This window comes from Papio anubis, chromosome 18 (genome assembly GCF_008728515.1).
Source record: "Papio anubis isolate 15944 chromosome 18, Panubis1.0, whole genome shotgun sequence".
In the NCBI taxonomy this organism is placed as follows: domain Eukaryota; kingdom Metazoa; phylum Chordata; class Mammalia; order Primates; family Cercopithecidae; genus Papio; species Papio anubis.
In genome coordinates, this window is record NC_044993.1 from 60,364,920 (window position 1) to 60,437,008 (window position 72,089).

The window sequence follows — 72,089 nt, forward strand, 5'->3', positions numbered from 1 at the left end:
CGCGCACACACGTCCGTGTACACACACACTTTATTATTCCTCCTTTGATATTTCCAGGGGAGTGTCTCAGTTTCTTTCATCCCAATGTTGACTACTGATCTATAATATGTTTCAGACACATTATCCGACATATTGGATTAATACCCACTCAGTTGCTATGCCCACAGGGCCCTGGGGTAACATAAGCTAAAAAAGAGACCAGTTGCCTGGCAAAATCTTAGGGGGTGTTATTGCAACAAGCACGACTGTGAGACGCTTTCTCCAACAGTCTCCTGCTACCAACGCTCTTCCACTCCTTAACTGCGCAGGTGAACACCATCAAGACCACTGGATAAATGCATTTGCAGCCTTCCCTCCTTTATCCAACAGATTCTCACCCCTCATAATGTCAGACAGATGGAGAGGTTTCCAATTCACACTTGTTTGGTGGTTATATCCATTCAAATAAACTCTGACTTTGACATCTCTGTCCCAAATCTCTTGAATTTAATATACCTGAAAAGAGAAACACCTGTCTTTCATCTTTCCTCACCTTTACTTTGTTTCTCCAAAGGCTATGACAGTGCCAAGACTGCAGGCAGATTATTAAATAGGTGAATCTTAAGATGATGACCCATGAAAGGAAGAAAAGGACAATTACATGCACCCCATCTCTTCTGAGCCATCTTTCTCTGCAGAGCCTGGGCAGAGACTCTGGGGGAGATGAGAGGTTTGAACTATTCTGTCCAAATCAACCAGTGATTTTATTTTATTGCTAAACCTCCTGCAGGATTTAAATTCCTTTCTCTCTGGGTGTAAACATATATGTCAACTGCTTGGGAGATTGAGGTGGGAGGATCGCTTGATCCCAGGAATTCAAGGCTGCAGTGAGCTCTGATTGCACCTGTGATCAACCACTGCACCCCACCCTGGATAACACAGCAAGATCCCATCTATAAATTTAAAAAATTATACCACAACTGCCTCTAAGCCCTTTATGTACAGGGTTTTCCTGTGGTTTATATGGATTCTTAGGTCTGACCATGTCACCGTCACTCCATAAATGTATGTTTGTTTTTTGATAGCTGGCGATTGGTAGGAATTAGAACATCTCTTTAAGATATACAGTTGTTTTAAATGTACTAGTGCTTGTTTTAATAGGATTCCAGCTGTAGTATGTGAAATCCCCTCTTCTGGTTGGGGAGCTCAATCAAGAGATGACAGTTGATGACTGAATTCATTTATTCATTCTGCAAACAGCTATTTTCTCCTAGGTTTGAGGGGGGACTGTGCTTGGGATGGGAATGAGCCAGACGTGATGAGAAGAAATGCTTCCCTTCAAAGGATACATAGTAACATACGTGAGCAAAGCATTTAAAAAAGTGATAAATCTGAAATGAATTGAAGTGCCAAGTTACTGCTCAAACAAGGAAGCAAATAATTGTGCTTGGCATGAAGAAACACACGCAGGAAACTCGCCATTCCAGCCGGGTACGGTGGCTCATGCCTGTAATCCCAGCACTTTGGGAGGCTGAGGTGGGTGGATCACTTGAGATCAGGAGTTTGAGACCAGCCTGGTCAACATGGTGAAACCCTGTCACTACTAAAAACACACACAAAAAAAAAAAAAAAAAAAAAGGCCAGGTCTGGTGGCGCATGCCTGTAATCCCAGCTACTCAGAAGGCTGAGGCAGGAGACTCGCTTGAATGTGGGAGGGAGAGGTTGCAGTCATCTGAGACTGTACCACTGCACTCCAGCCTGGGCAACAGAGCAAGACTCTGTCTCAAAACAAAACTCATCATTCCCGATGGATTACAGACTTAAATGTTAGACCTAATACCATAAAAATCCTAGAAGAAAACCTAGGTAATACCATTCAGGACATAGGCATGGGCAAGGATTTCATGTCTAAAACACCAAAAGCAATGGCAACAAAAGACAAAATAGACAAATGGGATCTAATTAAACTAAAGAGCTTCTGCACAGCAAAAGAAACTACCATCAGAGTGAACAGGCAACCTACAGAATGGGAGAAAATTTTTGCAATCTTCTCATCAGACAAAGGGCTGATATTTAGAACCTACAAAGAACTCAAACAAATTTACAAGAAAAAAACAAACAACCCCATCAAAAAGTGGGCAAAGGATATGAACAGACATTTCTCAAAAGAGGACAGTCATACAGCCAACAGACACATGAAAAAATGCTCATCATCACTGGCCATCAGAGAAATGCAAATCAAAACCACAATGAGATACCATCTCACACCAGTTAGAATGCATGCATCATTAAAAGTCAGGAAACAACAGGTGCTGAGAGGATGTGGAGAAATAGGAACACTTTTACACTGTTGGTGGACTGTAAACTAGTTCAACCATTATGGAAAACAGTACATGACTCCTCAAGGGTCTAGAACTAGAAGTACCATATGACCCAGCCATCCCATTACTGGGTATATACCCAAAGGATCATAAATCATGCTGCTATAAAGCCATACATGCACACGATGTTTATTGGCGGCACTATTCACAAGAGCAAAGACTTGAATCAGCCCAAATGTCCGGGTCAGTGACAGACTAGATTAAGAAAAATGTGGCACATATACACCATGGAATACTATGCAGCCGCGAAAAAGACTCCAGTTTGCGTTCCTTGTAGGACATGGATGCAGCTGGAAACCATCATTCTCAGCAACCATTGCAAGAACAGAAACCAAACACCAAGATGTTCTCACTCATAGGTGGGAACTTAACAATGAGATCACTGGACTCGAAAGGGAACATTACACCGGGGCCTTTCTAATGGGAGGGGACGGGGAGGGACTGCATTGGGAGTTATACCTGATAAATGACGAGTTGATGGGTGCTGACGAGGTGATGGGTGCAGCACACCAACATGGCACATGTATACATATGTAACAAACCTGCACATTATGCACATAAAAATTTAGAACTTAAATTTAAAAAAAAAAAAAAAAAAAAAAAAAAAAAGATAAAAAGTAAAAAAAAAAAAAAAAAACAACAACAAAAAATTCCATCATTCTAGCATGATAGTTCAGGGCTAGGTTTACAGAGTAACAGTATTACTATATCTTAAAACAAGACAGAAGTTAATTCTCACTTTCATGAAACTGTCAGGTGGCAGGCAGTCTACCAGCTGTGAGGGATGCTTCATGAACGTAACTGTTTCTGTCTTTCTACACCATCATCCTCAGCAATGGCTTCCACCTCGTTATTTAACATGGCTGCTTGATGTGCAGCCATCAAGACTGCATTCCAATTAGCGGGAAGGGGCCCAAATCAGGGAAACACGCAGAGCAGAAAACTGATCAACTGATCAGAGAGAAGGAACTGGAGGGAAGGTGGGGCTGAAAGCATTTAAAGTCAGAGAAAAGATCCAGGAAATCAGAGAGGCAGGAAGCTTGGAGCAAATAAGAAATCTTAGTACTAGAACTATCTTCATACAGACATATTACATGAAAAGTTCACTTTGGTCATTATGAGGTGGGGGAGGGCCAATGATGGTTAAAGGAAAAGGATGCCACAAAAATTATTTTATTTGCAGAAAAAGAAAAAGAAAAACCTGGACACTATTTCTAAATCATCTTCATCAGCAGCCAGGCCTTTCAAAACATAGCTGGACTATATCTTGTCTCCTTCTCCCCATCTCTGCTGCGCTCACCCTTGTCCAAACCACCACGATGTCTCATTGAGATTATTGCAACAGCTTCCTGAATAATTTCACTACTTTTGCACCCATCTCCTATAGTATATCCTTCACACACATAGAAACCAGAGTGATTTTTAAAAAGACATAAATTGGCCGGGCATGGTGACTCACATTTGTAATTCCAGCACTTTGGGAGGCCGAGGTAGGTGGATCACTAGGTCAGGAGTTCGAGACCAGCCTGACCAACATGGTGAAACCCCATCTCTACTAAAAATACAAAAATTAGCTGGGTGTGGTGGCGTCCGCCTATAATCCCAGCTACTCAGGAGGCTGAGACAGAAGAATTGCTTGAACCTGGGAGATGGAGGTTGCAGTGAGTAGAGATCGTGCCACTGCAACACCAGCCTGGGCGACAGAGTAACACTCCATCTCAAAAAAAAAAAAAAAACCCATAAATCACATAAATATTATCCACTTGCTTAAAACCCTCCAATGGCTTCCCATATCCCCTAGAATAAAATGAAAACTCGTTACCACACCTTGCAAGGTGAATCTCTACCTCCTGACTGTTTTTATTTCCACTCTTCCCTTTACTTACTAAGTTTCTAAAATCTAAAGTTCCTACCTCAGGGCCTTTTGCAGGAGCTACGCTCTCTTCCTGGAATGTTTTCAGAATTTTGTGTAGCTGGTTTCTTCTTGTCATTCAGATCGTAGATTAAATTTCACTTTCTCATCCATTGGCAAGTAGCCACTATCTAACTATTTTCTTCTATTTTAATATAATTGAAAAAAAAACACTCTTTATTTTTTTTTCTTTTGTTTCTCCTTCTTCATCTTCTATTTTCTTCCATAAAGATGGCAGTTCCTTGAGAGCAGGGATCTTATCTCTTGTTCACCATTATATTCTTGCTTAGAGCCTAGTACATCACTTGGTATATATGAGGTGCTCAATAAATATTTGTGAGTCAAACAGATGAATGTCCCCTCTACCTTAGATTGGAGGCTAGCTGTAATGGTTAATTTTATGTGTTAACTTGACTGGGTCATGGAATGCCCAGATATCTGGTTAAACATTATTTCTGAATATGTCTGAGAGGATGTTTCTGGGTGAGATTAACATTTGATTTGGTAGGCTGAGTAAAGAAGTTGTCCAATCCATTGAGGGCTTGAATAGAACAAAAACATGAAGGGCAGATTAGCTATCTCGGCCTGACTGCTTGAGCTGACACTTTGGTCTTCTCTTGCCCTCAATGCTCCTGGTTCTCAGGCAGACAAACAGGACTGGAATCTATACCATTGGCTTTCTGTCCCTCAGGCCTTGGAACCATACCATGGGCTTTCTGGGTCTTCTGGTTACAGACAGCAGGTTATGGGACTTCCCAGCCTCCATAATCCTAATCCCCTGAGCCACTACCTTATAATAAATCTCTTTTAAATATATCTTCTATTATTTATCTTTCTCTGAAGAACGCTGACTAATACACCCATCTTCCTTTGGGAAATAAGGGGTGTTTGCATCGACTACAGATTTTTAAAGCTATTGCAAATGGAACATGGAGTGAGGCATGTGACTTACAGAGACACTGGTTCCTGGGGTTACTCGCATTCAGCTGTTCCTGCCTGAGTGACAATTATTCTCTCCCAGTCTAGTCAAAGCTATTGATCTCTGAGTGTGAAGCAGGTTCTATAGCCCCAAAGGCAGCTGTAATTAGCTGCTTGAGCCTTGAAAAGGTTTTCTGAGCTAAATCATAGCAACTAACGTTTGTAAACAGTAGTTAGATGGAAGAAAAGGTAAAATTATATATGTCACCCTGTTTTCTGTCGTACACATTTTAAGGTTCAAAGGAATGATATCAAAAGGAATATCCCAGTGTTCCCATTCACACTTGCCTTGAAAAAAAGCAAAGAAAAATATTTAAAATATAGTAAGACAAGTGGGTACTTCTCTCCATAAACTAAGACCAGGGATGTTTGAGAAGTAAACTAATCATGCCAGTGAGACAGTGAGACCCGTTTTTCAGCCATCAACCATGCTCAAATGAGTACCCAGTGAGATATCCTAGAGAAATTAGTATAGAAATCTAATTCTCACGATCATTTGGAAGACACACACTGCCAACCCTATTTTCCAGAAGAGGGAAAAGTGAAGCTCAGAAGTAACACACAGTCAAGTCATTCATTCATTCATTCATTCATTCATTCATGAAATGTATGTTAGGTATCTACTATATAACAGAGGCTGTGCCAGGCACTGAGTTTTCCATGATAAGTAAAACAGATGACTTTAAAACATTTATTCTTATCCAGGCGCGGTGGCTCACACCTGTAATCCCAGCACTTTGGGAGGCTGAGCGGGGCTGGATCGCTTGAGGTCAGAAGTTCGAGACCAGCCTGGCCAACAGAATGAAACCCGGTCTCTATGAAAAATATAAACATTATCTGAGTGCAGTGGCTGGTGCCTGTAGTCCCAGCTACTCAGGAGGCTGAGGCATGAGAGTCACTTGAACCCAGGAGACGGAGGTTGCAGTGAGCTGAGATCATGCCACTGCACTCTAGCCTGGGCAACAGACCGAGACTCCATCTCAAAAAAGAAAAATCTGAATTATCTCAGATATACTAACAAAGTGTGAAAAGAAAAAGTATAAGTATCCAGGAACCCAGTAAATAGGCAAATAAATAAAATATTACCAATACAATTGAAGGCCCTTGCGTATCCCATTCCCATGGCACCCCTCCCCTTTCCCTTAGGGATAAACACTACTGTAACTTGGGTGTTTATCATCCTTGGGCATTTCTTGGATTATAGTTAATGTTTATCTTCCTTTTGCATGCCTACATCTTTGAAACATCCTGCCGTGAACATGTATTTCTTTCAAGAAATAAAAGCTGTAAAAGTTATTATTTTTATAGACCCAACAGAGATAGTGGAAATCAGCACTGAAAAAAAAACAAAACAAACAAAACAAAAAGGCCCTTCAGTAGCTGCTGCCAGTGGCCCTCCTTTGTCCTGTTGGGTCCTTTGACGCCAGCGGCCCCAGCTGTCTCTCCTGACACCTCTCCCAAGACCTAGACAACCCCTGGCCAGAAAGGACTCCTTTTCAGGTCCTCTTGTCTCCTAAAAATATTTAAAACACAATGTCTGTTGGCGCCTGGAGCTAGGATTGTCAGGCTCCTGATGGGAACTTGTCCTTGATCTCTTGCTACCTCGTGGACACCCACGTTCTTCTGGTCGACACCGACCAAGGGCAAAGAAGATCAAATGTTCAATCCCAGCAGCAGGGAAGAAAGTCATCCGAATGCATTTCCAATACAAAAGCTGAAATTAGAGGGAAACTTCACCTTGCATTTTTTATGATGTGTGTCTTAGTCAACTTCTGTATTTGCAAAGACAAAGGGAATTAATATTTAATATGGCTACAGTGGAAGGAGAGGGGAATAATCCATTCTCTGCAGTGTTTTTGAACCTTCAATTGTCTTAAAATACCAGCCTTTAATCTCTTGATTATGAGATAGATGTGTCACTGTTCTATTTCTCATTGCTGTTGGGCAAGAACTATTTTATTCTTGGACTCAGGCAGACCTGAGTTTTAGTTCCAGCTCTGTCATTTATATACTACGTGATCACGGGCTTCAGTTTTCTCTTCTAAGAAACAGGATAATAATACCTACCTCACAGGGGTGCAATAAGGATTTGGCAAAATAGTCTTGGGGTACCAGATTGAAAAAAAAGACTCTGAACCCTACAAATCCAGACCATTGACAATTTGCCTCCTGGGGAATGGGGATGGGGAGACTATTTATGTTATAGGAAGGGTAAAAGAAATCTCTTTCATGTGGACAGGCTGGTGTAGAAGAGAAAAATAGTTTGAAATGTTAAAAGTTTCTACTTGACTTTCTGCTGCTTAGAGACTGAAGCTCAAGGATATTTGAGACTTGGCCTTAACAGAGATTTTTTTGTGCGTTTATGAATATGAAGATAGGTCAAGTCTAGATTGCCCTGCAAAACATGGGAGGGCCTGAGGGTGAAGGAATCTCAGAGAACAGAAAACAGAGAACAGAGGAGGTAGTCTTGCAGGAAAGAGACAGCTGAAAAGGCAATGGGGGCCAGCCAGCAGAGGCTGAGGTTGAGGCTGAGATGCCCAGCCCCCAGTCCATCCGGACCCCTGGTGTCTGTTTTTTTCCCCTGCAGTCTTACCTTTGTGAAACGAAAATATCTAAGGCAGGTCTCAATCAATTCAGAAAGTTTATTTTGCTTAGGTTAAGGAAGGATACATAGCCTCAGGACGTCCCTGCCGACATATGTGCCCAAGGTGGTCAGGGTACACAGCTGCTTTTAATACATTTAGGAGGCATTGAGACATCAATAAATATGTGCAAGGTGTACATTGGTTTAGTCCGGTAAGATAGGCGGGACAATTGGAAGGGGAGGGGCTTCCAAGTCATAGGTAGATAAAAGACAAACGGTTGCATTCTTTTAAGTCCCTGATCAGTCTTTCACTGAAAATGCAGTTTAGTCAATGAATCTGCATTTTTACATAAACAACAGGGCAGAGGAAGCAATCAGGTATGCATTTGTCTCAGGTGTGCAGAGGGATGACTTTCTGTCCTGCACCTGGGAAAATCATTTATCAATTTACATTGCCAGGGTGAAATTCAACACTATGTCTTAGGATAAAGATCTTGAGGCCCACAAGGAATTTCCCTGTGGACAAATTGTAAGGCAGGTATGTAGCTCTTTTATCTTTCTAGCTATCTTATTTATGAATAAAATGGGAGGCAGGTTTCCCTGACACAGTTTCCAGCTTCACTTTTCCCTTGGCTCAGTGATTTGGGAGTCGCAAGATTTATTTTCCTTTTGTACCTTCTACACACACACACACACACACACACACACACACACTCTCTCTTGCATCCATTGTCCCACTGCTTGCAATTTTTTGAAAAGCAATTTGAATTTTCTGTCTTTCGTATTGCTCATCCCCCTGTCTGGGGAGGGCTCATCTCTTTGTCACAAGTCTCCTGTTAAAATTTCAACTGGCTTGAAGCCCAGCTTAAATGCCAGCTGCCTTCTGAAGCTTCCCTGGTCCCGGGCTACATCTGCCCTTCCCCCATCTGCTCCTGCTTACCTGTGTCCGGCATACACTGTTCACATACTTGGTGCCATCAGGGCCAAGAGAAAACTTCCCCTTCATCCTCTGAAGCTTTGCTGAAAATCATGAATAAGAGGCAGATTAACAAGACAGAAGCACAACAAGTTTACTGTATCATAGTTTTATGTCACATGGGAGCCTTCAGAATGAAGACCCAAAGATATGGGGGAAATTGTCCACTTTTTTTTTTTTTTTTTGAGATGGAGTCTTGCTCTGTCGCCCAGGCTGGAGTGCAGTGGCATGATCTCGGCTCACTGCAACCTCCGCCTCCTGGGTTCAAGCGATTCTTTTGCCTCAGCCTCCTGAGTAGCTGGGTCTACAGGCGTGCACCACCATGCCCGGCTAATTTCTGTATTTTTTTTTAGTAGAGATGCGGTTTCACCATATTGGCCAGGATGGTCTCGAACTCCTGACCTCATGATCTGCCCTCCTCGGCCTCCCAAAGTGCTGGGATTACAGGCGTGAGCCACCATGCCCTGCCTGAAATTGCCCACTTTTATGCTTGGGTTCTGCAAAGGATAGACAGCTATTTAAAAATATGATTGAATAAAAAGACCATGATCAAATGTTAGTAGACTGTGTGGGGAAACCCAGCAAGGCCTCCCTGTGTAGATTCTTCTCAGCCTCTATGAATACACATTTCTTCCTTCTGGGTGCAGGGCAGGGCCCGCTCTGGAATGGGGATCTTAAGACCCATAGTCAAATAAGGAATGTCAAGTAATTTATCCACGTCCAGTTCTTACATAGACAAACAAAGGAAACATTCAAGTAATCTTTTTAGGTTTAATGACTGGCTTTGAAGAAAAGGGGTACTGGTTTCTATGACTGGCCTTGGGGAAGAGGAATTCCCTCTTTATGGATAGCCTCAGAGGAGAATGAGAAAGACAGACAGGAGGGCAGGAGAACAGCAGAGACAAACTTGTGCTTCTAAGGCCTTCCTTTTGGGGCATTGTTTCTGAGCTCCTACACTACACACCTCTATTATGTTGGTCTCCTTCTCCCCAGCATTACTTCTTTAAGCCTTGGTTGTTTTCTTTACTTTTTTTTTTTTTTTTTGAGATGGAGTTCTGCTCTTGTTGCCCAGGCTGGAGTGCAGTGGCACGATCTCGGCTCACCGCAACATCTGCCTCCCGGGTTCAAGGAGTTCTCCTGCCTCAGCCTCCCATGCAGCTGGGATTACAGGCATGCGCCACCAGGCCTGGCTAATTTTGTATTTTTAGTAGAGACAGGGTTTCTCCATGTTAGTCAGGCTGGTCTTGAACTCCCGACTTCAGATGATCTGCCCACCTCAGCCTCCCAAAGTGCTGGGATTACAGGCGTGAGCCACTGAGCCTGGCTAAGCCTTGGTCGTTTTCTTACAGTAGGATGTGTACTCCCTGAGGAACATAAATGGATCATAGTCACGTCTGCATTATTAATTCTAGCATGGGGCCTGGAACACACACTTAATCGAAAGAATGAACAATTTCATTCAACAAATATTTGGGTTTTCTTTTGCTTTTTTTTTTTTTTTTGAGATGGAGTCCCACTCTGTTGCCCAGGTTGTAGTGCGGTGGCACAATCTTGGCTCATTGCAACCTCTGCTTCCCAGGTTCAAGTGATTCTCGTGCCTCAGCCTCCCGAGTAGCTGGGATTACAAGCACATGCCACCACACCTGGCTAATTTTTGTATTTTTAGTAGAGGCGGGGTTTCACTGTGTTGCACAGGCTGGTCTCGAACTCCTGATTTCAAGTGATCTGCCTACCTCGGCCTCCCAAAGTGCTGGGTTTACCGGCATGAGCCACCCCAACTGGCTAACGAATACTTGTTGAGCATTCACTCAGTGCCAGGCACTGTGCTAGGTGGTGTGGTTACTGCAGTGAACAGGGACAAAAATTCTTGCCCTAATGGAGCTTACAGTCTAGTGGGGCAAGTGATGGGCAAACATAATAAATGAATTCAAATTACTTAGTATGTTAGAAGATCGACAGGGATGTAGGAAAAATAATGGATAGGAGTAAGGCAGATTCAAGAGCCAGGTGTATGGCCTGCAACTTTAAATAGGGTGATCAGGGAAGATGCCATTCTGAACAAAGACTCAAAGGAAATGCAGGAGAAAGGTATATGAATATGTGGGGAACAGCATTCCATTCAGAGGGAACAGCCAGCACCAAAGCCCTGAGGCAGGATAAGGCCTGGGACATCTAGCAAGGGGAAGGGTGTGGCTGGGACAGAGTGACCAAGGGTGAGACTGGTTGAGGAGGTTAGAGGGTTCATGGAGGAGGGAACAGGGACAGGGACTCAGGTCCTATAAATCCTTGTAGGCCATTGTGTGATTCTAGGCTTTTACCCAAAGTGAAATTGGGAGGGTCTGGGGACATTCGAGGAGAGGCACAGAATGGTCTTATATTTTCCCAGGATCATGCTGGCTGTTGTATGGAGAATATCCTGGATGAATGAATGACCAGATGAGCAAATGAATAAATGGATACCTTCTGGGAGGTGAGGTCAGGTTACTTTTCTTTTCCTTTTGAAGTAAAGAGGCATGGCTGGGCACAATGGCTCACGCCTGTAATCCCAGCACTTTGGGAGGCCGAGGTGGGTGGATCACCTGAGGTCAGAAGTTTGAGACCAGCCTGGCCAACATGGTGAAACCCAGTCTCTACTAAAAATACAAAAATTAGGCAGGCGTGGTGGTGCATGCCTGTAGTCCCAGCTACTCGGGAGGCTGAGGCAAGAGAATTGCATGAACCTGGGAGGCAGAGGTTGCAGTGAGCCGCGATTGTGCCACTGCACTCCAACCTGGGGCACAGAGCAAGACTCAGTCTCAAGAAAAAACAAAAACGTGCTGAGAGAGTCAGTGCCCTTATATAAAGGGTGGAATGTAACAAAAGCCCACCCAGAGTTTTGCCCAGGCCTTTCCCGGGCCTTGAAGCATGACAAGATAACAAAGGAATTCTTAACAGGACCAGTTTAGGATTAAACAAGTTTTTACTGGAGGCCTGAAGAAACTCCTCAGGCGTCCACAAACAAGTTTATTGGGGGTCTGAAGGGACTTCCCAAACCTCCATGATTTAGCAGGAGACAAAATAAGGGTAATCACCCCCAGCACCTGGACCCACTTAGATTAAGTAAATTTACTGAGGCTCCACAGGAAGGTCTTCAGGACTCAGATTAGTTATAGATTAAAAGAAGTTAATCACCTGTGTCTTTAGATGAACGCACACATACACATATCCATATAGCTTAGAAGGTATATGAGCTCCAGGAAACTTTGTAATTTTGAGTTGGTCTGGTGATAATTTCCAGGCCTTCTCCCTGTAACTGGTTATTGAAATAAAAACTCCCTCCTTTTCTAGTTCATTGGCATCTCGTTATTGGGCCGCGAGAATAAGCAGCTCGACCCTTGGTTTGGTCCGGGAACAATTCTGGCAGCCAAGCCAGTTTGATACATACTGAACCATTATATAGGACAGAGATTTGTAAACCGCTCAGTGATTGTCAAATACTCACTTCTATGATTGTTGTCATTTTCACCTCCTATCACGAACCTGCATCCTTCGTAGGTGGAATTCCAGAGCCAGCTGATAGGTGACATGTGCAGGAGACCCCACACTTAGAAGGAAAACATGTTTGGTTTTGTTATTGGTGGAAGAGATCCGAGTTACCCCAAGTTACAGCGCCATCTCGGCTCACTGCAACCGCCGTCTCCCGGGTTCAAGCAGTTCTCCTGCCTCAGCCTCCCCAGTAGCTGAGACTACAGGACCGTGTCACCACACCCAGCCAATTTTTGTATTATTAGTACAGACGGGTTTTCATCATATTGGCCAGGCTGGTCTTGAAGTCCTGACCTCGTGATCCGCCCGCTTCGACCTCCCAAAGTGCTGGCCGGGATTACAGGCCAGAGCCATCGTGCCTGGCGGATCCTAGCACTTTTACAAGCTCGCGTCTTTCCCATAATTCCTCCGTTGGGGTTTCCGCATGCTCAGTGCTTTCTGTACCCTTTGGAACTGAACATGCGCAGTGCGTTTTGGGAGTTATACGCATGCCCATTTGAGACTTTCGGCCTTTTTCCGTTGGAGTGTATGGGAGATCGTACTTCGCCGTTTTGGTCTTTTTTTTTTTTTTTCTTTTCTTTTTTTGAGACAGAGTCTCGCTCTGTGGCCCAGGCTGGAGGAAAGTGGTGGTATGTCAGCTCACTTCAACTTCCGCCTCCGGGGTTCAAGCAATTCTCCTGCCTCAGGCCCCCCAGTAGCTGGGATACAGGTAGCGCGTGATACCACACCCAGCTGATTTTTGTATTTTTAGTAGAGACGGGTTTTCATATTGGCCATGCCGCTCTTGAACTCCTGACCTGGTGATCCGCCCGCCTCGGCCTCCCAAAGTGCTGGGATTACAGGCGTGAGCCACAGCGCTCGACTGATCCTAGGACTTTGAAAAAAGTTTCTTTCCTGTAATTTCTCCCTTAAGGTGGACTTTCCGCATGCGCAGTGCTTTCTGTAGCCTTTGGTATTGAACATGCGCAGTGTGTTTTGGGAGTTATACGCATGCCCATCTGAGGCTGTCTTCCCTTTTCCGGTGCCGCATTTGTCTTTTTTTTTTTTTTTTGAGACGGAGTCTTGCTCTGGCCCAACCTGGAGTACAGTGGCGGGATCTCAGCTCACTGCAACCTCCGCCTCCCGGGTTCAAGCAATTCTCCTGCCTCAGCCCCCCTAGTAGCTGGGATTACAGGCACGCGCCACCACGCCAGGCTAATTTTTTGTTTTTGGTAGAGACGGGGGTTTCACCATGTTGGCAAAGCTGGTCTCGAACTCCTGACCTCAAGTGATACGCCCGCCTTGGCCTCCCAAAGGCCATTTTTGTCTGTTAACACGCATGCCCAGGAAATTGCTTCTCCTTGGGGTCTGCATTCAATTAACATTTTAATGTTAACAGGTGTGGACCTTCAGGAAATGGTCTCTTCCTGGCGCTGCTGAATTATTTTTAGAGAGGCAGTGTGGTAATTGCCGAACCAACACCTGACATTTCCAGTGGGGGGCCGGAGAGCCCCCTCCTGCCCTGCTCATGCCTAACTACCTGTAACAGTTAAACACTCTGCTGTCTCCATTTTCAAATTCTTAATAAATTTTTAACAAGGAGCCCCCGTTTCCATTTACTGCAAATTATTTAATTGGTCCTAGATATAAGGAAAGACACATTACAATGAAGCCAGTTGAAAATTGGAATTTCTTATGCCTGCATATAGCACTTGATAGAATTACGAACCGTGTCCCCATAGATTAACTCGGTAGTATTTTACATCAACCTTGTGAAATGGATGTTTTCATATCCAGCGTTCAGATGAAGAAATTAAGCCTCGGAGCGCTTGAGTGACATTCCCAAGGAGCGCAAAACCAGCCAGTGGTAAAACTTAGAGCCTTTTTCCTATAGGAAGTAATGGTTGGTTTACACATTCTTGGGTCCCTCTGAATTAGACCCTCCAAAAGAGAAACTCGGGAATTAGCATTTAAAATAAGCGTCTCATGTGATTTTCTTTTTTACTCATCAATGAAGTTTGGAAAATTTTGGTTTACAGTAATTACGAAACTCATTCGTCCCCAACTTGACTGCAGAACTTCTTTAAAAATTCAGATTTCAAGGTTTTGCTCTGAGATGCTGAATCTGCACCCCTTAAGGCAAGGGAAACTTTTCAATCCATTGCACAGACCATCTGGATGTTCTTCCTGGTTTGAAAGTACTGACATCGATGATTGATTTGGACTCTGGCCTGTCAATCACTCAATGACAGCCATCTACCCCTATTCTTTCTGGTCATAAAGACTTACAATTTGCCTCCGGGCAAGTGGCCTCTGGAGGGTCTCCTTAAAAAGACAAAGATGGAGTCCATATGCTCGTGGAAAAATTTATCATCCTAAAGATCAAGAAAAGGGTAGAGGCAGTGAGATTTGTTGATGTCCTCCTTTTCAGAATCTTATATCCTTTCTACAAAGCTGGATCCAAGACAAGTAACTATTTCACTTTTTTTTTTTTTTGGAGACAGATTCTTGCGCTGTAGCCAGGCTGGAGTGCAGGGGTACAATCTCGGCTCACTGCAACCTCCACCGCCTGGGTTCAAGCGATTCTCCTGCCTCAGCCTCCTGAGTAGCTGGTAGTATAGGCATATGCCACCACACCTGGCTAATTTTTTGTATTTTTAGTAGAGACAGGTTTTCATCATGTTGGCCAGGATGGTCTTGAACATCTGACCTCATGATCCGCCCGCCTCAGCCTCCCAAAGTGTTGGGATTACAGGTGAGAGCCACCTTGCCCGGCCTCTATCTCACTTTTGAAGATCCCAAGTTGGCCAACTTTTACAGAAAAAGGAGGGGTCTAGTTCCTTACGGTCTTCCAGGACTCCAGGCAAAGGGAATCTAAGGAATTAACAGGGATGTTCTCAAACAGCTTCCCCAAAGGAAGGACAATAGGAAAGACTGAAGCAAATACGACACAGAAAAGACAATAGCAAATGTCTGAAGGCAATGTATGTCCAACCTGGGGATCTGGTTAAAATGCAGATTCTGGCTCAGCAGGCCTGGAGTGGGACCGTGATGCTAAATTTCTAACAAGCTTCCAGGGTGCTTAAGCTACTGGTGTACAAATCACTCTTAGAAGAATGAAATCTTAAAGTGTTTCGTTTTGAGATGACTGACAAGTCCCTGGCATTATGAATGGGGGATTAAAAAAACCTCTAACATTCCTCTTGTCCAGATAATAAATTCCATGTCGTTTGTAATGTTAAAGCACTATATAACCTTAGTGCATAGTAGCCCATCCTGTTAGCACGTACACATGCAATCCTGATTAACTGTGTTAATAACAACTAGTGTTTATCTAAAAATATTCTTAACATGCATGGAAACAAAATGAAGCATCAAGAAAAACAATCCCTGCACTAATTCTTCGTGATTGTTTGGTCTCATGGTCTGGGGTTGGGGGAACAAATATTTCAAAAACCAAAAGAAAATCTGCATGTATATGTGGCAAGAAGTGGTGGGGAATAGGGAGAAAGACTCGAGATAGAGGCTAAAATGAAGTTTGCTTTCATAATTTATTTTTGCCCAAATTGTCTGGTTAATTGGCTCTCAGATGGATATGCTTGGATCTGAGCCTGGAAAGAAGTCAGCTTTGAAGGTCCTGACTCCCAGGGTGATGGTAAGAACTATGCAGCTAGAGTAAGTAAAGTGCCTTAGCTTATTAATTTATTCTTTGAACATTCAACCAGTATTTACTGAGTGCCTATTATGTGCTAAATAGTAGCACACAGCAAATAAGGCAGATGAAATTCTTGCCTTCATGGAAGTTAAAGATTAGCAGGGTAGACAGACATGAATCAATGAAACGGGTGAATGAGCAGGATAATGTAGGTGCAGTGAGCATCCTACTCAGAGCCTCTTGGTTGGTGTATCCTTCCCCCAGTTTTGCCCAAGAGCTTACATTTACATCCTTGTGCAAAGGTGTGCCAGTGGACAATTAGGGTTGCCTCAAAGTTTTTGTCCTGGACTCCAGGGCAGCCCTCAGTTGAGTGACTCACTGATGCAAGAATACAATAGACAAGCTCCCTTTCACAAGGCAGGACAGACTCTGTGGAGCTCTTTATGCACCAGAGCTCCCAGAAGGAGAAAGGAGGCTGGACTTCATCTGAACTACATCTTTGCTTGGCCTTTCTCATGTCCTGTCCTACGGCCCTCAGCCCCTTATGAGTTTCTGTTGAGAGCATTCCCTTAGTAAGCCAATTAATTGCACAAGAATCCTCAGGCTCTATTTCTAGAGCATCCAACCTGAGATACAAGATAATTCCGGATAGTGATTAGGGATATAAGGAAATAAAACAAGGCAGGTATGGCTGCAGATGACCAGGGAAGAAGATCACGGGTCAAGGATGACCATTTGGAGGAGGAGGCATTTGAGCTCAGAACTGAATAAGATCTGAATGGCAAGGGAGACCTGGGGGAGAAGTATTTCAGGCAGAGAGAATTGCTAGTATAGAGACCTCTGGAAGAAATGAACTGGGCATGTTTGAAGGCCTAGAAGACAGCCAGAGCATGAAGTACAATAGATGCTGGGAGAATGGAAGGAGACATGGTCAGAGGGGCAGCAACAGTGCCCTACTTTGTGAGCTTGGGAGAGGATTTAGATTGCATTCCAAATGTGATAAGGAGCCATTGCAAGGAGGTGAGACCTGATTGGGTTTTAGTAAGATCACTGTGGATGCTCTCTGGGGCATAGATTATAATTCATTGCCTGGAAATAATAGTTGCTAAATAAATAATAGCTCAATCAGCAGCTCAATTACCGCCTTTCAGAAGTGTCTCAGCAAAGATTCATACATTAGGAAGTAAATTTGACATGATTGTCCCCCAAGGGCTATTTGAAATAAATTACAGTTCCCTGATTCAGCGACCTCTCATGCTAGTACTCTTGGTGCCGCCTGACTGGTCTGCTAGGACTTTTTGTTATTATTGTTGTTTTACTTTTTGGAAAAACTGAAAAGGCATAGATTTGAACACATCGTTATTTCTTTGAAAGATTCTTTTGTTTTGTTGACTTTTCATACAGAAAGATGAGACAGTCTTTTGGAAACTGGGCATGAACCTGTCTTCTTAGAATGAGAGGCAGGAACCTACTACAGCAGAGAATGCCTTTGAGAGTAGTAAAGCCCTGGCAGTGAGTGTGACAGATAAGGTCTTAGTACAGGTACCGGTGGTCTGAGTTCTAGTCTTGACTCTTACAGAACTGAGTGCCTTTGGGGAAGTGTTATGGTTTGGCTGTGTCCTCATCCAAATATCAACTTGAACTGTAATAATCCCCACGTGTCAAGGGTGGGGCCAGGTGGAGATAATTAAATCATGGGGGCAATTTTCCCCATACTGTTCTCATGGTAGTGAATAAGTCTAACGAAATCTGATGGCTTTATACATAGGAGTTCCCCTGCACAAGCTCTCTTGCCTGCCGCCATGTAAGATGTGACTCTGCTCCTCATTTGCCTTCTGCCATGATTGTGAGTCCTCCCCAGCTATGTGGAACTGTGAGTCCATTAAACCTCTTTCTTTTATAAATTACCCAGTCTCGGGCATGTCTTTATTAGCAGTCTGAAAATGTACTAATACAGGAAGTGACTTGTCCTCTCTGGGCCTTCATGGCTGCCCCATGGAGTTTGTTTCTCTCATGGACACCTTGTTACACCATTGTCCAGAAATGGGCTTTCTGCTTTGTTTAGTAGTTTTCACTTTCTCTCCTAGGTGATGTGATTGGTAGATTCTTCTGTGATTTAGCATCAATAGAAGAATTTACAGAGCACCAATATTTGACACAACCAAAGTGTTATGTAGTATGAGCTTCCTTTTTGCCTCTTTAAGCAAGCATTCAGTTTCCAGGCAACTGGCTCCTCGTTGCCCTCTAACAAAAGATTATTGTTTTAAACAACTTCTATGGTGTTTTCTAACTCCAAAAGGAACATATTCATATAATACAAAAAATTGTAAAATCCAAGCAAGCCAAACACTGGTAAAAATAATGGCTACTTATCAAGCACTTCCTATGTGCCAGAAACTGAATTAAGCATATACTTCCATAATTTTATTCTTACTACAATATTCCAAGATAGAGACCATCATTATCTTCATTTTAGAGAAAAGGAAACAGGTTGACTGGGGTCAAATAGCTTGCTTAATTAGGCAGCTATTAGGTAACAAAACTAAGCTGAATGCATGTTTTCGTATCCTAAAACTTGAACTCTTAACCACTCAAACAGCATCCCACCAATTGGATGAATTATCATGAATATTTGTTACGTAGTCTGCTATATATTGTGGTATATGCAGTATGCATACGCATAAATGTGATTTTGTCCAATTTCATTATCCACTGCATATATCTCATTTCCAACCAAAGGCATAGATATGTATGTATGTATGTATGTATGATCTCACATGCACACACGCACAGTGGGATATACATACCATGAGGACAAGGACCATGGCTGTCTTTTCAACCTCATATCCCTGGTACCTAGAACAGAGCACAAAACGCAGCAAACACTCAATGGATATTTGTTGAATAAATGCACTTAATAAACAGAAGCTCAGTCAGCAGCTTTTACCTATAAATATATAAATGTTTTGTAATCTGCTTCTTCCCATGAAGCAATTTCTTTTTTTTTTTTTTTTTTTTTTTTGGGGGGGTTGCCCTTTTTCCCCCCGTTTGGTGCAGTGGCCGGATCTCAGCTCACTGCAAGCTCCGCCTCCCGGGTTCACGCCATTCTCCGGCCTCAGCCTCCCGAGTAGCTGGGACTACAGGCGCCCGCCACCTCGCCCGGCTAGTTTTTTGTATTTCTTAATAGAGACGGGGTTTCACCGTGTTAGCCAGGATGGTCTCGATCTCCTGACCTCGTGATCCGCCCGTCTCGGCCTCCCAAAGTGCTGGGATTACAGGCTTGAGCCACCGCGCCCGGCCCCCCCATGAAGCAATTTCTATCATGAATACCACGTTCACCATTTTACCAATACCTCATTTTTAATGACTACACACATTATAAAAGGTTATTTTAGGCCAGGCGCGGTGGCTCACGCCTGTAATCCCAGCACTTTGGGTGGCTGAGGTGGGTGGATCACGAGGTCAGGAGATCGAGACCATCCTGGCTAACACGGTGAAACCTTGTCTGTACTAAAATTACAAAAAAATTAGCTGGGCATGGTGGTGGGTGCCTGTAGTCCCAGTTACTCGGGAGGCTGAGGCAGGAGAATGGTGTGAACCCGGGGGGCGGAGCTTGCAGTGAGCCGACGTCGCACCACTGCAGTCCAGCCTGGGTGACAGAGTGAGACTCCACCCTGCCCCCCACCAAAAAAATAAAGGTCCTTTTCAGTCCTTGCTTTTTATTACGCCCGGAGAGCTATCTTGAAACAGTCTTTCCTTGGCTTCAGGAATGCTACTGGTTTTGCTGGTTTTTCTGTGATCTTTCTAGTTACTTCAGTATCCTTTGCCTCCTTATCTTCCACCTTCCTCTCCAGCACTCCTATGCTGAAGTTTCTCAGGGCTTGGACCTGGGCACTTGTACACCCCAGCCGTCTCCACTTCCTGGGTAAGACCATACACACCTTTGTCTTCAATAAGGACCCTACTGTCTTCCAGACACATGCTACGCACTCCATACCCATTATGTAATTTGAATGTGTAAATTACATCTCTCACTTACTCTTCACAATAGTGCTTTGAGGAAGGCACCATCAAACTTGGAAGCACAGAGGGGCTGCATGACTTTGCCAAAGTCACACAGCTGTGAAACAGAAGGGCTAGGATTTAAAGTTGAATATATCTTATGAACAAAACAGAAGCTCTTTCCTCTATATTCTTCAGAGCGCTTAACACAGAACATCTCTTGCTGTTTAATCACTGCTCCTGGAAGCAGTAAATCCTACTTTTTAATCCCCAGGGACTATTTTTGTCAGCCATTTCTTCTGACTAAATATATTCTCTCTCGTATTCTCCATTTCCCATCTCTTTTCCTTTTCCTTACAAGTCTTTCTCTTCCTTTTGTTTTTGCTTTTGAATCCCCAAACCTGACAATTAGAGATTGCCACTCAAACAGAATTTAGGTTTTCATAGAAATAGTGTCTATGTTGTAACTGAGTTTTGGCTGTCCGGCAAGACCCTGAACTTAAGCCAGTCAAATTATTGTAGAATGTTCTCAGCTAAAACCGGGTTCTTGTCACACGCCCAGGAAAGATTAGGCTTGCGGACACATAGAAGGGTAAGGAGTAGAATTTACTGGGTGAAAAGGAAAAAGGAAAAATAACTCTTAGCAAAACAAGAGAGAGTCCTGCTAGCAGGCCTCCGGCCTCACAGCTTGAATCCCAGGTTACCACACAGGAACTGAAGAGGCCACGCTCCTCCCCCTGCAAACAGTGCAAACTTCCCCTGGCTACACCCCCTTCCCTCAGGACACAGGGAATCAGTAGGGAAAGGGTGGGCTTCATCTGGGACCAGCAGTCTGGTTTTTCAGCCTTCAGGCTGTTTTAGGCTTGGAGATGGGGTTTCGGCGGGGACCACTGGCTGTCTCCTGTCAAAATCACCACGCTCCGCTGGATCAAATAGTTAAAACACAGGCAGCCGGCTTTAAAGAGTCCATTTGTTGCCGCTTACTCACTACGTGCTTCATGTGGGGAGCTGGGAAGGACACTGAGAGGCTTCGTGGTAACAGCACCACAGTACTGCCACTTCTCTTCTCTACCTCCACTCCTGGCACCTTATTCCCGTGTGTATGCAACTCCCCAACCCAGATTCATGGAGAGGAGCATGACTATGGCCGTAGAGGCTAGGCATTGGGGATTCTAGGAACCACATAGAAGTTACCCTGTGTGAAACAGAAAACCAAACACTACATGTTCTCACTCATAAATGGGAACTGAACAATGAGAACACATGGACACAGGGAGGGGAACATCACACACCGGAGCCTGTTGGGTGGTCGGGGGTAAGGGGAGGGAGAGCATTAGGACATATACCTAATGCATGCAGGTCTTAAAACCTACACGACGGGTTGATAGGTGCAGCAAACCACCACGACACATGTATACCTACGTAACAAACCTGCATGTTCTGCACATGTATCCCAGAACTTAAAGTAAAAAAAAACAAGTTACCCTGTATGAGCTTCCAAAACCATCCAAGGAATGTGTGTCCTTGTGAGATGTCATTAGTGCCTTTCTTTGGGGCAAATGAACCTCACAGGGTGATTCTGAGCATGGAGAGAAACAATGTGCCTGTATTAGTCAGTTCTCATGCTGCTAATAAAGACATACTCGAGACTGGGTAATTTAGGAAGAAAAGAGGTTTAATGGACTCACACTTCTACATGGCTGGGGAGGCTTCACAATCATGGCAGAAGATGAAGGAGGACTAAAGGCATGTCTTACATGGTGGCAGGCAACAGTGCGTGTGCAGGGGAACTACCCTTTATGAAACCGTCGGATCTCATGTAACTTATTAACTATCACGAGAACAGCACAGGAAAAACCTGCCCCATGTGGGGATTATGGGAACTGCAATTCAAGATGAGATTTGGGTGAAGACACAGCCAAATCACATCACTGCCCAAGCACATTTTAGCACTCGTGTGGTAATGTCTCAAATGAGGACTCAAATCTCAGAAAGGCTACAGCGTACTGAAACGGTGGAGTCCAGCCTGTCCAGGAGAACTTCCTGAGAGGGTGGGAATGTTTTACATGTATGTTGTCCACCGCACTTGCCACTAGCCACGTACACCAAGGCCGCCTGAGCCCTTGAAATGTAACTGGTGCAAGTAAAGAACTGAATTTTACATCTAATTTAACTGTAATGAAATTAACTGGCCATATGTGCAGTTGTTTCAAGGAAAACAAAGACATGAAAAAGAATACTTGGAGAGTGGGTGGAAGGTCCAAAAAAAAAATTTTAGTGCTAGAGGGTGGAGTCAGGGAGCAAGACACACAAATTCCTGCCCTCTTGAAGCTCCTAGTCTAAGGGAAAGGCAGCTATTAATCAACAAATTCTACAAATAATTAACTACAATCACAACAATGCAACAACAGAAAAGTATGGCATGCTATGAGAGCACGTGAGAGTTATTTCGCCTGGTGTAGGAGGGCCAGTGTTTGTCCCACGGGAGAGTGGTGATCTATTCTATTGCTGAATCTCTGTATCGTTGATCATACCTATTTATCTACTTATCTTTCTTTCTCTCTGTTACGGGCTGAATTAAGTCTCCTCAAAATTCACATGTTGAAGCCATAACATGGGATTTCAGTATCTCAGAACCCAGTATCTCGGAATGTGACTGTATTTGGAGAAAGACTCTTTAAAGAGGTCATTAAGTTAAAATGAGGTCAAATGGATGGGCTCTAATCCAATGACTGGTGACCTCATAGGGAGGAGAGATTAGGACAGACACACATAGAGAAAGAACCATGTGAAGACACAGGGAGGAGAAGGCCATTGACAAGCCAAGGAGAGAGGCCTCAGAGGAAAACAACCCTTCTGACACCTTGATCTCAGACTTCATCCTCCAGAACTGTGAGAAATAAATTTCTGTTGTTTAAGCCACCCAGTCTGTGTTACTGTGTGACAGTAGCCCTAGCAAACTAATACAGTATTCATCCAACCATCCATCCACCCACCTGCCCACCCACCCATCCATCCATCTACCCAACCATCCACCCATCCACCCACCCATCCATCCACCCATCCATCTACCCACCTATCCTTCCATCCATCCATCCATCCATCCATCCATCCATCCATCCATCCATCCATCTATCCATCCATCCATTCATCCATCCGTCCATCCATTTATCCATTCATCCAGTCAGTATTATTTCTTTTAGTTATGCCATGAACTTCAAACATTGCTTAAGAGGACCATGTTATTGTATTGTATTCCACATACTATTATTAACCTAAAATTAACACTAATAATGATTACTGTTTCTCACCTCCCAGCTTGTGCTAGATCCTTTATACTTATTTTAATTTAAACCTCCCAGTCAGCTCAGACTTGTTAAGTAATATATTCAAAATCTTACAATCAGTAAGTAGAAAAGGAAGCCTTGAATCCAGGTCTCTCTGCCTTTCAAAGTATTTGATGGTTTATCTCAAACACACCAGGAGCTTACGTTCCTTCCTGCCTTCTCAGCTTCATCCAAAAATAGCCCAGCCAGGGATAGGACAAGAATAATTAATGCATGGTCTCTCTTCTAATGAAGGGAAAGAATCCATTGCTTCGCAAAACCCTCTTGGCCCTTTATATAATAAAACACCCTCTTCCTATGTATACACCACTGCTCTTAGGAAAAGATACAGAACATGATGAAGGGCATGGCTTTGGAGCCATGTAGAACTAGGTTCAAATCCCAGATCTACCATTTACTGCCTGGTAACCTCAGGCAAGTTACCAAACCTTCTAAAGTTTTTCAATAATGGAATGACAGTAATGGTGTCTATCAATTAGATCCATGTTTTGACAAACATTTTTGAATACTGAATGCTGAACTTGCCATGTGCTTGACGCAGAGAGCATGACACACATGGTCCCTGCCTGCATGGAGCTCATGAGCTAAGGGAAAAGGCAGATATTAATTAAATAATCATACAAATAATTAACTATACTCATAATAAGTGCAAGAAAGGAAAAGTATGGTATGCTACAAGAGCACATTGTGAGGGTACTTGAAGAGGTGACATTTACCCTGGGATCCAGAGAATGAGGAGTTGTTAACCAAGTCAAGAGGTACGTGAAACACCTCCCATACAGACAAAGCATCAGCTTTGAATGTCCAGGTGTTGAGTGTGTTTGGAAAGCCAAAGATGGTCAGTGTGGCTGGATGAGAGAAGATGACCAGGGTCGGGGGCTGGTGAGGGTGTGGCATAGAGCAACGCTTGGACATTGGGTGAGTGCAGGAAGAAAGAGAATCTGAAGCTGGGTTACAAGTTTTCGTTGTACTCAAATTGCAGAAGCAATGCTATCAAAGACAATGGTAATAGCTAACTTTTGTAGAGGCTTTACTACGCACTAGGCACTTTTCTGAGAGTGTTACATATATAATCTTATGAATTTATCCGCACAACACACAGCAAGATGTGCACTGCTATTATTTTAATTGTCAAGATGAAGAATATTTAGCTGGGCAGATTTAGAAACTTCACTAAGATCACTGCTGGCCAGTTTCAGAGCAGGTGCTTGAACTCAGGCTGGTGTGGCTCCAAATTCAATTACCATGGCTTTATATTGTCTTTTTTGAAAGGAAGAATCACCACAATTCCTAACACTATCTCTATGAATATTGCTTATACTTCTCTTGTTCCTTCTTCCCTCCCTCCTCTACTTCTTCTCTCTTCCTTCTACTTCGACTTGTACTACTTCTATTTCTATACTTTCTACTGCAAGTTAAGCATCTCTAATCCAAAAATCCAGAATTTGCAATGCCCCAAAATTCATAACTTTTTGAATATTGATATGAAACTGTAAGTGGAAAATTCTACATCTGACCTCACATTACGGATCATAAGTCAAAACTTTGTTGGCCGGGCGAGGTGGCTCAGGCCTGTAATCCCAGCACTTTGGGAGGCCAAGGCGGGTAGATCACGAGGTCAGGAGATCGAGACTTTCCTGGCTGACACAGTGAAACCCTGTCTCTACTAAAAAAAAAAAAAATTAGCCGGGCGTGGTGTCAGGCACCTGTGGTTCCTCCTACTCAGGAGGCTGAGGCAGGAGAATGGCGTGAACCCAGGAGGCGGAGCTTGCAGGGAGCCGAGATTGTGATACTGCACTCCAGCCTGGGCAATAGAGTGAGACTGCGTCTCAAAAATAAATAAATAAAAATAAACAAATAAAACATAAATGAATTTTGTGTTTAGCTTTCGGTCCTATCCCCAAGATATCTTATTATATAAAGGTAAATACTCCAAACTCTGAAAAAATCTGAAATCCAGGGGCAGGGTGTGGTGGCTCATGCCTGTAATCTCAGCACTTTGGGAGGCCGAGGAAAGCAGATCACGAGGTCAGGAGATCGAGACCATCTTGGCTATCATGGTGAAATCCTGTTTCTACTAAAAATACAAAAAATTAGCCAGGCGTGGTGACGCATGGCTGTATTCCCAACTACTCGGGAGGCTGAGGCAGGAGAATCGCTTAAACCCAGGAGGCGGGGGTTGCAGTGGGCCAAGATCATGCCACTGCACTCTAGCCTGGGTGACAGAGTGACACTCTGTTTCAAAAAAAAAAAAAAAAAATCTGAAATCCAAAATATTTCTGGTCCCATGCATTTCTGATACGGGATACTCAACTTGTATTATGTCTATTATGTCTACTACATTGACCACTCCTACTATATCTACTACTACTATTTGTCCTATTTCTGCTACACCTACAGCTATTTACCAAGGTCATGACTTTTTCCCCAGTGCTTACAAGAGTTGAACTTTTAGTCACTGACCACGGATATAAACCTGACTTCCACACGGAAGACCTAGATGAGACATTGAGACAGAAGACATTGTCAAATTGACATTGATTAGCATAAACCTTACTAAGCTAAATACAAGGCAGTATCTTAACACGTAATATTGTATTTTCAATACTAAAGTGAGAAGGATGACTGTTTATTTTACATAGTCTTGTTCTTGTCCTAACTACCATGTCCATTTTAAAGGTTGCTGTTCTGCAAAGCACATTATCCTTAAATCCAAAGAGCCAGAGTATTCCCAGACCTGATGTTTTCTACCCGTCTTTTCCTTCATTTTTCCAAATAGTTACAGGGCTTTACTGCTTCATTTCAAAAAAGGAAAAGAAGCAGTCCATGATTTTTCTCTCTCCAAAAGCCTGTGCTGAGTACAAGACCCCGGGAGACAGAAAATGCTGTCATAATACAATTATCTTTGTGACTAGGATATTGGAAGGTGCCATTGCAGAGGTTAAATGATGTAAGATGAGTCCTTACTCTGATTCATACACATGATTTGGATATTACAAAGCATCAGAAATTCCCATTTGAGGTGGGAAAGTGGGGAACCTGTGATCCCTACTGGTTTCATAATGTATCACTCATAATAATATATATTTTGAAAGCTTTTAGAACAAAATTTTTATTAGAAATAAAAATACAAAAAATACAAATATTTTGAAAATATAAATGAAGTTAGTCTCCCTCCCACCTCACTTCCTTGTTATCCTCCCAGAAACAACCTCTATTAATGGTTTCTTGTCTATTTCTTTAATAGGTTTTCTGTACATGCACAAGCATGTATATGTAAATACATTCTTAATTTTTTTTTTTACACAAAGGGCTAAACTAAGCACATTATTCTGCATCTTGCATTTTTCACTTACTATTTCCGTATAAGTAATTCAGATCTACCTTAATCTCTTTTTTCTTACAAAAAGGTGCATACTGTCCTCTACAAAATGGGACAGTTTTGACCCACTTCAAAAATTCAACCGCTCTCCTATTAATGGATATTTGGGTTGTTTTCAGTCATTCACTTTTATGAATGATGTTTCATGAACTTGTTTGTGCATGTATATCTTTCTGCATTTCTGCAAGGATAAAGGTAGGCTAAATTCCTGGTAGATCATAGGACATAAACCTTACAGTTTGTACAGTAGCAGCTGAATTGCCTTCCCAGAGGCTGCACTGGTTTACATTGTAAACCAAGTATATCTGAGACCAGTCTCAATCAATTTAGAAAGTCTATTTTGCCAAGATGAAGGACACATCCGTGACTCAGCCTCAGGACATCCTGCCAACATGTGTCCAAGGTGGTCAGGGTACAGCTTGCTTTTATGCATTCTAGGGAGACATAACACATCAGTCAATAAATATGAGATTTACATTGGTAGCTGGGATTGGTGGCTTATGCCTGCAATCCCAGCACTTTGGGAGGCCAAGGCGGGCAGATCACCTGAGGTCAGGAGTTCAAGACCAGCCTGGCCAACATGGTGAAACCCCATGTCTACTAAAAAATACAAAAATTAGCTGGGTGTGGTGGCGAGAGCCTATTGTACCGCCTACTCAGGAAGCTGAGGCAGAAAGAATTGCTTGAACCTAGGAGGCTGAGGTTGCAGTGAGCCAAGGTTGCGCCACTGCACTCCAGCCTGGGAGACAAGTGCGAAACTCCGTCTCAAGAACAACCAAAAAAAGATTTACATTGGTTTGATCTGGAAGGGCAGGATAACTCTAGGTAGCGGGGAGGGGTGTTGGGAGGATTCCAGGTGACAGGTAGATTTAAACATATTCTGATTGGCAATTCTGAAAAAGTTATTATCAGTAGAAACAATGAGGTATTGTGGAGACCTAGGTTTTATCATGCAGATGAAGCCTCTTTGTAGCAGACTTTAGAGAGAATAGATTGTAAATGTTTCTTATCAGGCTTAAGGTCTGTGTTGGATGGGGTATAATGAGGAATGTCCAACCTCTACTTCTCATTATGGCCTGAACCAGTCTTTCAGGTTAAACTTTAGAATGCCCTGGCTGAAGCAGCAGTCCATTCAGATGGTTGCTGGGGGCCTTTCAATTTTATTTTTGGTTTACAACACATTTACCATTTCCTCATGCTCCCACTGACATTGTGCATTATAAATATTTTTATGTTTTTCAGCCTGTTGGGTGAAACTTAGGGTCTCCTTGCTTTAATTTGCATTTCTTCATTATGAGAGAGGTTAGTCATCTTTTTAAATGTAAATGAGCCATTTGATTTTTCTCCCCCTCCCATACCCTACTACTTGTTTATGTCCTTTGCTGAGTTTTCTACCTGGATGTTGGCCATTTTCTTATTCTTTGAAAGTCATTCAGTGAAAGAAATAGATCCTTTTTCTGTCATTAGTGTTGCAAAAGTATTATTTTTCAGCTAATTATTTTTCTTTTGGCTGGATAGAAATGTATTTATTCTGATTGATTCAAATTACCATAATAGTTTCTAAAGGATAGCTAATCCTTTGGATTTTTTTTACCTAATATCCTCTTAGTTATTTAATGAATTCATTCAACACATATGTATTGACCACTTACCATGCACCAGGCATTGTTTTTGTTGCCAGGAATCAAGAAGCGAAAAAATAATCACAAATCTTTGTCCTCTAAGAGGTAGTGAGAAAAGTGAGATAACCAAAAAGCAAGAAGAGAAAACTATTGAATTTTAGATGGTGATAAATGCTAAGGAGAAAAGAAAGCAAGTGAAGGAACAGTTATGCAAGAGGTGGGGGTGGTGATGGTGGGTAGATGGTGGTGAGGACTAAACTCTGACCTTTTTCTTCTCTTGCCCAGATTCCTATCTAAGCAGCCTGAGAGTCACACCCTACAAACCATAAAGTCTCATCAGAGGGGTTTTATTTCACCATGTATAATGTGGCTCACTTTCTTTTTTATTTTGAGATGGAGTTTTATTCTTGTCACCCAGGCTGGAGTACAATGGTGTGATCTCAGCTCACTGCAACCTCCACCTCCTGGGTTCAAGAGATTCTCCTGCCTCAGCCTCCTGAGTAACTGGGATTACAGGTGCCCGCCAGTACGTCCAGCTAATTTTTGTATTTTTAGTAGAGACGGGATTTTGCCATGTTGGCCAGGCTGGTCTCGAACTCCTGACCTCAGATGATCCGCCTGTCTCGGCCTCCCAGAGTGCTGGGCTTACAGGTGTGAGCCACTGTGCCAGGCCTAATGTGGCTCAGTTTTCAACCTGAGTGTGGCATAACAGCTTATGACAGATGAAGAAGGAAATATATATATATATGAAAGATATATATGTATATACACATATGTACACATATATGATACATATATGATAAATACATATTAAGATATGTATGTGTATATATATATTTTTAGAGATGGGGGTCTCACTATGTTGCCCAGGCTGGTCTTGAACTCCTGGGCTCAAGTAATCCTCCCATCTCGACCTCTCCAAGTGCTAGGACTACAGGCATGAGCCACCGTGCTTGGCCTGGAAATAAAAATATTTTAATGCCAAATATGTTTTCTTCGCCATATCTTGAAATAGTCCTGCAAAGCTGACTGGTGGGAATGGGGGTGGAATCTACCTTCTATTAGAATCCCCTTCCTTTTCTTTCCTTTTGCTGATCCAGGAGATAATCTACTCTGATAAAAAACATTTGCAGGCTATTCTTTCTGAAGCCTACTGCCTGGAGGCTTCACCTGCGTGATAAAACCTTGGTCTCCACAGCCCCTTATCATAACCCAGACATTCCTTTCTATTGATTGTAGGTCTTTAGATAGCAATTTAACACTTTCAACCAATTGTCAATTAGAAAATCTTTAAATCTACCTAGTGTTAGAACCGAACTCTCGATTCTCTCCTGGGCAGGGGTCGCCGCGAAGGATCACCGACACGAGGTTCACAGCAGAGAGTTATTTATTACTAGCGCGCTAGGGTCCCAAGCTCTAAGTTGGCCCTGGGACCCTGACTGCTTGTTACAGGCTGTTTATATAGGCAAACACAAGTTCAAACACAGCTTATGGCGCGAAATTCAAACAAAGCTTAAGGCGCAAAATAATTGGGTCTAGCTATGGCCTGAGCAAGGTGTCTTGTTCTAATTGTTTAGAGCAGGACCTTATGAGGTTCTTTCCTGGAGTTGTTGATTCTGGGAACTTCGAGGCAGGGTGGGACCCCCGGAATTGGCAGGGTGGGACCCCATGAGGTTGTTTCCCAGAATTGGCAGGGTGGGACCCTATCAGGGTGGGACCCTATCTAGGGCCACCTGGTGCTAATTTTTTAAGTTTTATGAGGCCTAGTTTCACTAGGACTGGGAAGCTCCCCACTTCCAGTTGTTCCATCTTTCCGGACGGAACCAATGTACATCTTACATGTGTTGACTGATGCCTTATGTCTCCCTAAAATGTATAAAGCCAAGCTGTATCCTGACCACCTTGGGCACAGGTTCTCAGGATCTCCTGAGGGCTGTGTCACGGGCCATTAGTCATTCATATTTGGTTCAGAAAAAAATCCCTTCAAACTATTTTATAGAATTGGACTCTTTTCATCAACAGTGGCAATTGCAAATTTTGAATTTTAAAGGCCAATCTCACTGTAAAGGTGACATCTGAGTAAAGCTCTGAAGGGGGCAAGGACATGGTCCACATGATTCCCTGGAGGAAAAAGCATTTTGGAAAATAACAACAAATGATAACAACAGCAAGGTAGCCAGTAGGAATTTAAGTCAGAGATGGGATGAGGGGGAGGGCAGGTTATTAGACATTGGGAGGTTGGTTTGGCTTTTTATCTGAATGCAATGAGGACCATAGGAAGGGTATGAACAGAGGCATGATGACTTACATTTCACAGGATCACCTGGCTACTGTGTAAATATCACACTTCAGAGGAGCACGGACAGAAGCCGGGAGACTAGGGTGTAGGCTATTGTTCAAATCCAGGTGATGGATGGTGGTGATGTAGACCAAGGATGGAGAAGACGCTGGATTCTGAATGCATTGTGAAGAAAGAACCAACAGGATCTACTGAAGAATTGACTTGAGATATGACAGAAAGAGAGGACCCAAGCATGCCTCCAGTTTTCGTTGGAGAAATGAAAGAATGGTGTCGGCATTTAGCGAGACCGGCAAGGAACAGATTGGAAGGTGCATGATTAAAAGTTTAGTTTTGGAAGACAGGTTTTAAGTGCCCATTAGACATCAAGGACAGATGTTGAGTAGGCAGCTGACTATTTGGGTCAGAAGTTCAGGAGGGAATTCCAGGCTGGTGATAAAATCTGGGAGTTGTTAATTTCAAGATGTTGTTTAAGGACCTGAGGATGGGTGAACAAGGAAGTACATACAGACAGAAAAGAGTAGTGCAAGAATGGAACCCTGGGACCTTCCAAACGGTGGCAAGAAAATCGAGTGTGTGGTCTATGTGGAAAGGTGAGCAGGAAACAGTGTACCAGGGAGGGAGACCAGCATGTGAAAAGGCCCCGAAGTGGGGAAGAACATGGTGTAAATCAAGTTTGTAAACCGATGGCTGGCAGGCTTCATCTGGCCCACTAATGTGTTTTGTTTGGCTCTACAGGATTTAAAAAAAAATTCCATTTTTTTTTTAATTGAATTAGTTGTCAATATTTGAAAATTGAGGCCGGGCGTGGTGGCTCACGCCTGTAATCCCAGCACTGCTGAGGCAGGCAAATCACCTAGTTCAGGTAACATGGTGAAACCCCGTCTCTACTAAAAAATACAAAAAATTAGCCGGGCGTGGTAGCATGCATCTGCAGTCCCAGCTACTTGGGAGGCTGAGGCAGGAGAATTGCTTGAACCTGGGAGGCAGAAGTTGCAGTGAGCTGGGATTGCGCCACTGCACTCCAGCCTGGGTGACAGAGTGAGACTACATTTTAAAAAATTCAGATATTTTCCATCTCTCTCTCTCTCCCTCTCTCTCTCTCTCTCTCTCTCTGTCTCAGACAGGGTCTTGCTCTGTTGCCCAGGCTAGAGTTCAGTGGCATGATCATAACTCACTGCATCCTTGAACTGCTGTGCTCAAGTGATTCCTCTGTATCAGCCTCCTGAGGAGCTGGGACTACAAGAACATGACACCATGCTTGGTTTTCTTTTTTTTTCTTTTTTTCTTTTTTTAGATACAGGGTCTCCGTATGTTGCCCAGGCTGGTCTCAAACTTCTGGGCCCAAGAGATCCTCCTGCCTTGGCCTCCCAAAGTCCTGGGATTATAGGTGTGAGCCACTGTACCCAGCCTTTTTCTCTGAAATAATCAGTATAATATCGGCAACACTGGCCTCACATTATTCACAGAGCTATGATGGGCCATTGCAAAGTAGCTCCTGCCCATTTAGAAAGCATCTTCTGGTTTGCTGCAGGAGTCTTCCTGGCCTGTCTTATTGATTTGTAGTATCAGTTGGAAAAACTATGTTCCAAAGCCTACACATTGGAACTTCTATCCGTATGTGTCCCTCCTCAGGCCACCTCAGGACAAGGTGTTGGTAAAAATGACATGCTAAAGGCACCCTGTGACCTGGGTGTCAGGAGGCCTGGGGTCATGTGCTGGTTCTGTGAATTACTGTGCAGCCTTGAGTTAGTTCTATAGTTAAGATGACCAACTGCCCTGGCTGGCTCAGGACTTTGGGGTTTCCCAGGAAATGGGATTTTCTGGAAAATCCCTAAAATGAAAACAGAGAAAGACCCAGACAAACAGATGAGCTGATCACCCACACTGTCCTCTCTCAACTTAACACCCACCCAATCCTTCATTTCTCAAAGTTTTATTGCCAGGCATCAAAACTCCTTGTGTCTTCCCTGAAGACACTGACATGCTCTTTAAAACTGGTTGAAGATGAAACTTGCAGCCGGGCGCGGTGGCTCAAGCCTGTAATCCCAGCACTTTGGGAGGCCGAGACGGGCGGATCACGAGGTCAGGAGATCGAGACCATCCTGGCTAACACGGTGAAACCCCGTCTCTACTAAAAAATACAAAAAACTAGCCGGGCGAAGTGGCGGGCGCCTGTGGTCCCAGCTACTCGGGAGGCTGAGGCAGGAGAATGGCGTGAACCCGGGAGGCGGAGCTTGCAGTGAGCTGAGATCCGGCCACCGCACTCCAGCCTGGGCGACAGAGCCAGACTCAGTCTCAAAAAAAAAAAAAAAAAGATGAAACTTGCAATAGAAAATCAAGGCTAAAATCTGAAATCAAGACTTGACAGTAATGAAAAATTACAGACAGACTCTGATGATCCTGGTATTATTATTATAGTTATAATAGTGATAGATAAGATTAGTTGAACCCTTCCTATATGCCAGACCCTAAACTAAGCATTTTGTATGCATTATCTCACATAACGCTCAGATGAGCCCCACGAGATAGTGTTTCATAAGCTCGGGCTGCCATAATGAAATATTACTAACTAGGTGGCTTATAAACAACAGAAATTTGTTGCTTACTGTTCTAGAGGCTGGAAGTTCGGTATCAGGGTGCCAGCATGGTTGAGCTCCGGTGGAGGCTCTCTTCTGGGTTGTGGACCACTGACTTCTCCCTGTTTCCTCAGGACACACATTTACCCCAAATCCCCCAGGTCCAAATTCCCTGACAAAGACCTTTCCGTGTCTGAGAAGTCAGGGCCCAGCCAGCCCAGATGGCAGAGAGCAGAGAGAAGAGGCAAGCTCTGTTTTGACTCTTATAAGGCACTAATCCCATTTGTGGAGGCCCCACCCTCATGATCTCATCTACTTCTAATTACCTCCCAAAGGTTCCACCTCCTAGTACCATCACATCCGGGCTAGGCTTTGATGGGAGAGACACTAACATTTACTCCGCAAGAGCTGGCAGCTATTGTTATCCCCCACAGAGATGAAGTTGGGTCTACTTATGAAAGGTTACAGAGCCAGTTAAAGACAGAGTCAGGACTCAAACCCAGGTCTGTATGTCTACAAACAGTGTCAGCATTGTTTTTTGCCATTCTAAATTGCTCCTCTCTTGACCAGGTGCAGTGGCTCACGCCTGTAATCTCAGCACTTTGGGAGGCTAAGGCAGGCAGACTGCTTGAGCTCAGGAGTTTGAGCCCAGCCTGGGCAACATGGTAAAACCCCATCTCTACAAAAAAAAAAAAAAAAAAAAAAAAAAAAAATTAGCCGGGTGTCGTGGCACACACCTGTAGCCCCAGCTACTTGGAAGGCTGAAGTGGAAGGATAGCTTGAGCCCAGAAGGCAGAGGTTGCAGTGAGCCAAGATCGTGTTGCTGCACTCCAGCCTGGGCAACAGAGCCAGACCTTGTCTCAATCAACCAATCAATCAATCAATCAATGTGTTGCTCCTCTCCTATGAGTGTCAAAAATCCAAACAGACTTGTTTATGTGGCTGATAATTGCTTGGATTGATTGCCTGATGAACAAAGTACTTAGTCTGCAATTCCGCCAGGTCCAAATTCCTTGACAAAGACCTTTCTCTGTCTGAGAAGTCAGGGTCCAGTCAGCCCAGATGACAAGCCACCTCATTCTACTGCATTCTAGTTAACTTGTGTTATCATGAGTGGCTTAATATCCTGGCAACGGTAACCCTGGCTTTTCTTATTTTCCCCTTGTCTTCTGAAATTTGCAACCAAATGAGAAGCTGTTGGGGCTTATTATCTAACCCCCCCTCATCTACAAAGCAGAGACAGGGATCAGAGTGAGCCCATGTGATGGCAGCTGCTCCCTTTAACCGGACGTAGATTTAATGAGGCCTCCGTGTGACACAGGCAATGAGAGCACGCTGTTTTCTGTTGGGCCTATGCAATGTGCTTCCCTTCTCCCATGGTCCTACAGTCCAAGAGAAGGAAACTGGTTCCTGCTCCCTGAAGCTGAGCTGTGAAGTAGTTCAAATGATGCTGAGTCCCGGGATGAGCCTCTGAGCTATTTTGTGGGAGTCATTTGACAACTTACATGGAAGGCAAAGTCGTGTGCAAACCTTGTCAGGCCTCTGAGCCCAAGCTAAACCATCACATCCCCTGTGACCTGCACGGATACATCCAGATGGCCTGAAGTAACTGAAGAACCAAAAAGAAGCGAAAATGGCCTGTTCCTGTCTTAACTGATGACGTTACCTTGTGAAATTCCTTCTCCTGGCTCATCCTAGCTCAAAACCTCCCCCACTGAGCACCTTGTGACCCCCGCCCCTGCCCACCAGAGAACTACTGCCTTTGACTGTAATATTCCATTACCTACCCAAATCCTATAAAACGGCCCCACCCCTATCTCCCTTCGCTGACTCTCTTTTCCGACTCAGCCCGCTTGCACCCAGGTGAAATAAACAGCCTTGTTGCTCACACAAAGCCTGTTTGGTGGTCTCTTCACACAGATGTGAGTGAAAAGCCTAATCAGAGATGCAGAGGCATGAGAGTCCATTCTCATTTTGGGGATTCTGACATCCCTGGAGACCCAGGAACTCTGATTCAAACCCCTCTAGTGAAAAATTTGCCCTGGATGGTGTCTACCTATTGGTGCTACCTGGATGCACCTCTGATTTACCCATGGCCTTGGGTCTTTGCAGCAGGCCCATGCCTGGCTCCAGATTTTCGTTCCATCACTTGGTTCTCATTCGCGTTTCAAGAAATGTCACTTTTTCAGGGAAGCCACTCCCAATTCTTAGATTATGTTTAATCCTTTTCTTGCAGGATAACACACTATAGCTACTTCTTCTTAATACCCTTCCCAATAGTTAATTTGTTTAATGTCTGTCTCTTAGTAGCCTAGAAAATTTTATCAAAGAATACTTTTCAAAAAGTGAAAACCATGACTCCTATGCAAATATAAATTGAACACATGCCAAGATTTTATTTCATTCTTTAGTGAAAGAATCGGTACAATGGTGAAACTTGTTCAAAGAGCAGTTTGAAGAACTGGGTATTTATAGGCATTTTGTAAAGAAGAATATTAGGATAAGATTGCTAGGTTAGATACAAAACTGGGCAATGTCCTACAGAGAAATAAAAGTGTACCTGTAGAGCCGTCTTTTCTACTTCACAGGACTCTACAAGAAGAAACATAACTTCATAGTATTTGGTTTCTAATCATAGACTAAATAGCAAAGCCAATGCAGATACATTTTCTAAGAGAGTTAAATAATCCTTGAGTGAATAGGACTATTAGGCAATGGCCAGGCATGATATTGAGGGTCATGCTGTGTTTTTTGGCCTTATTTCTAAATTCTGGATAATTTTTTTTTTTTTTTTGAGACAGTTTCACTCTTGTTGCCCAGGCTGGAGTGCAGTGGCGCCATCTCAGCTCACCGCAACCTCCACCTCCCCGGTTCAAGTGATTCTCCTGTCTCAGCCTCCCGAGAAGCTGGGATCACAGGCACCTGCCACCATGCCTGGCTTATTTTGTATTTTTAGTAGAGACGGGGTTTCTCCATGTTGGTCAGACTGGTCTCGAACTCCTGACCTCAGGTGATCCGCCCGCCTCGGCCTCCCAAAGTGCTGGGATTACAGGCGTGAGCCACCACGCCCCGCCAATTTTGGATAATTTTTTTTTTATAGGTCATATTGTTCCAGGTAGATAGGCAGAGGGGCTCTCCCCACACCCACTAGGAGTGTCAGGCCGATGATGATCATGCGGCCTCTCTAAAAATGATAATTCAGAAGCCCACCAGGGCGCCAGGGAGAGGCCATTTCCTGATGATCCACAGCTATTAACATTAAAGCATTAATTGAACGCAGATGCCAAGAAGAAAAACATCCGGGCATACACACTAAGAGACAAAACGGTGAACTATGACCTTCCAGTGAGACTCCCCCAGAAACAGGGAAGAAAGCCTCAGATGGGGGCGTGCATACAACTTCCTAAACACACCGCGTGTGCTCAGTTCCCGAGTGGAAGGACGACACTGCGCATGCGGGAAGCCCAACCTCCCGGAGGAATCACGGGAAAGACGAGCTTATGAAGTCCGAATATCAAGGTTAGACAACCTTCTTTTCTCCTTCACCTTCATGTGCCCGCTTGGGGCTCCTCCAAGTGTACCTTCCTTTCTTTCCTGTTCTAAAGCCTTTTTAAATAAACTTCTATTCCTGCTCTGAAACTTGCCTCGGTCTCTTTTTCTGCTTTATGTCCCTCAGTTGAATTCTTTCTTCTGAGGATGCACGAACTGAAGTTGCTGCACATCCGCATGGATACGCTGCTGGTAACTCAGGGTAACCTGGATCTCTTCCACCACTGACGATGTGGTCAGGGTCTTTTCTAAGATGCGACTCTAGCATCTAACCCAGAGCTTGGCATAGAACTTTTGCTGTGATCAGGATCTGGTAGAGAAGCTGTCAACTAGTTACTGAAATCAAAGAATACTATGTAGCCAATGAACTTGAAGCCCAATTTTTTTTTTTTTTTGAGACGGAGTCTTGCTCTGTCGCCCAGGCTGTAGTGCAGTGGCGCGATCTCGGCTCACTGCAAGCTCCGCCTCCCGGGCCCACACCATTCTCCTGCCTCAGCCTCCCGAGTAGCTGGGACCACAGGTGCCCGCCACCACACCCGGCTAATTTTTTGTAGTTTTAGTAGAGACGGGGTTTCACCATGTTAGCCAGGATGGTCTTGATCTCCTGACCTTGTGATCCACCCGCCTCAGCCTCCCAAAGTGCTGGGATTACAGGCGTGAGCCACCGCGCCCGGCCCCAATTTTTTTTTAATTGAATTGAATGAATCAGGTGTGAGTCAGGTTTATTTCCTTTTATATATGACATACCATTAAGGTTTGCCCTTTGAACTTTGTTTTTCTCCTTATACCAATGCATGGTGCTGTTTTCATCACCTGTCCACCTCTCCAAAACCAAGAGGGTTTCCTGCAATTCAATTCACTTCTGATACAAACCTCCTGGCATTGGTGTCAGACTCCACTGGTTTCAGGGCATGGTCCCAGAAAGTGCCCCTACTTCAGACACCAGTTGCAAGTATCAGGACTCCAGTTACACACACTTCTGTCCAGCTACAAATTCAGGGGTTCCCTCAACTCCCCATCAGGTTTGAAAATTTGCTAGAACAACTCACAGAAAGTAAGACAACATTTTACCTACTATTGCCAGTTTATTATAAAAATACAACTCCTCAGGTGCGGTGGCTCATGTCTGTAATCCCAGCACTTTGGGAGGCCGAGGTGGGTGGATCACGAGGTCAGGAGATCGAGACCATCCTGGCTAACACGGTGAAACCCCGTCTCTAGTAAAAAAAAAAAAAAATACAAAAAATACAAAAAATTAGCCAGACGTCACGGTGTGTGCCTGTAGTCCCAGCTACCCGGGAGGCTGAGGAAGGAGAATCACTTGAACCTGGGAGGCAGAAGTTGCAGTGAGCCGAAACTGCACCACTGCACTCCAGCCTGGGCGACAGAGTGAGACTCTGTCTAAAAAAAAAGAAAAAGAAAGATACAACTCAGGAACAGACAAATGGAAGAGATACATAGGTCGGGATATGGTTGGCAGGGGGCACAGAGCCTCCACGCCCTCCCCAGGTGCGCCACCCGCCCAGCACCTGAATGTGGCAGGAGAATCACTTGAACCCAGGAGGTGGAGGTTGCAGTCACCCAAGATAATACCACTGCACTCCAGACTGTGCGACAGAGCGAGACTTCGTCTCAAAAAAAAAAAAAAAAAGAAAAAGAGCTCTCTGGAACCATGTGGTTGAAGAGGTCTAATGGAGGTCTTCTTATGTAGACATGATGATTAAATCATTGGCCAAGGGCGATTAATTCAATGTCAGCACCTCTTTCCTCCCTGGGAGTTTGGGCCTGAGGCTGAACATTCCAAGCTTCCAGTTTTTAAGGTTGGTGCAGAAGTAATTGTGGCTTTCGGCAATAAAAATAATGGACTAGCCCCACCCTAAAGCTGTCTGGGAACAGTAGTCACCTCATTGGAAACAAAGATGCTCCTGTCACCCTAAAAAGGTTTTAGGAGCTCTGTGCCCGGAACTGGAATAACGATCAAGTATCTTTCTATGATACCATACCCTTGTTCTTGATAAACTTTGGAGGCTTCACCATTAAACTGGTGCCTACTCCCTCACTAGTAGTGCTCTGTCTTCTGCATACACTATAGTTTAATGCTGTAGAGATCAGCATTAAACAATGCAGTAAAGCTTTTCTCTTCTTCTTTGTGACCTAGTAGTTTTCATTGGTATGGCTGACTAAGATAGCATAGCAAATATTTGTCATTTTTATCTACTCAACAACCTTTCTTCCTTCTCCTGGCAGCAAATGCTGCATTTTCCTGTGGGGAACCACATCTCCTCTATTTTTAGTCCATGTGATTCAGGAAGGTTTTTTGTTTTTGTTTTTGTTTTTTTCCAGATGGGGTCTCGCGCTGTCACCAGGCTGGAGTGCAGTGGTGCAATCTCGGCTCACTGCAACCCCTGCCTCCTGGGTTCAAGCAATTCATGTGCCTCATCCTCCCGAGTAGCTGGGATTACAGGCGTGCACCACCACACCCAGCTAATTTTTGTGGTTTTAGCAGAGATGGGGTTTCACCATGTTGACCAGGATAGACCTCGTGACCTGCCAGCCTCGGACTCCCAAAGTGTTGGGATTACAGGCATGAGGCACCGGGCCCGGCCCCAGGAAGGTTTTATTCCATTCTCACCTTCAGCAGTAGCCAAGAATTCAGGCACAGACTATCAGAGCACAATATCCCCCTGGACTCCTAGATTTAGGGTTGGGCATGCGATTTGACTTGGGCCTATCAAAGCCTTACCCAGGACTTTGGCTGGTGCTACCAAGAAACAGCTTTTGTTTTTTCTTACAGGGATGCTCTGCTTTTAATAATATAAACCTGAAGGGTTTGGTGGCCATCTTTGCTGTCTGGTGGCCTGAGAATGAGGCTATTGAATGCTGGCTCCTCAAAACAACCTGCTGATAAGACCAAGTTGAGTTGAGTTTTACCATGAGAAGAAAGAGTACTACCTCGATAGAGTCGTAGTAACGTCTCAGAAGAGGAAGGACAAAATAGAGATATTTATTGAGATTTTGGAGTCTGATGTAAAGTGGGACTTTGATGTTACAACTTAGAATTGGTAAGGATCGCAATATAGTAGTTAAGGATTGGTACACACAGGGAAATGAGAGATGTAAGATGAGCAATTCTTAGAGTCTTGGCTACAAATTATTGTTTAATGCTGTCCGTTGGAGAACTGATAGGTCTTTCATAAAGTTCCTTAAATGAACAATCAAGTTATTTGAGACTTTGATCTTCCTGGGCAAGTGTTTCCTGGAACAGTAAAATTATGTTGATGAAAACGGTAGAATGGTAAGTTCATGTTAATGTACACAGTAAGCTGTGAGTGTAGATAACTTTAGTACTTAAAGTCAATATAGTGGAAAGCAGAGAGAAGAAAGAAACAGATTCCTGTTGACATCATTTGAATTTCTGAATCCAGAAATACTGTAGCCAGAATGAGGGAGACTGAATCATTCCTTCTCTAATACACAATGTGTATATGAATTACACATTGGTTGGGCGTGGTGGCTGTAAGCCCAGCATTGTGGGAGGCCGTAAGCCGAGCACTTTGGGAGTCTGAGGCAGGCGGATCATCTGAGGTCAGGAGTTCAAGACCAGCCTGGGCAACATGGTGAAACCGCGTCTCTACTAAAAATATAAAAATTAGCCAGGCACGGTGGCAGACACCTGTAATCCCAGCTACTTGTGAGGCTGAGGCAGGAGAATCACTTGATCCCAGGAGGCGGAGGTTGCAGTGAGCTGAGATCATGCCACTGCATTCCAGCCTGGGCAACTAACACAAAACCCTGTCTCAAAAAAAAAAAAAAAAAATTACATCTTTGTCCGTCATGGAGGCTCACGCCTGTAAGCCCAGCACTTTGCGAAGCTGAGACAGGCAGATCACCTGAGGTTGGAGTTCAAGACCAGCCTGGCCAACATGGTAAAGCCCTATCTCTACTAAAAATGCAAAAAAATTAGTCAGTCGTGGTAGCATGTGCCTGTAGTCCCAGCTACTTGGGAGGCTGAGACAGGAGAATGGCTTGAATTCAGGAGGCAGAGGCTGCAGTGAGCCAAGATTGCACCACTGCACTCCAGCCTGGGCAACAGAGTGAGACTCCATTTAAAAAAATAAAAAACCAAAAAAACAAGAATTACACATCCGTGACCTTTTCCGTGCAACCACATACCTCCTAATAAATAGGATGGATTTTATTTCCGAACTCCACTGACGTGGCCCCAGTTACAAGATTCGTCGTGGCCAACAGGATGTGAGCAGGAGTGATGTTTGCTAGTTCCAAGCAGTGACCCTAAGGCATTTCCATTTCCATTTGCCCTTTTATCTCCTGTGATTAGCCATGAAATGACCCTACCCAAGTTGCCACTGTCTCTCTCGGTGGTCGCCGTATCATTAAAAAATGGAGCACTCGGAAGCAAACAGAAGTCCTGAGTCCAGCTTGGTCCAGCCAAGCCAAGGTGTCCCATGGATCTAAATGTTTGGTCTTGAGAGATACACAAGGAGGTTGGTTGATACACATTAAAGCATGACTAATATTTAGAGTTCACTACTGGTGTTTTTAGGTATATGATCCAATAAATTCTCCATATTACTTAAATCAATTTGATTTGGATTTTTGTCATTTATTAACCAAAACAGTTTTCTCTATTGATGTCTTTTTATGGCACTGTATTGCTTTTGGCTCGCACAAGCCTCCAACACATCCCAGGTCTTTCTCGTGGGAACCACAGCCAAGCCAGATCTTCTCCATTCTCTACTTGAGCAATTGATTTTTAAAAAGGTAATAGTTATCCTGGTTAATGCTCATCTTTTGGCTTGTCCCCAGTGTTCCAGTCTAGTGAGATCTTTCTCAGTTGGATTCCTTCATTTTGAGGATTAGCTGTTCCACTCCGAATTTTGTCAAATACAAATTGGATCAGCCTGACCACTAGAGCTTCCTCCAAGCCCTTAATCGATGTAATGATCCTGTGGCATTGCACTAAAGACTGACTTCTAAGCTGACCACCAAGAACACAAATTATCATTACTCAGGCAGATATTCTAGATTAAGGCCCACAAGACAGAAATATCTTTCAGTCCACATTTTGCCATCATAATGATCTCAGAGAAATCAAGAGATATTACATAGGAGTGGCCTGAAGCTAACTATGTCCTAATAATGTTTTCTAAATTTATCAGCAAGGGGGCAATCCACTTTTCAAGTCAGTGGGAGGAAATTAGTAGGTCTCCTGCCAAAAACAAACAACAAACAACAAAAAACCTGCCCAGTTCTTGAGTTCCAGTCCTGCACATAATGTCAACCATTGACCTTAAGTGAGTCACTTACAGATCTCCTCCAAATCTGTAAAGACTTCTTCAAACCCAAAGAGAAAGGCAGTTTTAAGCTTTTATTCAACGCCCCTTTGCTTCCTAGACTGATTCTGTACGTTTTAAAAACTGGGGGAACAAACTTCACATCACAATTTCCGTAATACACTCGTTAACCTAGTGATTATTTCATTGCATTGCAATTTTCCATTCAGTTGTATATTTGCTCTACTTGTCTCTGGGCTTTTTGAGAGCAAGGATTAAGTTGATGTTGTTATCAAAACACCTGACATTGTTTCTGACACGTAGTAGGTACTCAGTACGTATTTGTTTGGTTGAATTAATAGAACTCATTCTGAAGCCTTGGGGGTGTGTGTGCGCGTTGTGTGTGTGTTGTGTGTTGGAACAGCTAGATAGTGTTCATCATTAGCCTGAAGCATTGGCTAATGTTAAATTTAAATTAAAATATGCTCTTGGGTGACTACGTCTTCAATTTCACGGTTGATTCCTTTGTGATTGACTTGTTAAACTAAATTAGGAGTTGCAAACTGAAATACCTGGAGGGGCCAGGAAGGAAACAGAATAAATAAGTATGATTAGGGGAAAACTGGAAAATACTCAGCAGTCTCTCAGGAATGGATACTCTGTGTTGCTAGATCTACCTTTTCAGAATTAAACAAATATATATTATTTTAAAATGTGCTTTTAAAAATGTAAACATTCATGACTTTTAGATTTTTGGTTAGAGTTTGGAAACTCTGAAACATAATTTGTAAAATAGTATGTGGGCCAAATAAAACACACTCAGGTTAGATCCAACTCAGGCCATCAACGCAAGAAAGAGAGTTCAATTTGTTATACGCAAAATGATATTTTAGTTTGCAATGAACATTTAATTTACAATGAACAACCTTGAGTAATATGAAATACCGTGTTTACTGTTGAACAGTACAAGCTTAATTACACAGCTAGAGCAAGACTCTGTCTCAAAAACAAAACAATACCAAACAAAAAAAACCACAATGTAATTACGGTGCAAAATTGAGGTGCCCTGGAAGTATTTGGCAAAAGTGCTCTGGGAGCCAGAGAAAGAGGGATGAGTTTCTTCTCGGACAGTCAAATAAGGCCTTACAGGGGATGTGCCTTTCGGGCTTTGGATGTTGACTTAGTATTCCCCAGAGAGGAAAGAAAGAAGGACATTCCCAGCCCGTAAAAGTGGGCAAAGGTTACGCACATTTTGTGTATGTGCTTTCCTCTGCTTGGCATGTCCTTTATCCTAAGTAAAATAACTCAGAAACAGCAATTCAAATGCTGCATATTCTGACTTATAAGTGGAAGCTAAATAATGAGTACACATGGATACAAAGATGAAAGTAACAGACACTGAGGACTCCAAAAGTGGGGAGGGTGGGAGTTGGCAAGGGTTGAAAAATTACCTACTGGACACAATGTGTACTATTTGTGTGATGGGTTCAATAGAAGCCCAAACCTCGCCATTATGCAATATACCCACGTAACAAACCTGCACTCGTACCCCGTGAACCTAAAATAAAAAATAAAATAATCAAAAAAGAGAAATAAAATATAAAAGACAAAATAAAATAATCTAAAATAAAATGGAAAATTAACAAAAGCTGCATAAATATGACAGAGAGTAGTATGTTTGAAACACGGTAAGGTTAGAAAGTTTGGAGTGGCAGGTACGTTGGGGAGAGTGTCAGGGAGTTGGGAATAAGATGGGACCTAGATTAAAGCCCAATTTGGAAACTTGCTAGAATAAAGAGATGGACTTCATTAATTGGGTGGCAGAGAATCCCAGAAAGCTAATAAGAGACACTTGGTCAGATCTGGTTATGCTCTTTCCTCTGCCTGGAATGTGCTTAGTGAAATAACTCACAAACAGCACATCAAATTCTGCATGTTCTCACTTATAAGCGGAAGCTAAACAGGGGACATCCGTGGACACAAAGACAGAAATAATAGACCCTGGGGCTCCAAAAGGGGACAGTAGGAGTTGGTGAGGATTGAAAAATTACCTACTGGATACGATGTGCACTATTTGGGTAATGGGTTCAATGGAAGCCTAAACCTTACCATTATGCAATATAGATAAATAACATTGTCTTTGGAATCAGGCTTCCCTGGGCTGGGATCTCACCTCCACCATTGACCAGCATGTGGGACTTTGGGCGAGCCATTTCCTTTCCCTAAGCCCTGCTTCCTCCTCTGCAAAGTGAATATGATAATCCTACATAACCCACAGATTTATCGTGAGGATTAAATAAATTAATCCATGTGGTGTGATTAGAGTATCAGGACGTAGTTGAGGCTCAATTAATAATTATTCTTTTTAGAGTGCACGGGGGTAGAAAGTGGCTTAAGATTGAAGGCAGGATGTCAGTTTTTATTGATTGATTGATTGATTGATTGAAGACAGAGTCTCATTCTGTTGCCCAGGCTGGGGTACAGTGGTGTGATCTTGGCTCACTGCAACCTCTGCCTCCTGGGTTCGAGCAATTCTCGTGCCTCAGCCTCCTGAGTAGCTGGGATTACAGGTGTGAGCCACCATACCTGGCTAATTTTTGTATTTTTAGTAGAGATGGGGTTTCACCATGTTGGCCAGGCTGGTCTTAAGCTGCTGACCTCAAGTGATCCACGCACCCCAGCCTCCCAAAGTGCTGGGATTACAGGCATGAGCCACTGCACCCAGTCAAATTCTTGTATTTTTTTTTTTTTAGTAGAGATAGAGTTTCACCATGTTGGCCAGGCTGGCCTCGAACTCCTGACCTCAAGTGATCCACTCGCCTTGGCCTCCCAAACTGCTGCAAATACAGGTGTGAACCAGGGATGCCAGCTGAAAGGAGGTAATGAAACATGACAGGAACATGATCTGGCATGGCGATTGGGTGATGGAGAGAAGATGAATTAGTTCTTACCTAAATTGAATTGACTCAAGAAGTTTAAATTCTCCAGACTCCTGGCAGCAAAAGATCCAGTTCTCCAGAAAGAGAAGCCACCCCTGGGTTTCCTACCCTCTTCATCTCTAGACAGTCCCAAGGGGCAAGATTCCACCAGCTACAACCTCCTTGACAGTATGACCCCACCATGTGAGAGCATTTTGTTCAGAAAAAGTTAATTAAATGTGGATCCACCATAGGAAATTACATCTTAATCTCATTCTGCTTCTGCTTTCTGTTTCCCTATTCCTTTCCACAGTTTGACTTCTGTTCTGAGAAACAGGGGTTACAAATGACCTGCTTCAAGACCCAATAACAATTTAATAGAGTTGAGATTCATTAAGACAGCGCTGATGGCGACTGAAGTATCTGGAAGAGAGAAATGGCCCAGAGGATTTCAATTCTCTACCAGTTTTCTGATCTCAATTTAGGAGGCAGAATTAAGTTCTGGAAAGCTCAGAACAGAACAAAATAATGGAACGATTGACTTTTAATCACTGGTAGAATCATGGGAAGTTGGTAGACTCCTAGCCTTATCATTTTATTCTCCCTTTTAAAAGGAAGTTTCTGCATTAGTAACAAACAGCCTGATGTGGATGCTATTTTCTTTCATTTAAAAAACATATTTGCCGGGCGCAGGGGCTCACGCCTGTAATCCCAGCACTTTGGGAGGCAGAGGCGGGCAGATCACCTGAGGTCGGGAGTTCGACACCAGCCTGACCAACGTGGAGAAACCCCCGTCTCTACTAAAAATACAAAATTGGCCGGGCGTGGTGGCACATGCCTATAATCCCAGCTACTAGGGAGGCTGAGGCAGGAGAATTGCTTGAACCTGGGAGGCGGAGGTTGCAGTGAGCTGTGATCGTGCCATTGCACTCTGGCCTGGGCAAACAAGAGTGAAACTCCGTCTAAAAAAAAAAACAACATATTCATGGCCCGGCATGGTGACTCACGCCTGTAATCCCAGCACTTTGGGAGGCCAAGGCAGGTGGATCTCATGAGGTCAGGAGTTCAAGACCAGCCTGGCCAACATGGTGAAAACCCATCTCTACTAAAAATACAAAAATTAGCTGGTTGTGGTGGTGGGCACCTGTAATCCCAGCTACTCGGGAGGCTGAGGCAGGAGAATTGCTTGAACCCGGGAGGCAGAGGTTGTAGTGAGCCGGAATCGCGCCATTGCACTCCAGCCTGGGAGACAAGAGCGAAACTCCATCTCAAAATAATAATAATAATAATTGATAATAAAAAACATATTCAAAGATATTTAAAAAATATTAGCTATGTGCCACGACAATGCCAGGTATTAGGAATACAAATCTAGACCAGGCAGTCATGGAGCTTACTTGTAGGGAAATTCAGACAATGAAGAATGTACTAAGCAAATTGTGACCATTACTAAAAAAAAAACGAAGCAACTTCTTGCTTAGCTAGAGGAAATGGATCCCAATTTTAAACCCAGTTCTCAGAGTTATTTGTCTTTTTTTCCTGGATTGTAAGCACATGGGGCAGCCAGACAATTTCACGTCCATCTCTGGCCATTTTTGAAGCTGACTTAAGTTGATTAAGAGCCATGAGTTGATGACCCAAGGCTATTTCCTTTCTTCCACATCCAGGAAGTCAGTCCTCAGGAGAAGAAAAGAGAAACCTTCTTTGTTTTAATTTTTCTATGGCTAGACCAAGTTTAGTATTTTAGAATGTTCTGGAAGAACTTTAATAACAATATTAAAGGAGAGATTAGGAATATGGGTCCTGAAGTCAGATTTCTCAGGTCCAGATAGTGGCTGTACCACTTATTAGCTGGGTGATCTTTAACCTTTCCATGTCTCTGTTTCAAAATGTGATAATAGTCCCTACTCCTTAGGGCTGTTATGAGAATTAAATAAGATGATGATGCATATGAAGTCTTAGCAAAGAGTCTGATACATATGACACACTTAAGAACATAATATTGCAGATAAAAGGAGGCAGGAGTGTCATATTACCGAGCTGGTTTCTGAGCAGCAGCAACTAGAAGCAAGAGGTAGTCCTTTCATGTGCAGCTTGGCTAACTCCTAGCCATATGAGCCTGGGCAGTTCAATTTCCTTCTCTAAGCCCCAGGTTCCTCCTCTGAAAAGTAGGGATTAATGATTGTCTTTCTGGGGCTGTAGTTAGAATATAAACAAATAGGCCAGGCCTGGTGGCTCACACCTGTAATCCCAGCACTTTGGGAGGTCGAGGCAAGTGGATCATGAGGTCAGGAGTTTGAAAGCAGGCTGGACAAGATGGTGAAACCCCATCTTTAATTTAAAAAAAATGCAAAAATTAGCTGGATGTGGTGGTGTGTGCCTATAATCCCAGCTACTCAGGAGGCTGAGGCAGGAGAATCGCTTGAACCCGGGAGGCAGAGGTTGCAGTGAGCCGAGATCACGCGACTGCACTCTAGCTAGGTGACAGAGCAAGACTCCGTCTCAAAAAATAAAAAAGAATATAAACAAATATATGTAAAACATCTAGCATAATAGTCAGTCCCTATCATGGTCCTTGATACACGGTGTCATCATCATCATCATTCTTTGGCTTGGTTGTTGGTTTTGCTACTTGGCTGGCTTTTGCTATTTTGATCTGTTGTAGGCTTTGTTGCCTGGAAGCAGAGCTTGCAACAGAAAATCTCATGCCAGTGTTTTATTAAGGGCATGTGCTCTCTGGACAAATGAGTAATGCATTAAGGGAAGCAGATGAGGCAGGACAGGAAGGGAAGTAAAGAAGTGGTTTCAGGTGAAGTTTGGATTAAGCCTGATCTCTTTGGAGCGTGAATTATAGCACAGAGTTTGTCCTACCCAGAAGCCAGGTAGCTGGGCTTAATACACCCATACCCATCAGATATGGGTTACCGGCCACTCTCAGGAGAAGGACATAATTCCCCAGGCACAACTGGGTAGAAGGCTCCTATCAATAGCAAGTGATTTTACAGAGAAGAATGCAGTAGGGTCTATGGATCAGGAGCTGGAAGATGGATGCACTGGCATTGTGTTGAGGATCTGGGCAAGGCACTGGCAGCATCTACTGCACAATTTTTTTTTTTTTTTTTAAGTTGGAGTCTCACTTTGTCACCCAGGCTGGAGTGCAGTGGTGCGATCTCGGCTCACTGCAACCTCTGCCTCCCAGGCTCAGGCGATTCCCCTGCCTCAGCCTCCCGAGTAGCTGGGACAACAGGCACTCACTGCTACGCCTGGCTAATTTTTTGTATTTCAGTAGAGACGGGTTTTCACCGTGTTGCCCAGGTTGGTGTCAAACTCCTGAGCTCACGATCTGCCCGCCTCGGCCTCCCAACATGCTGGGATTACAGGCGCGAGCCACCGCACCCAGCTACTGCACTCTTTCAATGCAGTCTGATTTTCTCTTGGGAGCCCCTTACCTTACTTTCAGCCAGACCCCAACCCTGGAGGCTTGTGACCTGGGACCTGGACAAAGAGAGTTTGTCCCAGTTTGTCCAAGCTTCAAGATATCAGAGAGGTGGTGCATATGGCGTCACCAAATTAGGAAACCATGTTGAAGAACGAATGTTGCCTATTAGAGGGACTCTTTTAAATGTTCAGGATGCTCACAGTCTTTGCCAACTTGAGTGTCCTTGGAAGCTCCAGTCTGGCTGTAAGGAGGTGATGAGAAGCTCTGCGTGTTAGAGGCAATGAAGATTAGCCCATTCACAGTCATCGCTTCAGGGATGATCATGTAACCTAATGAGAATTAGTGAGATACAAGGAAACTTTGCTAATAATATTGAGAAAGAGCTGCAAAGTCATTTCTGAAAGTATTGCTAGCAATTATTAGCCAGTGGGCAACCATGGGGCCTGAGATGAGAAATAGCCAGCCAAATGGCAGCAGGGCAGAGAAATGCGGGTCCCCAGATAGAAGTCCCTGGATCCAAGGCAGACTGAAGTTTTAACCTTACACTTTCAATTTTTTTCTCTTTTTTTTTTTTTTTTTTGAGGCAGGGAATGCAGCTGTCACCCAGGCTGGAGTGCAGTGGCTGATCTCGGCTCACTGCAAGCTCCGCCTCCCGGGTTCACACCATTCTCCTGCCTCAGCCTCCCGGTAGCTGGGACCTGGCGCCACCGCTTGCTCCAGACAATTTTTTTGTATTTAGTAGAGACTAGGGGCCCCGTGCTGGCCAGGATGGTCTCGATCTCCTGACCTCGTGATTTGCCCGCCTCGGCCTCCCAAAGTGCAGGGATTACAGGCGTGAGCCACCACGCCCGGCCTCAATTTTTTTCTCTTTTGCTGAATTCATTGAGCTGAGAGTTTTGGGTACCTGCAACAGAGTCCTGACTGATATTATTTCTTTTTTTTTTTTTGAGATGGAGTCTCATTTTGTCACCCAGGCTGGAGTGCAGTGGTGCCATCTTGGCTCACTGCAACCTCCACCTCCTGGGTTCAAGTGATTCTCTTGCCTCAGCCTCCCAAGTAGCTGGGATTATAGGCACCCACCACCATGCCCAGCTAATTTTTTATTTTTAGTAGAGACGGGGTTTCACCATGTTGGTCAGGCTGCTCTCGAACTCCTGACCTCAGGCGATCCACCCGCCTTGGCCTCCCAAAGTGCTGGGATTACAGGGATGAGGCACTGCACCTGGCCTAATATTATTTCTCTAATGAACCCAGAAGCACTACATGAATTAGAAGCAGTCAATCAATGTATAGAATCATTGTTGTTATGTATATAAAGTCCTCTTTTGACTGAGTGAGCAGAGACATCCAAGCGAGGGCGGCTTTTCTTTTTTTTTTTTTTTTTTGAGACGGAGTCTCGCTCTGTCGCCCAGGCTGGAGTGCAGTGGCCGGATCTCAGCTCACTGCAAGCTCCGCCTCCCGGGTTCACGCCATTCTCCGGCCTCAGCCTCCCGAGTAGCTGGGACTACAGGCGCCCGCCACCTCGCCCGGCTAGTTTTTGTATTTCTTAGTAGAGACGGGGTTTCACCGTGTTAGCCAGGATGGTCTCGATCTCCTGACCTCGTGATCCGCCCGTCTCGGCCTCCCAAAGTGCTGGGATTACAGGCTTGAGCCACCGCGCCCGGCCAGGGCGGCTTTTCTAATTGGGTTTTTATTGTCTCACATAGAGAAGTACATTAGTCAGCTCCAAAGACACGAATGCTGCCCCTAGCTCTAAAAAAAAAAATGTTTTCCAGCTGGCTTTCCCTGACAGCAGAGGTCTGGGTTCTAGCAAAGTGACCTTCAGATAAAATGGTCGTTGAAAGGCGGACAGCCCAAACCAGTCCAGAGAAAGGGATGAAATCACCGCTCAAGGAAAGGCAGGCAAAAGTGGAGTGGGATAGACAAATGGACAGCATCTTTATGGACAGAAGCCGTTCGTTAACAAAACAAAATCATTGTAATCCACACAAACACACTTACTGATGAGGTGGAATGCATTGGTCTTGGTTATTATTAGTATTATGTAAAAGGTTTATTGTCTTTTCATTTACATTTCTTACTCTTTTTAAGAAAACTGTATTTTCTGTACTAATACAGTATACACTTGTGATAGAGAGAGGCAGAGAAATTCTAGGCAGACAGGGGCAAGTCCCCAGCAAAACCCCATCTTCCAGCTGAAAAGGCTGAAACCTGTGGCCCAAAGTGAGAACTTCCATCCCTGTGTACCTGCTCTCTCCCAATTGGTTCTTTCTGAATCATGTCTTTTTACCAATCGAATGTTGCCTTTTCCAGAACTACCTATGGCCTGCCCCACCCCCATCTTTTGCCTATACAAACCCCAGACTCAGTTGGCGGAGAGAGAAAGAGAAGCAGTTGGACAGTGAAGAGAGGCAACTTGACTTCAGAGATGGTGGTTGGATTGGCAGAGAAGCGACTTGACTTCAGAGGAGAGTGACCTGCCCTTCCCGTCCCCTCTCCAGCTCCCCTGTCCTCTGAGAGCTGCTTTCGTTGCTCAATAGATGCTTGCATTCACTATCCTTCAATTTGTCTGCATGACCTTATTCCTCCTGGGAACCAGACAAGAATTCAGGGCACACCAAGTATGGATACCCGAAAAGGCTTTCACGCTGGCCCTTTGGCCTTGCTGACCGAGGGCAGCCACCCCATATGATGAGACAAAGAGCCAGCTGAGCTGATCACACACTGCTGTCTGCAGACAGCAGAGCTAAAAGAGCACTGTAACTCACCCTCTGGGGTCTTGGGGTTGCAGGCACCCGCACCTGGATGCTGCCTGTGGGGCCTGCACGGAGTTTGCTCCTGCCAGTGCGAAAGCAGCTGGCCGGTTCCCGTGCTTGTTCGCCTACATTCCCTCCCACAAGGGGTTGAGTAGGGCAGGGTGAGTAAACAGGGCACCCCATCACGAGTCCCATGAAGAGGTCAAGAAAATATTCTGCATCACTTAGGTTGCCCACTGGCCTCAAAGTGGAAGATCTCACAGCTATGCACATGCAGTCACAAAAGAGACAGCTACAAAAATCTGTGGCTACAAAAAAAGGTGTTTCAGTAAGCCATTAACAAATTTCCATTAGAATGAGCTTAGTTTGTAGCCTTTCCAGACAAAAGAACATCTTTCCTGTGAATCAGTTTTAAAACGTTTGTAATGCTTTTTCTCTTAGTTAAAGGATTTTTCCTGCTTAAGAATGGGGATGCCAAAGGCAATTTGGGGGGATGTTTTGAGAAATGAGCCACAGGGGGAAGACTTTTGAGGAGGGGCAGCCAAAACCAGTGGAGTGATAGATAAGAACTATATAGATAAGTATATAGTTCTTATCTATGGGAGGGAGGGAGTGGGAGGGAGTGTGTAGGCGAACAAGCGCAGGAACCGGCCAACTGCTTCAGCACTGGCAGGAGCAAACTCCGCGCAGGCCCCACGGCAGTATCCAGGTGGGGGTGCCTGCAACCCCCAGACCCCAGAGGGTGAGTTACAATGCTCTTTTAGCTTTGCTGTCTGCAGACAGCCGTGCGTGATCAGCTCAGTGGGCCCTTTGTCTCATTACATCTCATCTATCTATATAGATAGATCTATCTATATATCTAACTATATAGATAGCCAAGAGGGAAAAAGGAACCTGTGGATGAACCAGTGTAGAGAGAAGAAGGGGAGGAACAAAAGGGTGAACATGGGTTCCGGTTATGTTGGGCCTGCCTGCCTGGCTGATGAGAGCAAACTGGCTAACCATGGCCAGCATGTGGTACTCCAGGCAAGGGCTGGTATAGCCAAGATATATATTAATAATTTCTTCCAGCAGCATTTTCCAAAGTGCAGTTCAGGGACTCCCTACATTAGCATGTTCTTAGACCTTACCTACTGCCACTTAATCAGTATCTCTGTGCATGGAACTGGGGTTTGGATTTTTTTTTACAACTTTATTGAGGTATAATTTACATGTGGTAACTTTACAAATTTGAAGTGTACCATTTAATGCATTTAGACAGTATCATACCTCTGTAAAATTATTGCCACAATCAAGATCATGAGCGTATGCAGGACTCTCAAAAGTTGCCTTGTGTCCTTTTGTAAAGCTGCTATCATCTCTATACCTTTCCACTTCTCCTATCCCCAGATAACTATGGATCTACTCTCTCTCTCTGTATCAGTTCATAATTTCCTAGAACACTGTGTCCACAGATTAATTTAATATTAATATATACTCTTTGGTCTGGTTTATTTCAATTAGCATAATTACGGTTAGCATCTATTGAAATTCACACAGATTGCTGTATAATAGTGGATACAATTTTTTTGCTGAGGTGTCTCCCATGTTATGGACACACCACACTTTGTTTATTTATCCCCCAGTGATAGACTTTTGGGGTGTTTACATTTTTGGGCTATTGCAAATAGAGCTGCTTTGACCATTTGTATACGTATCTTTCTTTGTGTGGACATATGCTTCCACTTCTCCTTGATGAATACCTAGGAGTGGAATGTTTAAATTTTTAAGGAACTACCAAACCATGTTCCCAAGTGGTTGTTAACATTTTACATTTTCGCCAGTAGTGTATGGGAGTTCCAATTCTTCCACATCTTCACAAAAACATGGTATGGTCTGTCTTTTTAATTCCAGTCATTCTATATGAGGTTAGCGGTATCTCAGTGTGGTTTATTTGACATTTCTCCAACGACTAACAATATTGAGAAAATTGTCTAACCTTACTTAGCTTTTGTATCTGTTCTCTGGTGAAGTGTTTGTTCAAATATTTATATTGGGTTGTTTGTCTTCTTCTTATTGAGTGGTAGGAGTTTTTTTTTACATATTCTAGATAGAAGTTCTTTGTCATATGTAGATACAGGCAAGTATTTTTTCCCATTTGGTGGTTTTCTCTTCATTTTCATTGACTTGCTTTGGCATATTTGTTAAAAATCAACTGACCATATCCATGTAGATCTGTTTCTGACCTGTCTTCTACTCCACTGATCTATCCTTTTGCCAATACCACACTGTGTAGATGACACTCTCTTTATAATAAGCATTGAAATCTTGTAGTGCAAGGTCTCCAACTTTATTGTTCTTTCGCAAAGTTGTTTTGGCAATTGTAGGTGCTTTGCATTTCCATATGAACTTCATTGGTGGCTATTCAATTCATACAAATAAAGTCTGCTAGGATTTTGGATGTGTGTTGACTTTATAGATCAATCTGAGAATTGACACCCTAGCAACATGGAGTTTCTCAATCCATAAACACTGTATTAGAAAAAAATCCTAAAATTTATGTGGACCCATAAGAAACCCAGAATAGCCAAAGCCATCCTTAGCAAAAAGATAGAAAAAAAAATTAACACAATCTATCTCTCCATTTGTTTAGGTGTTCTCTAATTCCTCTGAGCAATACTTTGTGATTTTTAGTGTATAGGTCTTGCATAACTTTGGTCAAATTTATCCCTAAGTATTTTATATTTTTGATGCTATTTAAATACTGTTGTTTTCATAAATTTTAATTTCCATTTTTTCACTATCAGGATATAGATACAAAATTGATGTTTTAGAAATAAATTGACCTGGCTGGGCATTGTGCCTCATGTCTGCAATCCCAGCGCTTTGGAAGACTGAGGTGGGAGGATCACTTGAAGCTAGGAGTTTGAGACCAGCCTGGGCAACGAGCGAGACTTTTACAAAATAAAAAGGAAAAAAAATATTGGCCTAATATCTAGAAACCTTGTTAAATTTACCCATTAGTTCTAGTAACTTTTTGGTAGATTCTGTAAAATTTTCCTCATAAATGTTAATGTCTGTGAATAAAGACAGTTTTATTTTTTTCTTTCCAATATGGCTGCCACCTCCTGTAATTTCTTTAGTAGGTACAAGGCTATTCAAGTTTTTACTCCTCTTTGAGTGAACTTTGGTAGTCTGTGGTTTTCAAAGAATTTACTCATTTCATCTAAGTTGTTGACTGTGTTGTCATAAAAGTGTTCATAATATTATTCCTTTACTACCTTTTCAACGTTTATAGGAACAAGAGTAATGTCCTCTCTCTCATTCTTGATACTGATGATTTACATATTTCTTTTTTTCTGTTCAATTTTACTAGAAGTTTATAATATATATATATTTTTTTTTTTTTTTGAGAAGGAGTTTTGCTCTTGTCTCCAACTCCTGACCTCAGGTGATCCACCTGCCTCGGCCTCCCAAAGTGCTGGGGGATTACAGGCATGAGCTACCATGCCTGGCAAAGTTTACAAATTTTATTGATCTTTTCACAGAACCAACTTTTAGTTTTTTAATAATTTTTTTCTACTTCACTGATTTGTGTACTTTTCTTTACTATGTTTCTTCTGCTTTGGTTTAGTTGGCTCTTCCTTCTCTAGTTTATTCAGGTTACAGCTGATATCATCGATTTGATATCTTCTCTTCTAATAGGTGTTTAGATCTATACATTTCTCTCTGAGCTCTCCTTTAGCTGTATTCCACAAACTTTGATATGTTTTATTTTGTTTGATTCAGTTCAAAATACTCTGTAGTTTCTTTGAGCAATTTTTTTTTAGTTAGAAGTTTGTTAGTTTTCCAAATATGTGGAGATGTTACAGGTATCTTTTTTGTTACTAATTTCTTTTCATTATACAATTTAATTCAGTTGTTATCAAATAATATACTTTTCATCAAATCTATTCATCAAAACCATGTATCTAGTTTTTATGGCCAGGGTACAGTCTATTTTGGTAAATGTTCTGTGTGTACTTGAAAAGAAGGTATATTCTGCTTTTGTTGGCTGGAGTGTTCTATAAATGTCAATTTGTTCAAGTTGGTTCGAAGTGTTATTTCTCTTATTCTATTCTATATCCTTGCTGATTTTCTGTCTACATGTTTTATCAATTGTTGAGTGAGAGCTTTTGAACACATTCATTACATTTGAGAATTTCTCCTTTATGTTTTGTCAGCTTTTTATTCATGTATTTTGAAGCTTTGTTATAACCTGCATCCACGTTTAAAATTGTTATAACTTCTTGTTGAATTGACTCCTTTATCACAATGAGTTTACCCTTCTTTTTCTCTGGTAATATTCTTTGTTTAATATTGTTACAGCTACTCAGGGTTTTTTTTTTTTTTGGTTAGTGTTAACCTTGTATATTTTTTCATTTTTTTGCTTTTATCCTGATTGTGTGTGTGTGTGTGTGTGTATATATATATATATTTCTTTTTTTTTTTTTCAAGATGGAGTTTTGCTCTTGTTGCCCAGACTGGAGTGCAATGGTGTGATCTCAGCTCACCACAATCTCTGCCTTCTGGGTTCAAGCGATTCTCCTGCCTCAACCTCCCAAGTAGCTGGGATTACAGGCATGCACCACCATGCCTGTCTAATTTTTGGTATTTTCAGTAGAGACGGGATCTCTCCATGTTGGTCAGGCTGGTCTCGAACTCCTGACCTCAGGTGATCCACCCGTATTAGCCTCCCAAAGTGCTGGGATTACAGGTGTGAGCCACCACACCCAGTCAAGTATTTAGATAAAGGTGAATTTTTGTAGGCAGGTTTCAGTGGGATTTTGCCTTTTTAGCCAATCTGATGATCCATGTCTTTTAACTGGGGTACTTAACCCACTTACATTTAATATGATCATTTACATAATTGGGGTTAGATCTTCCGTATTGGTATTGGTGTCCCATTTATTTCCTCTTTTTCCTATTATTCTGCCTTCTTTTGGTTTAATTGAGTTTCATTTATGATTCCATTTGTCTCTTTGTTAGCTTGTTACTGATAACATTCTGGATTTCCTTTTTAATGGTGGCCTTCAGTTTATAGTATATATTCTTAATTTATCATAGCCTACCTTCAGGTAATAGTATCCCACATACCATCTCCATATAATATAAGAATCTAGGCTGGGCACAGTGGCTTATGCCTGTAATCCCAGCACTTTGGGAAGCTGAGACAGGCAGATTGCTTAAGGCCAGGAGTTTGAGACCAGCCTGGCCAACATGGTGAAACCCCGTCTCTATTAAAAAATACAAAAATTAGCTGGATGTGGTGGTGCATGCCTGTATTCCCAGCTACTCAGGAGGCTGAGGAAGAAGAATTGCTTGAATTGCTTGAACTCCAGAGGCGAAGGTTGCAACGAGCCAAAATTGCGGCACTGCACTCATCTGAGTGACAGAGCAAGACTCTGTTGCAAAAAATAAAAAAATAAAAAAATAAACAATAATAAAAAAAGAATCTAATACAAAAAAACTAGCCGGGAGAGGTGGCGGGCGCCTGTAGTCCCAGCTACTCGGGAGGCTGAGGCAGGAGAATGGCATAAACCTGGGAGACAGAGCTTGCAGTGAGCTGAGATCCGGCCACTGTACTCCAGCCCGGGTGACAGAGCGAGACTCCGTCTCAAAAAAAAAAAAAAAAATAAATAAATAAAAAAATAAAAAAATAAATAAAAAAAGAATCTAACTATAGAATATTTCCATCTCCCTTTGTGCTACTTTTGTCATATGTTATAATTCTACATATATTATAAACCCCATAATAAATTCTCGTTATTTTGTCTTTAAAGAGATTTTGAAAAATAAGAAAAGAAAAGCAAAAGATAAGAAAAATAAGGTAAGAGAAAATAAATATAGAAAAATAAAGAAATAAAATAAAGATAAAGAAATATAGAAAAATAACATCAGAAAAGCATCGGAAATGGTAAATGAGCTTTGTTCTGGGACATAAATTTACCAGTACACAGTTTGATGCTTTCTGGGCTCACTTTTAAGTTTTGCTAAAGAGGTCCTTTAGTCCAGGGCTAACTGTATAGCTGCATAGGCAAATATTTGCCTATACATTTACCATTTCTGATGCTCTTCACTCTTTTGTGTAGATTCAAATTCTTCTGCTATCACTTTTATTCTGCCTAAAATAATTTTCTTTAACATTTCTTTAACTACAACATTTCTTGTAGTATAGATCTGGTAAATTTTTTCCGCCTTTGTATCTGTAAGAAGGTCTTTTATTTTTGAAATACATTTTCACTGCATTTAGAATTCAAGGTTAACCAATTTTGCTGGTGGTGGTGTACTTTAAGAATGTTGCGGAACAGTCTTCCGGCTTGAGTTATTTCCACTAAGAAGTCTCCTGTTATTCATATCTTTGACCCTCTGTACATCTTTGTTCTCTTTCTGGTTTAATTTTTTTTTAGTTTCTCACTGGTTTTAATAATATGATTACGATATGCCATTGCGTCATTTTTTTCATGATTCTTGTGTTTTGGTTTCATTATATTTCTTGATATTCTTGGTTTATAGATTTCATCAAATTTCAAACTTTTAGCTATTATTTCTTCAAATATATCTTTTTTACCCCCATTTTTCTTTTGGGATTATAAATACACATTTTTTAGGCCATACAAATCTGTCACTCGGTGTACTGATGCTCTGCTGATCTTCTGTCTTTTTTTCCTCTCTGGTTTTATCTTGAATTGTTTCATTTCTGTCTTTAAATTAACAAATTTTTCTCTCTGCTGCATCTACATTCACTAATCGTTCCATCTAAATTCACTAATATTTTCCTCTGTTGCCCCTCTGTTGCATTCCCTCTTTTCCTTTCTAGAAGTTTGAGTTGGGTCTTTTAAAATGTCTTCTCACTTAACACATTGGAGCTTTTCTATGTGGAATATAGCAACAATAACCGTTTTGTTTTCCTTGTCTGCTTAGTCTCTTATCTGTGTCTTTTGTGGTTCTCTTTCTATTGAATAATTTTTTTTCTCATTATGGGTGATATTTTCCTACTTCTCTGTATGCCTGGACATTTTTATCACAATCAGCCACTTTGAATTTTTCCTTGTTGGGTGCTGAATATTTTTGTAACCCTATACATATTTTTGAGCTTTGTTCTGGGACATAAATTTACTAGTACACAGTTTGATGCTTTCTGGGCTCACTTTTAAGTTTTGCTAAGGAGGTCCTTTAGTCCAGGGCTAACATTTCTACACTATTAATACGATACCCTTTTGAGTACTCTACCTCATATCCCATGAATTATGAGGTTTTAACTCCCCAGTTTACAGAAACATAAACTATTCCTGGCTATATGTCAGCTTGCAAAACTGTTCTGAGGTTGAACTTTTGACAGGACTCCAGAGGGCTTTTAGGTACGTCTAGCTGGGAACTTTGTCCTTGGAAATCTGAGGATATTGACAGAAACCCAGAGGTGGTCAGGACCAGAACACTAGTTAAGAAAGTTAGTAGACTCCTAAGCTACTTTCTGATCTAAGGAGCCTCAAGTCTGTGGAAGTTGTTTGAATGCTATTTTATTCAAATAGGGGGATGAGGGTTATTTATCATGTTGTTTCCAGTAGACTTCTGTTTTAAGCCCAGGTGTTAGATAGACTTCATGAATATAGCACATGAAGTGGCTTAGATAAGACAGCAATAAGCTATTCTTATTGCTCATACAGTCAGTCCTTCCTGTTAAGCTCTTGAGGACCTGTGTTTAGATGGCCTGGGAGGCTGGAGCACTGGACATGCAGGGACCAAAGGAAAGATTGTGAATTTAGGAATATGCTGTTATTAATACCTTCCACTGCATATTCAGCTTATGCACAGAACGACCCCTGATCATCTGCTTCACAGTGAAGACAACCTCTTGCGAAAATGGCTAATTAACTTGCAATTGAAGTACATGCTCTGTAGGCCGCAGGGTGCATTCCTAGACCTTTATTTACCCACCAAACTCAGATATCATTCTGGAATGACCAATCTGTACCCATTATCCCATTGTCTCCACACGTCTTAATTACACAAAGACAACAGTTGATAAGGCAACTTGTCTTATTCCAATGTATTAACATTAAAAATGCATTAGAATTTTATTTGCAACTTATTGAAAATGTATTTGATCGTAAGATCCATGAAAGTAAGGATTTTGTCTGTTTTATCTACTGTTATATCTTCAGAAGCTAGAGTGATGCTTACCACATAGTAGATGCTTAGCTAATTGTTGTTGAATGACTGATTTTTTTAAAGTTACACAACAGCTCCTGCTAATTGTTGCAAGTCAAATAACACAGAGTGATATGTAAAGAAATTCAATAATTAGTCTCCCTGAACTCCAAATTCCACTGCTCCCAAATTAGATAGCCAATGTTTACTTTTGGTATTATTTATCTTTTCTCATTTTTCACAATGCTCAGACAAAAATATGAAAAATACACATTTTCATGTTTGTTCTCTTACTTATTTATTTCTTCTTTTCTCTTTTTTCTTTTATTCCTTTCTCTTTTCTTGGCTTTTTTATTTAATACATTAAGGAAGTCTATCTATGCTGATGAATCTCAACCCTGATTGTACATTGGAATCACATGCGGGGTTTTCAAACAATTCCAGTAATTGAGCACATCAAAGACCAGTTGAACCACTTTGGGCAGAGGCATTTTTCAAAGCTCTTTAGATGAGTCTTATGTATAGCCAGGGTTGAGAGCCCCTACTCTGGACCAAATATACACAGACATAACTCATCCATTTTAATACCTGCGTAATAATTCATAGTAAGAGTACACCAGGATTTATTTACCTGCTTCTGTATTCATGTTGATTCAAATAGTGCCTGATTTCTTTCCTTTATGCTCTGTAGTTTGGTGCAGATGGTTTCATTCCTAAACTATTTTCCCCAAGGGTCATACCTTTTATCATTTTATGATCTCTTATTTTGAAAAATGCATGCCTTTGGCCTTACATTGCATTCTGTGTGATGGTACTGTTACCAATCATGCTTTCCACTGTTGCTTTTGCATTTTCCCAGTGCATCTTTACCTGTTCATTTATTCAGAAACTTTTGTTGTAACTGGTTTTGGGCATAAACAGCATATAGCTGGAATATTTAAAAAGCTGTTATCTGAAAATCTTTGCCTTCTTATAACAGTATTTGCATTTTAAAAAATAAATCCAAAAGTCCTATAAAAGTCTTCAAGCCTCAAATTAATGGAATCATGGTGGGGGTTTAGGCACCACGCCAGCTTGACAGGGGAGCGGGATGACCACACCTCCCCACTCTCTCAACCTTCTCAGTTCTCTGCATATGCCACTGTCATATAAGGCACTTCTTATTGCAAACGCAAATTGCAAATGTAAACTGTTTCTTTCTGAACTTTATCACTTTTTCCTTCCTAATTTACAGGAGGCTTAAATTATTAGCACTTGTCTAAACAATGCAGTTTCCCCTGGTATCTCAGAGGAGGTGTTGCCGATGACTTTCAAATGATGTCACCTCTGAAAGCGTAAGTCCAAAGCACTCACTTCATCATGGGCCGTGTTAAGAAAGCATTTGAATAATTCAGAGTGACCCACAGCCCCAACACATTTATAAAAGTGCAAATGAAGAAGATAATCAGAAACTTCTTTTCTTGTCTGAGGCTCTTAAAACTCTTCGTATTCCCTAGATACTTGACACGTCACATCCATAGGCGTGGGAAGGGATGCAGAAGTGCTCTCCTAAAGGAGCTGAAGCATCAAAATCTCTCCAGGATCTCCTTTTATCATATCCTCAGCAGCAAATTAAGTATCTGTGAGGAAATTATTAACTGCTTGCCTTATCTTTCAGGAGCTCTGCACAGTAACATTTATTAAATACTTAGTGCCAGGCACTATAGTAAGCACCTGAACACATTATTTTAATCATTGCCAAAACTCTATTAGGTGAGCCCTGATAGTTTTCTATTCTATAGATGAGGAAACTGAGGCTCAGGGAAGTGACATCACTTGCCAAAGGTGACCAGCAAGGCAGACAAGAAGCAGAGATTTCACCCCAGGTCTGTGTGAGTTCATCCCTTTACTCCCTATGATAACCTAATTCAACATGACATGAAGGACCCATCATGATCTTGAAACCGTCCCTGAGAAAACTTTATAAAATTGATGAAGTGGGTTGGATGTGGTGGCTCATGCTTGTAATTCCAGCATTTTGGGAGGCTGAGACAGATGGATCACGTGAGGTCAGAGTTCAGAGTTTGAGACCAGCCTGGCCAATATGGTGAAACTCCATCTTTAGTAAAGACACAAAAATTAGCCAGGCGTGGTAGTGCACACCTGTAATCCTAGCTACTCAGGAAGCTGAGGCAGGAGAATCGTTTGAACCTGGGAGGTGGAGGTCGCAGTGATCTGAGATCATACCACTGCACTCCAGCCTGGGTGACAGAGCCAGACTCTATCTCAAAAAGCAAATAAATAAATAAAATAAAATAATAAAATTGATTAAGTGGAAAAAACAAAATTCACCCAGGCTTGCAGCACAATCAGCAGTAATCACTAAGCCAGCTTGCCCTTTGGTCCACTTCCTTGTAGTTGGTTACTGTTTACTATCCGAAGGTAACAGATCTTGTCACAAGATCCTTTATTTCTTTTCTGTTCTATAGATACAAATCTAAGACATTGTAAAAAGATAAGCATTTTGCTGCAGTTTCTCCTTTAGGTTCCACTTAATAAAACTACCCACATCAGCTGGTCTGAAGGGCCCAGCAAAGAGATGACTCATAGAAGAATACAGTTTACATATTCTGATCATTTCATCCCCCTTACCCCAACCAATTGACAATTCCAATTTTCTACCTCCTTGCCCTTCATGATCCTAAAAACCCTTGCCCAGAAATTCTTGAGCAAATGGGTCTGAGACTTGAGAATTCCTTCCATTTCCTTGTTTCGGGTGGCCTTGTGATTATCAAAATTTTCTCTGCTGCAAATCCTACTGTCTCAGTGTATTGGTTTATTGCTGCATAGTGGGCTTATGAACCTGTTAGTCCTATAACAATCTGGCCCCTGCCAACTTCTCCTGTCTAATCTGGGGCCCCAGCTCCCCTTGCAACCTGTGCTTCAGCCATACCTCATGTCCCCCTAATATGCTTTGCTGTTTGACCCTCCTGTTTCCTTGCTCACACTGTTCACACTACCTGGAAGTGACCTTTGCACTTCAGGAAGAAGTGTGTCGCAGTTCTCATGCACTTTACAGCATCCTGTGTTTCTATATCTCCATCTAAGGACAAGATAATGTAACATTTAGTATTTCTAGTAATATCATTGAGTCTCTGCTGTGTCCAAGACACTGTTGTAGGTGCGAAGGATAGTGCAACACATAAAACAGACCAAGTCCCTGCTCTTGTTGAACTTACATGAGCTTTGAGTCAGAAGGTTTAGAGTGAGGTTCTAACTCCCTTCATGATCCCCTTAAAAATCCTTGCCCAGAAATTCTTGAGCAAATGGATCTGAGACTTGACAATTCCTTCCATTTCCTTGCTTCGTGTGGCCTTGTGATTATTAAAATTTTCTCTGCTGCAAATCCTACTGTTTCAGTGTATTGGTCTATTGCTGCATAGCGGGGAGCAATGCTTTCTAACTCCCTCTAGGTAATGAGTTCTCTGAGGGCAGGGACCACATCTCACTCATCTCTGTATCCTAAACACCCAGCATTGTGCCTGGCACACAGCCGATGCTCAATAACAAATTAGATGCTCTCCTCCAAACTTTTTCTTTCTCTCCACTATGATAAAAACAACCAACCCCTTCTGATCTGTCACTTCATTCTTCAGACACATAGGAGAGGTGCATTTATTTCTATCACCATATTGGCTTTCACTTATATTGTTGGCCTTCAACACTGAATTGTCTGTAACACCTGCAAAGCTGTGGGCATGCTTGGGCTTCCTCTCCAGAAATTAAGGAGACCAGCAGGGCATACATATGTTTCCCTGGAGCTGATTCCATCTGATTGCTCTGCTTCCAGAAGGTTTAATCATATGCAAATGGCAAGTGGATGGGTAGCTTCTATCAGTCCCATCTCCAGCAAAGTGGTAAGAATGAGAGTGATCCACCATTGATCCTGTGCTACCTGCCAAGCAATGGGACTTCAAGCAATGATGAGGGCATATCGAAAAGCATGCCTTTTCAATGCTTGCAGCAGGGCTTGCAAACTCAAATGTCCAAAGGGACAAACATAAGTGAGAGACGTAGCCCAGGGAGAGACTGTGGCAAACAGGAGAATGCGGCTGTGTTTCGAGGGTGCAGCCTCCTCTCGCCCCAGCCAGCTATTGCCAAGTGAGGCTTCTAGTCTGTTGCTGCTAGACCTTTCGACTTCTCAGTACTACTGAGAAATCTGGATCTGTATAGAAAATCTGAGTTTTAGCAATGGCTAATAATTCTAAATTTTAAAAAAACCATGGTCCAAATAAAACACATCCTTTGGCGTGATCTGGTCTGATTTTGCCAGTTTTCAATTTCTGGTTTAGATTTTCACACAGACCTAAGGGGTAAAACCAATCTGGGTTTGAATTCTCGTTCCATCATATGTTTTCTGGGTGACCTTGGGCAGGTTGTTGACTATCTCTGAGATTTAATTTCTTTATCTGTAAAATGGAACCTCACTCTAAACCTTCTGACTCAAAGCTCAGGTAAGTTCAACAAGAGCGGGGACTTGGTCTGTTTTATGTGTTGCACTATCCTTCACACCTACAACAGTGTCTTGGACACAGCAGAGGCTCAATGATATTACTACAAAGACTAAATGTTACGTTATCTTGTCTTTAGTGTGACGGCTGTGACAAGCAGAACCCCAGGTAGTGTCAAAATAGGAGATGAACAAAACACCCATTATCAGTTAGGATTCATTCCCTTGCCAATGATAGAAACCCAACTCAAAACAAAAAAAAGGACATTCACTGGCTCAGATAAGGCTCCAGACTTCAGGTATGGCTGAATCCAGGGGCTTAAAATTGTCTTTCCCATCTTTTGCCTCTATTTTCCTCTGTATTGGCTTTAGTCTCAGACAGGATCGCAGTAACATGACTGCTGGCAGACTGATTCTAGATTTTCCCAGGTATAAATTCCTGCCCTTTCCCATAACAGTCCCAGTTAAATTCTCATTGGCTGTTATTGGGTTACATGTGCATCCCTCACCCAATCCCTGTGGCTGGAAGAATGAGATGCTCTGATTGGCTGGGCCTGAGTCACACCCATACCTGATTCAATCGGTCCCTCCAAACCATGCAAATTTAGCACCCAGGAGGGAATGACTCCCTAAAGGAAGAAGAGAGAATAAATGCTAGTGACAAAAACAGTGTCTGCTCTGGAGCCCACATCTGTATACTTCAGGTCTATAAACAACCCCACGTTACCTTGCCTTTAGAGAGGTCTTGTATTTCTCCCTTCCTAGAGGTGCAGATAGCTGCAGAGGGATAGGTACCAGCGCACACATCCCACCATGCAGCAAGCTCAGGGCTGCTTTGGCTCAAGGCTAATGAGGCATAGGGTATTTGCAAATCCTCTCCAGAGAGGTTGCAAAACACAGGAGAAATTTAATAGTATCATCAAGTAATCACACCACACACTGGACTTTTTAAAACGCACTCCTTCTTTCCTTTGATCCTGTTCTGATGGATAATGCCCATGGTATTTGCTGCAACCTAAATCCCTCACAAGACTGCTGGAGAGGAAAACTGCACCATAAGAGAACAACGGTCCTGAATAGCAAATGTAAGGGGCCAATTATTCCTCTTCCTTGAGACCCCATTCACCCGGCTTGCATATTCATGGGATCTCAAATGCAGATGAGATGGCAGCTGCTGATTAAAGTCAGCTCACTTTGTTGTGGGGAGATCTGGGGACTCCCGGGAGACCTCTTGAAGCTGATCAGTGGTGAAATGTCTTCTTCAGGGGTTGTTCTGTTCCCTCCCAGTGTGGTCCTGTGGAATAATAAAAAATCTGGATCTTTCAGCTTGGAGAAGCAGATGCTTGCGCTCTGGCTGGGTTGTGTGGGATTTGAAAGTCTGGATATAGATTGAGTAGGGCACAGTCACATTTTATCTACTGCAGAACTGTCCTAAATTAGATCTTTCCCCTTTTCAAAGACATGGGAATGGGAATGGAATAGATATGGGGGTCTGTGGCAATTTGACTTGGAAGGTTGCTGGAGCCATGGTGTTTATTCTCTGGGATGGTCTAGGGCAGTGTTTCTCTAATTTTAATATACACACACCTCACCTGAATGTCTTGTTAAGGCACAGATGAGGTTTTTGCAGGCTGGGGTGGGGACTGAGATTTTGCATTTCTTACATGCTCCCAGGTGGTGCCAACACTGATGATGTACAGGCCACTCTTTTTTTTTTTTTTTTTTTTTTTTTTTTGAGATGGAGTTTCGCTCTGTCCCCCAGGCTGGAGTGCAGTGGCCGGATCTCAGCTCACTGCAAGCTCTGCCTCCCGGGTTCACGCCATTCTCCTGCCTCAGCCTCCCGAGTAGCTGGGACTACAGGTGCCCGCCACCACGCCCGGCTAGTTTTTTGTATTTTTTAGTAGAGACAGGGTTTCACCGGGTTAGCCAGGATGGTCTCGATCTCCTGACCTCGTGATCCGCCCATCTCAGCCTCCCAAAGTGCTGGGATTACAGGCTTGAGCCACTGCGCCCGGCAATACAGGCCACTCTTTAAGTACAAGGGTGTAGAGCAATGGTTTCCAAGCTTGGATGTATATTATAATCACTTGGAAAGTTTTTTAAATATCAGAATGCCCAAACTACACTAAGATTAGTTAACTTAGAATCTCTGGGTGGCACCCAGGAATCAGTTTTTCTTTGTTTGTTTGTTTTTTGTTTTTTTTGAAACAGAGTCTTGCTCTGTCACCCAGGCTGGAGTACAATGGCACAATCTCAGCATACTGCAACCTCTGCCTCCTGGGTTCAAGTGATTCTCCTGTCTCAGCCTCCTGAGTAGCTGGGATTACAAGCACCCACCACCATGCCAGGGTAACTTTTGTGTTTTTAGTAGAGTCAGGGTTTCGCTGTGTTGATCAGGCTGGTCTCAAACTCCTGACCTCAAGTGATTCACCCACCTCGGCCTCCCAAAGTGCTGGGATTACAGGCATGAGCCACTGTGCCCAGCCTACAATCCATTTTTAAATATCCAGTGCCCTTGCACATAGTATCATGATTGTTGAATGAATAAGTGAATGAAACTGAGTCATTGCAACCCCAGCATTTAACCATGCAACTGACCAATAGGAGTCATTTAACAAGAATTCCTAAAATAAATGAATGAAGGAGTAAATGCCAAACAAAACATTAAAAAAGTAGTTATTCATGGCTGGGATATGTCAAGAGGCTACTCTAGAATATAATTCACTTTCCCCCTTGCAAGCAGCCATGCCCAATTACCTACAAATACTTCCCAAAGTGAAGGTTAACATCGTACTCACTCTTGGTAAGGTATCAGGAAATTAATTGCTCTGTTTCTCAAGACCTTTTCTGTGCAATAATAATTAAAAAAAAAAAATCTCCATCCACCATAGCAATGATCTATTATTACTAATGATAACAGGTGTCTTAAATGCCTTTTCTCATTGAGACATGAATGGTTCATTAGCATAACAGGCTACTATCAATATCCAATTTTTAGTGGGATGTTGAGATCAAACATAATGTGAAGGATAGCGGGGGCACACAAAGGGAACAGGGGCTTCCCGGATGCTACTCATTAGAAGAAATTTGCCAGAGGGGCAGAGGTTGACAAGCGTTAAATAAGAAGTAGAGAGCTTCTTGGAGATGCAGAATATTGCGTGACTGAAAGAAGTATAAAATATCAGTGTAGAGGAGATAAAAATCTCTTTTTCCAAAACCTTTTTCATGGAGTGAAATGAGCTCAATCAAGCCGTTGTATCTGAACTCGGTTTCTGTATCTGTTGAGAATCAAAGAAAACCTAAATATATTAGGCTACAGAAGTCCTTTTGTATAAAAGATATAGAGTTGTCATGGGGAAGTCACCGAAAAAAAGGAAAAAAATGGGTTAGTGTTGTGTCTGGCATGTGCCTGGAGGTCAAGATGATTCAATTCTGCTATTTCTTCCTTAAAGGTCTCTTTAGCTCCCAATTTCTGTGAACTTGTGATAATAAAGGTGGATCGGGTATAATGGGTATCTAAGTACTGCATAAGTTAGAACTCTGCACTCTTTTCCCTACACTTCCTGTTGCAATGCATACTGGGAGTTATAACTTATGAGCGGATGCAAGAGCAACTTCAAAACGTGGCTGGGATGACTCAAGACAGAGTCTTAGCCGGGCGCGGTGGTTCACGCCTGGAATCCCAGCACTTTGGGAGGTGGAAGCGGGCGGATCACTTGAGGTCAGGAGTTCGAGACCAGCCTGGCCAACATGGTGAACCCCATCTCTACTAAAAATACAAAAATTAGCCTGGCGTGGTGGCGGGTGCCTGTAATTTCAGCTACTCGGGAGGCTGAGGCAGGAGAATCGCTTGAACCTGGGAGATGGAGGTTGCAGTGGGCTGAGACCATGCCATTGTACTCCAGCCTGAGCAACAAGAGAGAAACTCCATCTCAAAATAAATAAATAAATAAATAAATAAATAAATAAATAAGACAAAGGCCCCACGTGTTCAGGGAATGAGCACATTTATTTTGGGGCATTGCACACTCGGCATCTTAGTTTTAGCTGGAAATGGTGAGATGGGATCAATATTTCCTCTAATTTTGTTTCTCAGGGATGCCATATTATAGTTCAGAAGACGCAGTATGTAGCATCCATCCTACTAACAATACAGCCAGTAAAATATTCCCCTGAACTTTGTGATTTCCACCACATGCAAGGAGCTGTTGTGCTCTGAAAAATGTTCTGCTACCCTAACGCTTTTCCGCTCTTAGCTGCCATGACCTGATGCATTTGAGGAATATCACATACTCACTCTGTCTCCTGAGAATTTCACAACGGAAATTGACATATTAATGCAATGAGGGTCCTACAGCAGAGAAACACGATTAACACGCAAGTCCTTTAATATGAAAGAATGCTTTACAGTCCACCAAACGAGTGTTCTGCGGAGCATGTTTTAAGAAACATTGGTTTACAGCTTTATTTTTATTTTTATTTTTTGGTTTCCCTATCAAGTTTTCAGTTCTTGTGCATTTCTATGAGTATATTAATAAGAAACAGAGCTGCGGAGGGCAATTTGTTTTAAGTCCATCCAACAGTCTGGTGGATTTAGCCTTTCTTCTCCGTAGCAGGTGAGTCTGGCAGGTTTCCAATCATAGAATCCTTCTTCTGCCTCCATCGTCAGGTTGCTAGATAAAAAAGATAAGACACCCAGTTGAACTGGAATTTCATATAAGGAATGAATCTTTTTTTTTTTTTTTTTGAGATAGAGTCTTACTCTGTCACCGAGGCTGGAATGCAGTGGCATGATCTTGGCTCACGGTAACCTCAGCCTCCCGGGTTCAAGAGATTCTCCAGCCTCAGCTTCCCGAGTAGCTGGGACGACAGGTGCCTGCCACCACGACCATCGAATTTTTGTATTTTTAGTAGAGATGGGGTTTCACCGTGTTGGCCAGGTTGGTCTCAAACTCTTGGCCTCAGGTGATCTGCCTGCCTCGGCCTCCCAAAGTGCTGGGATTACAGGCGTGAGCCACCGTGCCCAGCCAGGAATGAATCATTTTTAGTCCATACTTATACTGCATTTTTGTTTACTAAATCAGGCCACCCTATCATTAGGGTGGATATGCATTCCAAGGCTGGCCAGTCATAGAACCCAATTTCTCTGATTCATAATACCTGTTTCAGGGGTTTCTGCCCTAACCAAGCTAGGTTAATCAGACAATTTCCCCTGCAATTCTTGATTAGGTGCTAGAAGGAAAAAGGATTTACTTTTCATGTCACAAAGCTGTAAGACTGTTAGTCAGTGACTGAGGACAACCACCTTCCCCTCAATGTGGAGAAAAGTTGTCTCTGGAAGGTGAGGACGAGGCCATCACCTACAGAGAAGCAAACCAGGAGTTAAAAAGAGACAGAGCTCTCACAGTCTCAGTGATGTCCCTGGATCCACTCCTGCCGAAAACTAGTCCTATCTTTAATTTGCCAGCTATACCAGCCAATACAGCTGTCTTTTCCTTTTTTTTTTTTTTCTTAAGCTAATTTGAATTGCAACCAATATGGAAACATTATTTGGCACCTCTTTTCTGCTGTCACATTCCTACACACAATTTAACACTTATTTACCATCTACTCTATTCCAGGGCTTGTGCAAGCAATTCCCCTAGTCCATCACCTGGCACGTAGGGCCACTCACGTCACTACCTTGACCTGCATGGCACCGCAGACTCATGGAGCCAGCACTTCCTCTAGAGACTGTTCCACCCTCAGCTCCCCACATCTCACCATTCTGAAGTCTGGATCTGAGCAGAGTCCTGAAGGATCAGCACGCTTTGGCACAAACCCCAAGTAAAAGTAGAGGAAGTGATTTTGCTGTCAACCCTCTCCCTCCTGATAGCTATCAAAGGAACATGGAGAGGTTCCTGCCCACAGCTTGTTTCTCACTTAGAATGCTTCACAGTGGAGTAGCTCTCTGACAGCAGCACGAGAATGAAGTTATGGGAGTCTCTCTGGGGTATTGTAATGGATGTGGGGCCAAGTCTTCCTAGTTGGAGATGCTGCAAGTTATGTAAGAAATGCAGAGTGCCCTGTGGGAGGAGGCCACTGATTCTCTCAAAGACAGTCACCGAAAAAACCAAACCCTTCTAATATTCTGGGACTAATAACCGTCAAAGGGTTCATTGAGTGCACATTTCTGTCCCTAGTGTACATGTGATATTCAAAAAGGTGTTAAAGCCAGGTGTGGCGGTCCATGCTTTTAATGCCAGCACTTTAGAGGCTGACTGAGACGGGTGGATCACCTGAGGTCAGGAGTTTGAGACCAACCTGGCCAACATGGTGAAAACCCACCTCTATGAAAAATACAAAAATCAGCCAGGCGTGGTGTTGGGCGCCTGTAATCCCAGCTACTTGGGAGGCTGAGGCAGGAGAGTCGCTTGAACCCTGGAGGTTAAGCTTGCAGTGAGCCGAGATTGTGCCACTGCACTCCAACCTGGGCGACAGAGAGAGATGCTGTTTCAGAAAAAAAAAAAAAAAAGTTGTTAAGAATAAATAACACGGAAGCAATGTTTTTGTTCTGGGACTGACATGGCACTGACATAGCCTCTTCTCTCTTTTCTTTTTTGCCTTTTTTTTTTTTTTTTCTAATGTAGTGCATTTGAACAGATCTCTTTTTTCATGTATCTTATGAACCAACTGTTGTGAATTACCTGTGAGCTATTTTCGCGGATCAGGATTAGAAGTTTTTCACCTCTGTATCCCTAGAACCTACCATGGAACCTGGAGCAATAGTATCTGTAGAGCAATAAATTCTTTAAAACAGTTAACAATTTCTCAAATCTCTGTTCCTGTGTTGGAAGTCCGTTGGAGGTGTCTGACCTCATACGTGTATATAGTGTGGAAAACTACTGTTTCTTGGTATTCATTCCCCTCTCCCTTCTTTCTACCATCCCTGAATTTTTATAGAAGATTCTTTAGGTGCTGATACCAATATTTAGCTGCATGATTAGAACATGTGATCCTGCTCAGCCAATCAGCAGCTGCCACCCTCCTGGCTATGGTGATTGGTTCAGGGGTGACCACATGACTTATGCCAGCCCAATTACAGTGACTCTCAGGTGAGAATCTCCAGGTGGGAATTCTGGACCATAGAAGCTCTTTTCTTCTGGATGCTGTGTTGGGTAGATACTAAACCTTAGACTCCTGTACACAGTTTGCTAGTGAGAGAAGCTATCTCGAGGACACAGCTAAGAGATTTCCAGAAAAACAGAGCTGCAAAACTGCTACTCCAATGCTATTTTCAATCACTGGAGCAAATCACATCTGAAATTCTCCCCAATTCTGGACTTCTCTGTTGCACAAGTCAGTGAATTCTCTCTCTTGTTTATTTTAAAGCAAGTCTGTTTATCTTTTCATTACTTGGAACATGAAATCTTGACTCACGCACAGAGCTCCTCTTTCTTCCCCATTAACTTTTTCCTGAGAGAGCTACAGCTGAAAATCAAGTCAGTCTTTCCAACTGATGTGATTGACTTTCGCTGAAGGTGCAGTCTGCCTTTTCATCTTCTACGAATATCCCCTACCTTTTCTGTAATCCATCCTGTCAGCATTTATTGAACACCCACTCTGTTCTAAGCCCTGAGTCAGATGCTCTGAGACATCCCAATAATAACAAAGATCATGTCTGTAAGGTGCTGGAAATATAGTACAATGGAATGAGCTCTGAGCCATAGCTTAAGAAGTCCATGCTCAGCTGGATGTGGTGGCTCATGCCTGTAATCCCAACATTTTGGGAGGCCGAGATGGGAGGCTTGTTTGAGACGAAGAGTTTAAAACCAGCCTGAGAAACACAGAGAGACCCTGATTCTAGAAAAAAAAAAATATATAAAATTAGCCAGGCATGGTGTCCCATGCCTATAATCCTAGCTACTTGGGAGACTGAGGTGGGAGGATGACCTGAGCCCAGGAGTTTGAGGCTGCAATGAGCTATGATTATGCCACCGCACTCCATTCTGGGTATTCTGGGTGACAAAGTGAGAATGTCTCTGGAAAAAAAAAAACAAAACTAAAAACAGAAAAAATAAAAAAAAATCCATGCTTGCTTTGACCCCAGTTTGCTGTGTGATCTTGGGCTGATCACTACCCCTCTCTGGGCTTTCGTTTCACGTCTACAAAATGAGGGCAGTGGTTGACAGTTCTCTAGAATCCTTTCTAGCACTCACATCCCACATCTCTGTGTGCTGATAATTTAAATAAACTCGATACTGTATCTGGTCAAAATAGATATTTTCAGGCTTAT